General features: G+C 37.2%; 8 protein-coding genes across 9 annotated transcripts; 3 read left to right on the plus strand and 5 right to left on the minus strand.

The window, feature by feature from the left end:
- Positions 1-1,457: 1,457 nt before the first annotated feature.
- On the minus strand, positions 1,458-3,604 carry LOC104212068 (senescence-specific cysteine protease SAG12-like). Its single transcript, XM_009761249.2, has 3 exons — positions 3,088-3,604; positions 2,136-2,402; positions 1,458-1,985 (listed from the first exon to the last, which is right to left on the minus strand). The coding sequence occupies exons 1-3, from the start codon at positions 3,542-3,544 to the stop codon at positions 1,660-1,662; spliced, it is 1,050 nt and encodes a 349-aa protein (XP_009759551.1). The 5' UTR covers positions 3,545-3,604; the 3' UTR covers positions 1,458-1,659.
- A 19,626-nt stretch (positions 3,605-23,230) lies between these two features.
- On the plus strand, positions 23,231-25,505 carry LOC104212067 (probable inactive dual specificity protein phosphatase-like At4g18593). Its single transcript, XM_009761248.2, has 3 exons — positions 23,231-23,325; positions 24,788-25,034; positions 25,125-25,505. Exons 2-3 carry the CDS (start codon positions 24,806-24,808, stop codon positions 25,277-25,279), a joined length of 384 nt encoding a protein of 127 aa, XP_009759550.1. The 5' UTR covers positions 23,231-23,325; positions 24,788-24,805; the 3' UTR covers positions 25,280-25,505.
- Positions 25,506-25,960: 455 nt separating this feature from the next.
- Positions 25,961-26,371, minus strand: LOC104212071 (uncharacterized). The gene has a single exon (XM_009761252.1). It carries the CDS (start codon positions 26,369-26,371, stop codon positions 25,961-25,963), a length of 411 nt encoding a protein of 136 aa, XP_009759554.1.
- Positions 26,372-27,890: 1,519 nt separating this feature from the next.
- LOC104212066 (heavy metal-associated isoprenylated plant protein 28) lies at positions 27,891-30,575 on the plus strand. The gene is made up of 3 exons (XM_009761247.1): positions 27,891-27,979; positions 29,588-29,663; positions 30,030-30,575. The coding sequence occupies exons 1-3, from the start codon at positions 27,974-27,976 to the stop codon at positions 30,380-30,382; spliced, it is 435 nt and encodes a 144-aa protein (XP_009759549.1). The 5' UTR covers positions 27,891-27,973; the 3' UTR covers positions 30,383-30,575.
- Positions 30,576-30,805: 230 nt separating this feature from the next.
- LOC104212065 (putative lipase YDR444W) lies at positions 30,806-39,624 on the minus strand. Of its 2 annotated transcripts, none has more exons than XM_009761246.2 (11): positions 39,344-39,624; positions 37,254-37,398; positions 36,612-36,679; positions 35,965-36,035; positions 34,927-35,187; positions 33,803-33,966; positions 33,655-33,710; positions 33,495-33,547; positions 31,416-31,584; positions 31,216-31,313; positions 30,806-31,145 (listed from the first exon to the last, which is right to left on the minus strand). In XM_009761246.2, the coding sequence occupies exons 1-11, from the start codon at positions 39,489-39,491 to the stop codon at positions 31,029-31,031; spliced, it is 1,350 nt and encodes a 449-aa protein (XP_009759548.1). In that variant the 5' UTR covers positions 39,492-39,624; the 3' UTR covers positions 30,806-31,028. The 2 variants fall into 2 exon arrangements, with proteins under 2 accessions (XP_009759548.1, XP_009759547.1); XM_009761245.2 differs by having other exon boundaries at positions 31,416-31,593.
- Positions 39,625-48,175: 8,551 nt separating this feature from the next.
- On the minus strand, positions 48,176-48,990 carry LOC138884371 (uncharacterized). Its single transcript, XM_070165564.1, has 2 exons — positions 48,518-48,990; positions 48,176-48,203 (listed from the first exon to the last, which is right to left on the minus strand). The coding sequence occupies exons 1-2, from the start codon at positions 48,988-48,990 to the stop codon at positions 48,176-48,178; spliced, it is 501 nt and encodes a 166-aa protein (XP_070021665.1).
- A 14,103-nt stretch (positions 48,991-63,093) lies between these two features.
- On the plus strand, positions 63,094-63,528 carry LOC104212070 (uncharacterized). Its single transcript, XM_009761251.1, has one exon. The coding sequence runs from the start codon at positions 63,094-63,096 to the stop codon at positions 63,526-63,528; it is 435 nt and encodes a 144-aa protein (XP_009759553.1).
- Positions 63,529-67,619: 4,091 nt separating this feature from the next.
- On the minus strand, positions 67,620-67,931 carry LOC138884374 (uncharacterized). The gene has a single exon (XM_070165566.1). The coding sequence runs from the start codon at positions 67,929-67,931 to the stop codon at positions 67,620-67,622; it is 312 nt and encodes a 103-aa protein (XP_070021667.1).
- Positions 67,932-71,841: the final 3,910 nt, after the last annotated feature.

The raw sequence follows: 71,841 nt of genomic DNA on the forward strand, positions 1-71,841 counted from the left end.
ATTTGAATATCTACAATAACATACATAGTAAAAATAAAATTTCATACAACAAATTATATAGCATACAACTATTTACAACTTATCTACAACGTTCATACATTATTTTTATACAGTTAAATATAACTACAATATTATACAACTTAAATATAATTGTTATACAATATATCTTTTGTATGTTTTTTGCATATATTTTGTAAGTGGTGTGCTTCTTCCTCTCTGAAATTTCAATCAAAAATTTCTCTCTTAATATAATTTGGATACATTTCAACAACTTTATGTAAAAAGATAGTATTTTAACTTAAATACAAATTTCATACAATGATTCATACATTATACAACTATTTTTCAACTTTCATACAATATTCAAAACTGCAATAGAATACAATTTACATACATTTATACTACAATTTCGTAAGTATATTGTATGTCATGTGTTCTTCTTCGAGTTTCAATCTGAAATTCAGCCAAAATCAAGTCTAATCTTCACCAAACTCCCTCAAAATTGAGATATAAACTCCAAACAATATTTCTAATTATTTGCAACAACACCCAACCCAAACAAATAACGATTTTTAAAAACCCAAATTCGAATTCAAAGCTTCAAAGCTTTTTAATGGCTGTCAATGGTGGAGAGTTAAACACCTTCAAAATTTATTGATTGACAATTTCAATTTGAACACCAATTGTGCAACATGAAAGGAAATTGCTAAGTTAAAACTCTATAGTAAAACGATTGAAATCCATTACAAATATATATAACATGAAAGGATAAAAAATAGAGAACATTAGAGGAAGAAAAATTGGAGAGAGAGAGGGGGGGGGGGGAGGGATAGAGAACAAGGATGAAAAATAATTGATTCCTTATTCAATTCCTAATATAAAGAGATACTAATTTAAAACTAATTTGTATATAATTGGTAAATTGTATATGGCCATATAATTAAGTTAAAATTTGATTAAGGAGGGTAATAAAGTTTCAAATATTATATAGGAAGGTTAAAAAAGATCAACAATCATATTCAACAGAAGGCTCAAGCTGAAGTAATGTATTTAGTAAGCGTTTGGATATAAAAGTTGTAATTTTTGAAGAAAAAAAGTATTATTTGGTTTTAAGTTAAAAAATAGTATTTGAAATTTAAAATTATGTTTGGACATGCATTTCATTTTAAAAAAATATTGTAATTTTGTGAGTGGAGAAAAAAAAAATTCTGAAAATTTTGAATCTTGAAAAAAACTCATTTTCGAATTTTTTTTAAAAAACTTACAAAATTTTATGGGCCTTATACACATATATTTTTTAAATTAATTTTTTTAATCGAAATGGGCCTTATATACTTGTGACACATGTACTTAAATAACAATCAAGCAGTCATAAGAATCCAAAACGACAAGTACTCTTATTGGAACATTAATTCATATACACATATTGTTTGCTCCAGGGAAAAGGCGCTGACTAGTCAAATCAAACTTAGACAATACCATTATAATTCACATGATGAGCATAAAATTACAATTTAGAAGCTGGCACCTTTTTAAGTGCATGCTTTAACTATATATGGACAGTCTAATCCAAGTCTACCTCAAACCCACAACACAATATTCACATATATAAACATGGTTGAAAAGTAGTGAAAAAAGCTAATGATAATTAATTTCCTTTTAGGCAGTGGGATAAGAAGCGTCCATAGCAAGACCACAAAGGCCTTCTTTCTCATGAACATCCCTTTTGATGCGCATATATCCACTGTCACCCCATTTACTGCCCCATGAATTCTTTATAATCCAATATTTTGTACCATCACTTGTAGCACCATATCCTACTGCTGTAACAGCATGGTTAAGCCAAGTGCTACATGATCCACTGAACACACCACTTGAATAGAACTGGAAATCGAAGCTACTCCCATCTATTGCCACCGATACAGGTTGATTAGCCACTGCCTGCAAAAGAGCCTTCTCACTGTTGGCTGGTACATCTTCATATCCTGTAATTAGAGGCGAAGTCAAGATTTCAAGCTTATGGGTTCAAAATTTTAATCGTTTGAAGTGACTGGCTCTATATTAATGATGTAGGTCATAATTAACCCAACTCGCCCAATTGAAAATTTTGTTCTTCTATATTTTTATGGGCTTACCTGCAATTTTGGCTGCTGAAAGAGCTGACTTTTTCTTGTTGCAGACACCATCTTCTCCCTTGTATGGATAGTTTGCTTCTGTAGTGAGGCCCTTGTTTTTCAGGATGAAATCAAAGGCAGTGTCCAAGAGTCCACCGCTGCAACCTTCATCCTCTCCTTCGACATCACAGTCTACAAGTTCTTGCTCTGATAAAGGGATCAACTTTCCTGTTTTCAGTTGGTGTAGCCCTTCCGTAGCAGCTACTGCAGAAAATGCCCAACAGCATCCTGTGTGTATTTGCATAGTATCAAAAAGTTATCCTCCCTCTTTCCAAAAAAAGAATGATATAATATCGACGGGCAAACTTCTTAATTTTGATCGCAAATCCAAATATAGAATCTTTAAGTTTTTTTTTATATAGAATTTATATATTTAAAAACTATATAAATAGTACTATAACAATTCAAAATATTTAAAATGTATATAAAAAAGTTACGGTCAAAAACAAATAATTTGACTTTTGAATCCGAACTTTATTTTTCTTTTTGGAACAAAATATATTGCTCAAAAGTAAAGGCGAGCTTTAATTTTATGGTAGAGGCAAGCTGCCCTTTTTTGGAATTTTTTTTTATATATAAAATGACTCTGTCTATTATGTGACACTATAAGAAAGAAATGAAATCTGTCCCCTTCGAAACACACGTAAAGTTGTTTTACCAGATTTTGTTATTTTGGAAAGCAGGGTGGTGAAAGAACGAAAAGAAAAAGTACTCTTGACTAACAAATTAAAGGGTGTCATATTTTTTGTTATCAGCTGCTTCAAGAAAGCAAAGTCCAAGTCAAAATTGGGATTTACTCCAATAGGAAATAATTATACTCTAATTCGTTTATGGAACAGTTAGTTGTTTTCTTAATTAAGTAACATGACTAGTCCACTAAACAGAGATAATACTAGCAAATTTCTGTACTTACCACATTCCTTTTGGTCCTTGATAGGGGTAACAGCACCCTTCTTTCTCCAATCCATAGTTGGCGGTATGTCTGTCACATTAGCATACCTAAAATGTGTCTTTGGCTTTGAGGAAGACATGACCTTAGGGTGTGACCTCTTGTAACCAGTATGTAATACACGAAATTTCTCATTCGTGAGATCAGAAAATTTATTAACGCCGAGTTTATACCCTTTATCTTCACCGGCATTAAAAGCTTCTATACGTTCCACGTTTTCTTTAAATATTTTAAAACGCATTTCTTTCTCGTTCAAATCTTTGTAAACTTTGTCATGGTGAGCAATCCATTGGTCATGCCTAGCTCGCATGCTTGCCTCATAGTTGATTGGACGTGATGAAGCTACTTGAGAGCGCCAAACTCCCAAAAATATGAAGAACAAAGCTAAGCAAAGGTATTGGCTAAGATTTGCAAAGGCCATTATGAACCACTAGCTAGTTATTATGAAGGAAGAAATTGAAATGTTTTCTTGGGTGAATGTTAAAGCTTGGATGGGGAGATGTATTTATAGGCAAGAAATCCCTACAAGTTGAATCTCCTGCTGGTGTTGCATAGATAAAGACATGCAATTCTAGGTTCCTTGCACAATTTTCTGACTCAGACACTTTTGGATGGAACAAGATCAGTTGTTGTGCTTAGCATCAAAATTGTTTGCATACTACGTACCTCGAAAATTGTTAAGTATTGAGATTTTAATGATTAATAAAGTTTGTTTGGATGCAATGTTCTAAGAACCAAGTCCTCAACGTAGCTGCTTAGCTGTTATAAGAACCAACTCCTCAGGATAAAGGACCAGCTCCTCAGGTTGATAATTGAACGTCTGTGCAAGACAATAATTTTATATCAAAGTTACCTAGGTCCGAGTTTGGTGGAAGAAGGTTGCTACATGTGATAAGGATTGTTGCCCAAGAAGATACAAATAAATCAGCAAGAGACAAGAGTCCAAAACTTGTGGAGTCCTTGGAACCGTAGGAGTCTTATCAAACGAGAAGCTGACTATGCATAGGACTCCTAAAAGATCTTGAAGTCCGGGTATTTAAATACTATCTATATTGGACTTCTAAGATTATCCTTTCACACATCAACTGAAGAACTACATTGTGTACACTCTAATCTAGTACTAGTGTTGTGTTCTTCTTGAGTGAGTCTAGTGAATGTGTTTTAGGAAATTGAGTTGTAATCAAAGTGTCAAAAATTAACAATTAGTGAGTTGGAGTGAGCGTTTGTTTTACAAGTTAGAGTAACTTGTAAATCAAATAGCTGTAGTAGGAGTACCAGAGAGTATTGAATTACAGTTTTGTAATTGATACATTTTGGCTCATTGTTCTAGTAGGTAGTGGTTTTTGCATCATTTGAACCGGGTGATTTTTCACGTAAAAATTACCGTGTTTACTTTACTGCTTATTTTACTTCACGTTTAAGAAATATGGTAAAGAATCAAGTTCTTTAGTAATTCGTACGGGCACTCAAACTAACAAAAATAATTATTAGCGACTTTCAATAGAAAAATAACAATCTTTATTACTACTATCTTCTTTTTATCAGTAGTCACATCTCTTTTTCCGTCACCACAGTGCTAACAGGTGCTAATTATTTAAAATTATGAATTTGGGTTGGGAAACTACACTAATATTGGAAAATCATAATGACTCTTATCAAAGTGGAACCCAGTATACTGTTAGAACCTGCTGATGATCTCTTCCTGTGGATGGAATATGTTGGACTATAGTATAGGAAACGATCACCATGAAATTCATAAGTAAGTGGAAGAGTTATGACTTGAACGACTAAAATTCTGGAGACATGCCTGTAGTTAAACAAGCAACTCATATTATCGAGTATCACTTTTCATGCATATGTAGCTTGGAAAATGTTGACTACGTAGGGATGTTTGACACGGAAAGTTAACTACATACCGAAAACAGTTTAGCAATGAGTTAATTAAATTAAAGTATGAAGCACTTTCAGTCTCATCAGCTCTAGAAATAATTTAACAATGAGTTAACATAGGCGGCTAGGTCCAAAAAATATGAAATTTCTATTACAAGTACTCAACAATTTTAATCTTAACTTTTAGATTCATTGCATAATTTTTTATTGACTATTTGGTCACAAAAAAAAAATACTCCTTTTATTAATCATATCAAATTTTTTGAACCACTTGCTTAGTTTGTCACCAATCATTAGTCAGATAGTTCAGAATTTTATGTTGTTCTTTATGGATTTGGTTGAGGGAATTACAAAGGAAAGTGGTAGGCAATTAAAATTGTTGTTACTTCCTACTTCTTTCTTCTAATTTATTCCAACTTGAGTCAATTTTGTTCATAACTCTGGCTTTATATGATTTCTCATTAAATGATTTGTAAACACACTTTAAGCTACATTAGATTTTGAAAAGCTATAGGTTGGAGATATAAGTTGATGTGCTTAGAGTCCCTGCTGCAAGCATAAATTCCCATATGGAAAAGTTCAAAACCCCAACAATATTGGTGATCATATTTAGAGTTGGTATTTTAATTTCTTACTTTCTTTAAAATTATTACTCAAAGTGTTAGTAAATTGTATTTGTAAAATAATTCTGGAAAATATAAACGAACATAAACAGAAATGAAAAACAGAAACAAAATGTTAATCCGACCCCACTGAATTCACAGTGTTTCTTTAAGGAATCTAATCCCCTCCTAATATTCAAGGTTGTGGATTATTTCCTCCCAGGATAGAACGAATTATACGTACTTCAAACCCCAGTGTTTCAGCGAACACAAAATTCTGTAGCAAATCACACTTACTGTTGTTTTATTTGATGTTAAAAGTATGCAGAAGAAGGAGGAGAAACTCAGAAAGTTGTATTGAAATTCTAAGCAGAATAGTCTTGTATTTATAGCCAACGTTGGGCTGAAACTGAAGAGGTGCAACTCTTCAGAATGGTTGTTTATGCAAAACGGCCACAACATAAAGGACATAACAGAAATGGCTATTTACTCAACAATAAAGAGGAAAAATTGAAGAGGGTAGTTTAATTTTCAGTTACACAACTGAAAAACGAATTGGATTTAATATTAATATTTATTTTAACATTAATATTCAGTTATTAAAACAAATATTTAATAACATTTTTGTTAATATTTTTCTATTAACAAATAAATTTGGTCGAAAAAATTAATCAATCAATCGATCATTTGACCGAATCCGAAGCCGAGAGAGCGACGACGACGACGGCGCGAGGCTTGTCTTCTTCTCAACTCTTTAAGATCTAGAAGAAGAGCAATTGCTTATATACCTATAAAAAAACCTTTCTCTTCCAATATGGGACAATGTCCTTTTGCCAAGGGGGGAAACTTAAGATTTCACTAAAATATTTCATTTCCCTCCATTTTCCATTTACCCTATTTTAAGCATATCATATACTTAAAAATCCCAACAATCCCCCACATGAATGGGAAATGGCTATATCACGGAAATATGCATGAAAAACTATGTGATTCGCAAGCAAGGATTAATTGCATCTGGATAAGTAGTTTCCCTTTGAACTTTCCTTAGTGAACTTATATCGGATATACTGAGTCAATCGGTAGATTTGATATCTTTGAACCGTCGAACTTTGGTGTATACCTAGATAACCATAAGTCACACAACCAACCCTTAACCGTATTTGGTTCTCATTGTTATGTTCGTTTCAGCCAGGAACACCGCCTGGTTTTATAAGTGCGTAGAGAATTGGCCTTACAAAGTTCTCCTTGAAGCGGCTAATACTTCACACGTACATAGGTGATTCCTAAACGTGTCATCCCTTAGATACACTATTTGATATACTCCGTATCAAATTTAGAAATCATTAAAAAGCCTTAATGCTTTATTCTTGGTACTGAACATTGTCTCATCACGAGAATGGACCAAAAGTTTAGTTGACAATGTTGAACCGTCATTAATGACTTTGTTTGATCTCCTTTAACCTAGATCTTGGGATCTCCAGTATTCTAGGTAGAGTTACCGCCACTATGACTTGTTCTCGGCTACAGTCCCATTCCCCTTGATGATTTCTCAACTACCTCTCTAGTTAGGCCTTTTGTAAGTAGATCCGACATATTATTACTTGACTTTACATAATCAATCGTGATAATTCATCTAGAGAGTAATTGCCGAACGGTTTTATGTCTTCGTCATATATGACGAGATTTACCGTTATACATAATGCTCCCAGCCCTTCCAATTGCCGTTTTACTATCGCAATGTATGCATATTGGTGCCAACATTTTGGGCCAAAATGGAATATCTTCCAAAAAATTCCGGAGCCATTCAGCTTCTTCATCGGCTTTATCTAAGACTGTGAATTCAGCCTCCATTGTAGAGCGAGCAACACAAATTTGTTTGGACGACTTCCAAGATACCGCTCCTCCACCAATAGTTAATACATATCCACTTGTGGACTTGGAATCAATTGATCCGGTGATCCAATTTGTATCACAGTATCCCTCAATGACCGCAGGATATTTATTGCAGTGCAAAGCAAAGTCCTAGGTATGTACTAAATACCCCAAAACTCTTTTCATGGTCATCCAATGAGATTGACCTGGATTGCTCGTATATCGACTCAATTTACTTATAGCACAAGCTATATCTGGTCGTGTATATTTCATGATGTACATTAAGTAACCCAACACATGAGCATAATCCAATTGTGATATGATTTGGCCTTTGTTCTTTGCTAATACAATATTCACGTCAATTGGAGTCTTTAAAACCCGAGTGCTTGAATTTTTCAAATACTATCTTAATATAATGAGATTGTGACAATGCCCGACCTTGAGACGTCTTATGGATCTTAATTCCCAGAATTAAATCAGTAACTCCCAAGTCTTTCATATCAAACTTGCCAGTTAGCATGCGCTTAGTCGCATTTATATTGGCAATGTCATTACTCATTATCAGCATATCATCCACATATAAGCAAACAATGACTATGTTATTTGAAACATTTTTAATGTACACACATTTATCACATTCATTTATTTTAAAACCATTTGACAACATTGTTTGGTCAAATTTTGCATGCCATTATTTGGGTGCTTGTTTTAGTCCGTAAAGGAACTTAACAAGTCTACATACCTTATTTTCTTTACCTGGAACCACAAACCCTTCAGGTTCTTCCATGTAAATTTTTTCCTCCAACTCTCCATTTAAGAAGGCTGTCTTAACATCCATTTGATGAATTTCAAGACCATATACTGCAGCTAACGCTACTAATGTTCGTGTCATGACCTGGATTTCCCACCCTCGAAAATCGTGATGGCGCCTACTCGTGAAAGCTAGGCAAGCCGTGTAGTATAAATTCATGACCCTTTTTATTAAGAATGCTCGACAATTTTAAAGTGTTAAGTGATTAAACGACGGAATAAATTAATAAACCAGAAATACGGAAGACGAAAAACTTAATAGTTCAACCAAACACTGCTATATAATCTGAAGTACAATACTACCCAAAATTTGGTGTCACAAGTCACAGACCATCTAAGAATACTACAAATAAGGTCTGAATGGAAATACACAAGTCTGTATCTGAATAAGTAAAAATAGAAAGAGAAAAGATAGGAGGAGATGCCAAGGCCCGCGGACGTCTACAGGACTACCTCGGGTCGCCTGAATGGACTGAAGACAGCACCCTCACTGCGGTCCAAATGCTCCGGTATCAGTATCTGCACACAGTGCAGAGTATAGTATCAGCATAACTGACCCCATGTGCTGGTAAGTGCCTAGCCTAACCTCGGCGAAGTAGTGACGAGGCTAGGACCAGAATACCAAATAAACCTGTGTAGTTAAATCATATACAACGAAAATAAAAACAGATAATTATAGCTAAAGTTGGGCGGGGGAAGCATGTTGCTGGAAGAAACAGGTAACAATAGAATAACAATAGAGAAATGTAAGGAACGCCATAAATCAAATACCATCAAAAGATAAGGAAATAAGAAACAAGTATGCATGTAATAATGTTGCAGGCGTGCAACCCGATCCCATTTCATATAATACCGTTGCAGGAGTGCAACCCGCTCCCATTTCATATAGTACTGTTGCAGGCGTGCAACCCGCTCCTATTTCATATAGTACCATTGCAGGCGTGCAACCCGCTCCCATTTCATTCATCAATACCAATCATAAAAGAATCCCAGCAAGGGAACAATAATATAACAACAACATCCCGGCAAGGGAACAATAATATAACAACAACATCCCGACAAGGGAACAATATAACAATAACATCCCGGCAAGGGAATAATAATATAACAACAACATCCCGACAAGGGAACAATAATATAACAACAACATTCCGGCAAAGGAACAATAATATAATCCTCATATAAAGCACGAACTAAACCACAACGGAGTCATAACAGTTACAATACAAGACTCACGGGCATGCTTGACACCGACGTATAGATACTCGTCAACATGCCTATATGTCGTACTCCACAATTAACACATAGCAAATAAGACACAACTCTTAATCTCTCAAGATATGGTTAGACCAAACACTTACCTCAAACTTTTACGGCCAACTCAAGTCTCAAACACCGTTTTTCCTTTAGAATGCGCCTCCAAATTACTTGTATCTAGTTCAAATTAATTTAACAACATCAATAAATGCTAAATAATCCAATCCCAAGGCTAAATTATAGGTTTTTCTATCATTCTTCCCAAAAGTCAAAAATTGACCTCGGGCCCGCTTGGTCAAAACACGAGGTTCGAACCAAAACCCGATAACTCATTCACCCACGAGCCTAAATATGCAATTAGTTTCGGAATCCGACCCCAAAACGAGGTCCAAATTCCAATTATTCAAAAATCCCTAACTCTACCCAAATCCCCAATTTTCTACCCTTAAGAACATGATTTAGGCCTAGAATCTAATGGGTGTTAATGAAAATTGAAGAAATCAAGTCTAAGAACACATACCTATGGTTTTGTGGTGAAATTCCTCTTCAAAAATCGCTCAAGTTCGAGTTTAAGTCAAAAAGTTATGAAGTATTGAAGAAATTCTGTTTTGCTACTGTTTTAAAGTAACTGGGCAGGCCTTTATCGCGTTCGTGATGGGCCTGTCGCGTTCGCGATGGGTCAGGCCCAGCTGACCATCGCGTTTACGATCAGAGGCTCGCGTTCGTGGAGCTTCAGCTCCCAGATCCATCGCAGTCGTGGTCGGGTGGCCGCGTTCGCGTAAAGTAAATTTGAAATCCCTCCCCCAGGCCATTAACCATACGCGTTCGCGAGGGCTTGGACGCGTTCGCGAAAGGTACTCCCCCCTCCCCCCCACAGCCTCGCGTTTATGTCCCAAGCTCCGTGTTGGCGAAGAACAATTTTCACCTGAGGAATATTGCTTTCCGCGTTCGCGTGGCTTCACAAAATCCCTGTGCACCAGAAACTGAAGACCTGCAACATTTTCAAGTTTAAAAACATCCTGAAACCCATCTGAAACTCACCCGAGCCCTCGACGCTCCAAACCAAACATGTACACTACCCCAAAAATATCTTACGTACTTACTCATGTGATCAAATCGCCAAAATAACATCTTAAACAACAAATTTAGCATAGAAATCAAGGAAAAATCTCAAAACTTCCAAAGTTTCAAATCTCACCACTACGGGTCCGAATCACATCAAACGACTTCCGTTTCTTACCAAATTTTACACATGCATCTTAAATGTCATATTGAACCTTTACCGAGCTTCGAAACCAAAATACGGGCCTGATATCTTAAATTTCAAATATAATCAAATTTCCAAAAACTCTTATATTTTCAATAAAATAGTTTCTTTCAAAAATTCATTTCTCGGGCTTGGGAACTCGGAATTTGATTTCGGGCATACGCCCAAGTCCCATATTTTCCTACGGACCCTCCGAGACCGTCAAAATCATGGGTCCGGGTCCGTTCACCCAAAATGTTGACCGAAGTCAACCTATATTTATTTTTAAAGCAAAATTCATTATTTTCATAGAATTTCACATAATGGCTTTCCGGATACATGCTCGAACTGCGCACGTAAATCAAGAATAGCAAAAAGGAGGTTTTTAGGCCTTGGAACATAGAATTTGTTTCTAAAATAAGTGATGACCTTTCGGGTCATCACAGTTCGTATGGACATAATTCTTGTAACTAGAGAGTATGTATCGAAATAGTCAAGACCTTCTCGTTGTCTATACCCTTTGACCACAAGTCTTGCCTTAAATTTGTCAATAGTGCCATCATCTTTCATTTTTCTCTTAAAGATCCATTTAGAACCAAACGGTTTATTTCCAGGAGGAAGATCAACCAATTCTCATATATGGTTGTTCAGAATGGATTCTATTACACTATTGGCTGCCTCTTTCCAAAACAATGATTCCGAAGAAGACATAGATTCTTTAAATGTGTGAGGCTCATTTTTCAATAAGAAAGTCACAAAATCTGGTCCAAATGAAGTAGACGTTCTTTGACGTTTACTACGTCTTGGATCCTCCTGATTAAGTGTACTTTCTTTTGTTTCTTCCCGAGGTCGTTTAGATCCTTCACCAATCGACTCACATTCCTTTTTATATGGATGCATATTTTCAAAGAACTCAGCATTATCTGATTCTATAACCGTATTATTATGAATCTCGGGATTTTCTGATTTATGAACTAGAAATCGATATGCTTTACTATTAGTCGCATATCCTATGACAACACAATCAATGGTTTTCGGTCCTATTTTTACCCTTTTGGGTTTAGGAACTTGCACTTTTTCCAAACACCCCCACACCTTAAAATAATTCAAGTTGGGCTTCCTTCCTTTCCATTTTTCATATGGAATGGATTGTGTTTTGCTATGGGGTACTCGATTTAGTATTCGGCTAGCCGTAAGAACGACTTCCCCCCACAAGTTCTGTGGCAACCCAGAACTTATCAATAATGCGTTCATCATCTTTTTTAATGAACGATTCTTTCTTTCTGCAATCCCATTGGATTGGGGTGTGTAAGGAGCAGTTGTTTGATGAATAATTCCATATTCTAAACATATTTGTTCAAAAGGAGATTCATATTCACTACCCCTATCACTTCATATCATTTTGATTTTCTTGTTAAATTGCGTTTCAACTTCATTTTTGTATTTCTTGAATGCGTCTATTGCTTCATCTTTACTATTAAGTAAGTAAACATAGAAATATCGAGTACTATCATCAATAAAAGTTATGAAATACTTCTTTCCACCGCGAGATGGTATTGACTTCATGTCACAAATATCTATGTGAATTAAGTCTAAAGGATTTGAATTCCTTTCAACTGACTTATAAGGATGTTTAATATACTTAGATTCCACACATACTTGACATTTTGATTTGTCACATTCAAAATTAGGCAATACTTCCAAATTAATCATTTTCCGCAAGGTTTTATAATTGACATGACCCAAACGTATATATCATAATTCATTTGACTCAAGTAAGTAAGACGAAGCTGAAATTTTGTTATTATTTTCAACAACCATTACATTTAGCTTGAAAAGGCCCTCGGTGAGATAACCTTATCCTACAAACATCTCGTTCTTACTTATTACAACATTGTCGGATACAAATACTATTTAAAACCATTCTTAAATAGAAGTCCAGCAGAGACTAAATTCTTCCTAATCTCAGGAACATGAAGGACGTTGTTTAAAGTTACCACTTTGCCGGAAGTCATTTTGTGAAATATCTTCCCACATCCTTCAATCTTGTCCTTTGCAGCATTTCCCATAGAAAGCGTCTCATCGGGTAATACAGGAGCATAAGTAGCAAAAGCTTCTCTAACAGCACAAACATGGTGAGTGGCTCCAGAATTAATCCACCATTATTTAGGATTGTCCACCAAGTTGCATTTGGAAAGTATGGAACATAAGTCATCAACATCATCATGCTTTTCAACTGTGTTTGCCTGACCTTTCTTCTTGTCTTTCTCCGGAGCACGACACTCCATAGATTTGTGTCTGGCTTTTCCACAGTTGTAGCAATTTCCATTGAACCGCTTCTTGCTTGGGTTGTATTTCGGTCCAGAAGCCTTCTTCCTCTTTTTCTTCTCTTCAACAATATTTGCTCCCATTATTGTTGAGTTTCCACGGCCTCTCTTTTTAGCAACTTTGTTGTCCTCTTTGATTCTCAACTGAACAATGAGATCTTCGAAAGACATCTCATTGCGTTTGTGTTTCAAGTAGTTTTTGAAGTCCTTCCACAAAGGAGGCAACTTCTCAATCATCGCTGCTACTTGGAATGCTTCATTGATGACAAGATCTTCAATGAAATTTCTGTTAGTAAAAATACTAAGATTACTACTTTCAACATCAATATTAATTTGATTTATACCTTCAGCAAGGAGATCGTGAATAATTACTTGCAATGCCTGGACTTGGGTAATAACAGACTTGCTATCTACCATTTTGTAGTCCAAAAACTTTGCATCAACGAACTTCTTCAACCCAGCATCTTTGGTTTTGTATTTATTTTCAAGCGCAGTCCACAGTTCTTTTGATGTTTCCACGCTACTGTAGACATTATACAAAGCATCCTAGCCCTCTTAGAATATGATTCTTGCACAAAAAATCTGAATGCTTCCCCGCCTCAATCACGAGAAAACATTCAGTTTCTGGAGTTTCATCGGATAGCACAGGAACATCTTCCTTGATGAACTTCTGGAGACTTAGAGTAGTCAAGTAGAAGAACATCTTTTGCTGCCAGCGCTTGAAAACAATCCCGAAAATTTTTTCGGGTTTCTCTGCCGGTGTTGTTTGGCTCGTTGAGGCATTGGCAATCACCATTGGAACAACTTGGTTCACATTATCATTAGTCATTACTGTAAAAGAATGATACAAACGTTAAAATTATGTAGATTTTAATCTCCAATAGAGTACAAAATCACAAAGGTTTTACTCTCCAGAAACAATGAGTATAAATACAAAATACAAAATTAAATTCCTTAAGCTTGTTAGTAAACTTTATTTGTAAAATAATTCTGGAAAATATAAATGAACACAAACAGAAATGAAAACCAGAAACAGAATTTTAGTCCGAGCTCACTGAATTCACAGTATTTCCTTAAGGAATTTAATCCTCCCCTAGTACCCAAGGTTGTAAATTATTTCCTCCCAGGATAGAACGAATTACACACTGGTGTAGTGGTACTTCAAACCCTAGTGTTTTAGCGAACACAAAGTACGGTAGCAAATCACACTTACTGTTGTTTTGTTTGATGTTAAAAATATGTATAAGAAGGAGGAAAAACTCAGAAAGTCGTATTGAAATTCTGAGCAGAATAGTCTTGTATTTATAGCAAAAATCGGGCTGAAATCTGAAGAGGTGCAACTCTTCAGAATGGTTGTTTATGTAAAACGGCCACAACATAAATGACATAACATAAATGGCTATTTACTCAACAATAAAGAGGGAAAATAAAGAGGAAAAATTGAAGAGGGTAATTTAATTTTCAGTTACACAAGTGAAAAACGGATTGGATTTAATATTAATATTTATTTTACTATTAATATTCAGTTATTAAAATAAATATTTAATAACATTTCTGTTAATATTTTACTATTAACAAATAAATTTGGTCCAAAAAATTAATCGATCATTTGACCAAATCTGAATCTGAAGCCAAAGCCGAGCCGAGCGAGCGAGCGACGATGACGACGCGAGGCTTGCCTTCTTCTCAACTCTTTAAGAGCTAGAAGAAGAGCATTTGCTTATATACCCGTAAAAATCTCTTCCTCTTCCAATATGGGACAATGTCCCTTTGCCAATGGGGGGAAACTTAAAATTTCACTTAAAAATTTTATTTCCCTCCATTTTCCATTCACCCTATTTTAAGCATATCATATACTTAAAAATCCCAACAATCTCCCACATGAATGGGGAATGGTATATCACGGAAATATACATGAAAAACTATGTGATTCTCAAGCAACGATTAATTGCATCTGGATAAGTATGTTTCCCTTTGATCTTTCCGTAGTGAACTTATGTCAGATATACTCGGTCAATCGGTAGTTTTGATATCTTTGAACCGTCGCACTTTGGCGTATACCTAGACAACCATAAGTAACACAACCAACCCTTAACCGTCTTTGGTTCTCATTGTTGTGTTTGTTTCAGCCATGAACACCGCCTGGTTTCATAAGTGCGTAGAGAACTAGCCTAACAAAGTTCTCCTTGAAGCGTTTAACACTTCACACTTACATAGGTGATTCGTAAACGTGTCATCCCGTAGATACACTATTTGATATACCCCGTATCAAATTTAGAAATCATTAAAAAGCCTTAATGCTTTATCCTTGGTACTGGACAGTGTCTCATCACGAGAATAGACCAAAAATTTAGTTGACAATGTTGAACCGTCATTAATGACTTTGTTTTATCTCCTTGAATCTAGATATTGGGATCTCTAGTCTTCTAGGTAGAGTTATTGCCACTATGACTTGTTCTCGGCCACAGTCCCATTCCCCTTGATGATTTTTCAACTACCTCTCTAGTTAGGCCTTTTGTAAGTGGATCCGACACATTATCACTTGACTTTATATAATCAATCATGATAATTCCTGTAGAGAGTAATTGCCTAATGGTTTTATGTTTTCGTCGCATATGAAGAGATTTACCGTTATACATAACGCTCACAGCCCTTCCAATTGCCGCTTGACTATCGCAATGTATGCATATTGGTGCCAACGGTTTGGCCAAAATGGAATATCTTCCAAGAAATTCTGGAGCCATTCAGCTTCTTTACCGGCTTTATCTAAGGTATGAATTCAGCCTCCATTGTAGAGCGGGCAATACAAGTTTGTTTGGAAAACTTTCAAGATACCGCTCCTCCACCAATAGTGAATACATATCCACTTGTGGACTTGGAATCAGTTGATCCGGTGATCAAATTTGCATCACGGTATCCCTCAATGACCGCGAGATATTTATTGTAGTGCAAAGCAAAGTCCTAGGTATGTACTAAATACCCCAAAACTTGTTTCATGGCCATCCAATGAGATTGACCTGGATTGCTCGTATATCGACTCAATTTACTTTTGTGTACAATTCATGATGTACATTAAGCAACCCAACACATAAGCATAACCAATCGTTATATGCTTTGGCCTTTGTTATTTGCTAATGTAATATTCACATAAATTAGAGTCTTTGCAACTTTAAAGCCCAAGTGCTTGAATTTTTCAAGTACTATCTTAATATAATGAGATTGTGACAATGCCAGACCTTGAGAAGTCTTATGGATCTTGATTCCCAGAATTAAATCAGCAACTCCCAGGTCTTTCATATCAAACTTGCAGTTAGCATGCGTTTAGTCACATTTATGTTGGCAATATCATTACTCATTATCAGCATATCATCCACATATAAGAAAATAATGACTATGTGATTTGGAACATTTTTAATGCATACACATTTATCACATTCATTTATTTTAAAATCATTTGACAACATTGTTTAGTCAAATTTTGCATGCCATTATTTGGGTGTTTGTTTTAGTCCGTAAAGGGACTTAACAAGTCTACATACCTTCTTTTCTATACCTGGAACCACAAACTTTTCAGGTTGTTCCATGTAAATTTCTTCCTCCAACTCTCCATTTAAGAAGGATGTCTAAACATCCATTTGATGAATTTTAAGACCATAAACTGCAGCTAACGCTACTAACGTTCATATGGACGTAATTCTTGTAACTGGAGAGTATGTATCGAAATAGTCAAGACCTTCTCGTTGTCTATACCCTTTGACCACAAGTCTTGCCTTGAATTTGTCAATAGTGCCATCATCTTTCATTTTTCTCTTAAAGATCCATTTAGAACCCAATAGTTTATTTCCAGGAGGAAGATCAACCAATTCCCATGTATGGTTGTTCAGTATGGATTCTATTTCACTATTTACTACCTCTTTCCAAAACAATGATTTCGAAGAAGACATAGCTTCTTTAAATATTTGAGGCTCATTTTCCAATAAGAATGTCATAAAATATGGTCCAAATAAAGTAGACGTTCTTTGATGTTTACTACATCTTGGATCCTCTTCATTAAGTGTACTTTCTTTTATTTTTTCCCGAGGTCATTTAGATCCTCCCAATCGACTCATATTCCTTTTTATACGGATATATATTTTCAAATAACTCACCATTATCTGATTCTATAACCATATTATTATGAATGTCGGGATTTTCTGATTTATGAACCAGAAATCGATATGCTTTACTATTAGTCGCATATCTTATGGAAACACAATCAACGTTTTTCGGTCCTATTTTTACCCTTTTAGGTCTAGGAACTTGCACTTTTGCCAAACACCCCTACACTTTAAAAATATTCAAGTTGGGCTTCCTTCCTTTCCATTTTTCATACTTGATTTAGTATTCGGCTAGTCGTAAGAATGGCTTCCCCCCACAAGTTCTATGGCAACCCAGAACTTATCAATAATGCGTTCATCATCTCCTTTAATGAACGATTCTTTCTTTCTGCAATCCCATTGGATTGGGGCGGGTAAAGAGCCATTGTTTGATGAATAATTCCATATTCTAAACGTATTTGTTCAAAAGGAGATTCATATTCACCACCCCAATCACTTCTTATCATTTTGATTTTCTTGTTAAGTTGCATTTCAACTTCATTTTTGTATTGCTTGAATGCGTCTATTTCTTTATCTTTACTATTAAGTAAGTAAACATATCAATATCGAGTACTATCGTCAATAAAAGTTATGTAATACTTCTTTCCACCGCGAGATGATATTGACTTCATGTCACAAATATCTGTGTGAATTAAGTCTAAAGGATTTGAATTCCTTTCAACTGACTTATAAGGATGTTTACCATACTTAGATTCTACACATACTTGACATTTTGATTTGTCACATTCAAACTTAGACAATACTTCCAAATTAATCATTTTCCACAAGGTTTTATAATTGACATAACCCAAATGTATATGTCATAATTCATTTGACTCAAGTAAGTAAGACGAAGCTGAAATTTTAGTATTATTTTCAACAACCATTACATTCAGCTTGAAATGGCCCTCGGTGAGATAACATTTTCCTACAAACATCTCGTTCATACTTATTACAACCTTATCGGATACAAATACACATTTAAAACCATTCTTAAATAGAAGTCCAGTAGAGACTAAATTCTTCCTAATCTCGGGAACATGAAGGACGTTGTTCAAAGTCACCACTTTGCCGGAAGTCATTTTGAGAAATATCTTCCCACATCCTTCAATCTTGGCCTTTGCAACATTTCCCATAGCAAGCGTCTCATCAGGTCCAATAGGAGCATAAGTAGCAAAAGCTTCTCTAACAGCACAAACATGGCGAGTGGCTCCAGAATCAATCCACCATTCTTTAGGATTGCCCACCAAGTTGCATTCGAAAAGCATAACACATAAGTCATCGACATCATCATGCTTTTCAACCATGTTTGCTTGACCCTTCTTCTTGTCTTTCTTCAGAGCACGACACTCCGTAGATTTGTGTCTGATTTTTTCACAATTGTAGCAATTTCCACTGAACCGCTTCTTGCTTGGGTTGTATTTCGGTCCAGAGGCCTTCTTTCTCTTTTTGTTCTCTTCAACAATATTTTCTCCCATTATTGTTGAGTTTCCACGGCCTTTTTTTCAGCAGTTTTGTTGTCCTCTTCGATTCTCAACCGAACAATGAGATCTTCGAGGGACATCTCCTTGTGTTTATGTTTCAAGTAGTTTTTGAAGTCCTTCCACAAAGGAGGCAACTTCTCAATCATCGTTGCTACTTGGAATACTTCATTGATGACAAGACCTTTAATGAATTTCTGTTAGTAAAAATACTAAGATTACTTCTTTCAACATCAATATTAATTTGATTTATACCTTCAGCAAAGAGATCGTGAATATCACTTCAATTCCTGGACTTGGATAATAATAGACTTTTTATCTACCATTTTGTAGTCCAAAAACTTTGCAGCAACGAACTTCTTCAACCCGACATCTTCGATTTTGTATTTCTTTTCAAGCGCAGTCCACAGTTCTTTTGACGTTTCCACGCCACTGTAGACGTTATACAAAGCATCCTCTAGCCCGCTTAGAATATAATTCTTGCAGAAAAAATCTGAATGCTTCCACGCCTCAATCACGATAAAGCGTTCAGTTTCTGGAGTTTCATCAGACAACACATGAACATCTTCCTTGATGAACTTCTGGAGACTTAGAGTAGTCAAGTAGAAGAACATTTTTTGCTGTCAGCGCTTGAAAACAATCCCGGAAAATTTTTCGGGTTTCTCCGCCGGTGCCAATGCTGCCGGTGTTGTTCGGCTCGTTGAGGCATTGGCAGTCACCATTGGAACAACTTGGTTCACATTATCATTAGTCATTTCCGTAAAAGAATGACACAAACATTAAAATCACGTAGATTTTAATCTCCAATAGAGTACAAAAGCACAAAGGTTTTACTCTCCAGAAACAGTAAGTACAAATACAAAATACAGAATTAAATTCCTTAAGCTTGTTAATAAATTGTATTTGTAAAATAATTCTGGAAAATATAAATGAACATAAACAGAATTTTAATCCTAGCTCACTGAATTGACAGTGTTTCCTTAAGGAATTTAATCCCCTCCTAGTACCCAAGGTTGTGGATTATTTCCTTCCAGGATAGAACGAATTACACACTGGTGTAGTGGTACTTCAAACCTCAGTGTTTCAGCGAACACAAAGTTCGGTACCAAATCACACTTACTGTTGCTTTGTTTGATGTTAAAAGTATGCAGAAGGAGGAGGAGAAACTCAGAAAGTTGTATTGAAATTCTGAGCAGAATAGTCTTGTATTTATAGCCAAATTGGACTGAAATCTGAAGAGGTGCAACTCTCAACAATAAAGAGGGAAAATTGAATAGGGTAGTTTAATTTTAAGTTACACAACTGAAAAACAGATTGAATTTAATATTAATATTTATTTTAATATTAATATTCAATTATTAAAATAAATATTTAATAACATTTCTGTTAATATTTTATTATTAACAAAATTCGAAGCCGAGTCAAGCGATGACGACGGCGGCGCGAGGCTTGCCTTCTTCTCAACTCTTTAAGAGCTAGAAGAAGAGCAATTGCTTATATACCCATAAAAAACCTCTTCCTCTTCCAATATGGGACAATGTCCCTTTGCCAAGGGGAAAACTTAAAATTTCACTTAAAATTTTCATTTCCCTCCATTTTCCATTCACCCTATTTTAAGCATATCATATACTTAAAAATCCCAACACAAAGTTGGGTAGAAACAAACATGATCCTGTCCTCTTGCTTCTTGGCTTTATAACTCTAAATTGGAATCTCCATATTGAAAGATGATTTTCATATATACGTATACAATTTCTTCCATACGAGGATCTCTTAATTGAGCGTTGAGTGACAATTGTAGGTGAATTGAATATATCCGTGAGCACACACAACAAATATAAAAAACTCATGCTTCTCTAGGAATCAAATAGTTCTAAGAATCTTTTTGTTAGCAAAATTGGTTATTACAATTTCTTTCTTGAGTTTTAGTGACAATTGTGATTGTATTATATATATATATTCATGAACACATACCACAAATACGAAAAAAAAAAATCAAGAATATGCATGCTTCTTTATGGAATCAAATAGTCCTAAGAATCTTTTGGTCTGCAAAACTGGATAACTTTTACACAAAAGTCCAATAAAAAACACTCTTAATCATGGAATCCGTGTAAGGCTGGTCCTCTTCTTCCCCTCAAAAGTAAGAATATTGAAATAAAAGGAATCTCTTGATAGAAGCAAACATCAGTACGAAAAGTAGACCCCGAAAGTTCGGGATATTTGGAAGCTATTGACTATATATGAAGAAACTTTTGGTAACTTCATTTGAATCGTCAGGCTTCGTGGGATAGCTTGATTTGTTGTATATGGTGGCTATTTTATCTGTCTCCTTAGCATGGTGTTTACTCTATTGCGTTATGATCCACAGGCTAAGATTTACCTAGTTCGTTGATTAACAGAAAAGGACTAGCTTATATATATTGGGTTTTTAACTGCCGCTAACTAAATGTATATAAAAAATATATTGGTCATATATAAAATACATATTATATGTATATTATATATTAATATATAAAAATATATATTTTTCGATTATTATTTTAAGGACAACTATATTGTGTAGATTTAAACGGGTATTCAACAACTTTAGCTATTTTTTAAAGTATAGTATTAAGGAAAAGGAGAATCTTTCTTTAAATGAAAATATTTTCTCCATTTCAATTTATGAGGCAATATTTGATTAGGTATGGAATTTAGAAAAAAATTAAAGAATTTTAAACTTACGATCATATATTAACATAATATTTGTGTGGCTATAATATTTTTAAAAGTTGTGATCATAAGTATTTTATAAAATTTATTTGGTTATAAAAGTTTCTCGTTGGTGAATTGAAAATTTAAGTTAAAATATTTTCAAACCTATAAATTTATTTTTTAAAACGAACTAAAAAGAAAATATTATCATATATACTGAAATAGAGGATTGATAAAGAATAATATTTTGATCAGGAGACTTGATAGCACACTACCTAGACTAGAAGAAATATATACAATTGATGTGGGACTCTCAAGTCTTAGGTCATCAGAAAATGAGGTGCACGAAATGGAAATGGCGGCCATTTCGTTTTCATATGATGCATAATAAAGGCAGGACTAATTTGTCATAATGACTTCCGTATTACCTCATCGTAATACTTATTGTAAATAGATGGTTATAAATACTTCATATGTTATTTCACCTGTCAATTAATCGTCTGAGGACGAAAAAATGGAAAACAAAGGAAAATAAAGAGAGAGAAGAAGCGGCCGGATTGGATATATATTTATGTCCTACTAACAATGTAAAGATTATTTACACTATTTGTATAGTCTAAATTGTGATGCTAGGTTAAATTATCGATTACTAATTGATGTTTATTATATAAATTTATTCACAATGAATTTACAAGTGAGTTCATTGTGTAAATAGTTTTTAACATTTAAACTCAATTGAACTTAAACTCAAGTGTCCAAAAGTCCAAAATTATAGGCTTGATACCTGTAATTATTTTTTTGGTTGCTTGAATACATATGGCTGTGGTTCATATCCGAATTTTGCAACTAATAGGAAAATCCTTTATGGTGCAAAATTAGGTCACGTAAAAGTGAACTTTGTAATTCATATTTCTTGTGAAAGATATTTACCAAAAATCTAAAACCATCCCAGATGATGCTTGCAAACTCTCTCTCTCTACTTAAGCAATTATGTCCAAATCATTTTTAGTTTTTGGTCACATGAGGATTTGCTTAGAATATAAAGGGAAATTCGAGCATTTGTTTAATATATAAAGGAATTTTACAGATGGGCTATTGAGTGAAATAGAAGGTTTTTGGTTAAAATGAGTTTGAATTTAATATTTCTCATTTTTTTCTTAATAATCAGGTGTCACGTTATGAAAAATTGGTTGAATATCTTACTTTCCGGCTTGAGTGACTTTTTAAGTGAAATAGCAAAAGATAAGTGACTTTTCCGATACAAAAGAAAGAAATGTGACTTTTTGAAGCAAATATCAAAAGATAAATGATGTTCTGATACAAATATATATATAAAAAGAGAGAGAAAAATGTTCACCTAATAAATTAAGTGAATCGTGTAAGCAAATGATCTCAAGACTTTTGTATGGACTTGAAGTGTGCTACTTGTACATCATGCTCATTTATAATTTTAAATTTAAGAAAATGACCATTTCAAATCTCTTATATGTAAAGGACATATCTCTTACGTGTAAAAATAATATTTTTCTGTGTAAAAAAAGAGGCAGGGTCAAAAAAATAAAAATAAAACAAATTTGTAAAGATCCATAAAGCTAATATTTTGAATTATATTAATAATGTAAGAAAAGTTATATATCAATGCATATAAGTTAAATCTGACTTGTTAACCTTCTACGAGTCAAATTTGGATATGGTGCGATGTCAAGATTGGGCCTCGTGGAATTCTGAGCCCAAATTCAGACCCTAAACCCAATTGATATCGGACTCTAACCCCAACTTCAAATACCGCCATATACTCTCTCATGGATACAAACTCGCTCTTTTTTCACTTTCTCTCCGGCGAAATCCCTGCACTTCTCTTTCTTCTGCAAAAACATCATCACTGTAAGTTCTATTTCTTTTTCATGTTAATCTCTTTTCCCGTCTGAGTTCTTACGAGGTCTTTTTTGTTAAATTATGATATGTATGTGTTCGATTCTATGATCATCATCAAATTCATGTGAAAAATTATCCAACTAGGTGTTTCTCTGAATGGAGAAAAGTGTTTTTATGTAAAAATTGTTGCGACCAATTTTAATCCGTTTCTCTGTAAGGTTCTTTGGGAGGCTTATTATGTAACCATGCACATGAGTCAATTTTATTGCGACTTTTAGACAATTGTACATTAGTTAATGACAAGGAATTGAAGTGTAGTTTAGGACATTGTGATATCTAACTTGGACCTGTTTCAGAATCCTGCCACAAAGGTGTACCATATACTTTTGGTCTATTGGATCATTGCTATAGTATTTCTTTTTTTCTTAACGCAATAGTTGAAGGTACGAGACTTTTATATTAGTGTAATGATGAGTGTGATGAGAGTTAAATTTAGGGACATCTAGTTTTAGAGAAATTTACATGTTGAGTATGTGAATGAAATAGACTCGGATACTGCGAAACATATATTGAAGATTCATTTAGCTGACTTTAACTGGTTTGAGATTGAGTTTTGAGGCAGGCTTGATTGATAGATTGATTGCAGGACCTGTCTAGTTTTTTCTGCAATCAGGGGCCAGGTTGTAACTAATCACGGAACCTGATTTTTAATTTTTGGATGATGGTTATATTTGGGTCTATATTGCACCTATGCCCTCCTATTATCGCTGTTAGTGCAGTTCTTGGTATACTTTGATGGATATTTTATATCGGCAAGTTGAGCAGTGCGCTTTGTGTAGAGATCCGTAGGACTGATTAACTTGGATATTCATTTGCAATACAGACTAAGCTCATGGATTTTCTTGCAACATGATTTTACTCTTAGGGATTAAGTTTCTCTCTGGTGAATTAGTACTACAATTAAACAATCTGTACAAGTTTTGATTAAGGAATTGGCCCTTTTATGAGTTTTTTTTTATTAATTCTTGGGTTATTCTGATAATGGTACTTCTATTGCCTTCGCTTTTATCGTACTTTAATTATGGTGCTAGTGCTTTCTGTTATATTTTCTTAATGTTCATATGTTATACAAACCGATCATGTCAAATTGCTGACCTGTAGCAACTTCTGTGCTTCAAGGTTGGCTTATGAAATATTAGATGATGGACAAAGTGATATCACCTATGATACGGAACATCAGTATGCTGAAAGATATCTTTCATGATTTTTAAGATGTTTGGCTAATACATGCATTTTTATGTGTTTCATAAAATGGGCTACATGTCTTATTGCACTCATGAATCAATGCTTTTATATCATGATTATTCTGCACATGCAAGATACTATTAGTTTGTTTCTCCTAATGATTTATAAGCATGGCAGCTCTGCCATGATCTTCTCTTACACTGTGCTTTCCATTGGCTGTAAACAGATAAAGTAACCTAGTACTATGGAAGCAGCTAATAACACTGATGTTATTACTGAAGCAAAACCACAAGTCATATACCGCTGCAAGAAATGTCGAAGGATTGTTGCATCAGCAGAGCAAGTTGTTCCACATGAACCTGGAGAAGGCCAAAAATGCTTCAAGTGGAAAAAGAGAAGCAACAATCCCTGGGATCAGGAGGCACCTCAATGCTCCTCTATTTTTGTTGAGCCCATGAAGTGGATGCAAGTTGGCGAGTCTCATTCCTAACTGTTCCTTTATTCCTATGAAAAATTGCTTTCCATCTTTCAAATTATTAATGTAGCTCATACTCATCTAACAGTTGAAGATGGTTGTGTTCAAGACAAGCTTCAGTGCCTGGGTTGCAAAGCACGCCTCGGTTACTTCAATTGGGCAGGCATGCAGTGCAATTGTGGAGCATGGATTAACCCCGCATTTCAGCTGCACAAGAGTCGATTAGATGAATGCCAACTTTAAGTATTTGCAGGTTTCTACTGAGGCGTGGTTAATGGTTATGTATATCGGTTAAAAACTTACAGTCTTCCTGCATATTATTAGGGTATAGCTATTTAATATTTGGAAGAAAGCAGACGGTTTTTGATTGATGATGGGGTACTCGATGTAAAGTTAATCGCAAGTAATTATAGCCTAATGGAGTTGCTAACAGTCTCATTTGTTTCTTTGAATGTGTTTTTCTAACAAAGATGGTCACTTCTCTATTTTAATCTGCCGACTACTTAATATTTTCATGCTGAAAGATCAATTAGTGAATCAAATAGCATGTAATATTCATATTTTGACTCTTCTCTTGCAGTCATTTTTACTAACGAATCTGTATTGCCAATAAAGTATTGAATGACTGTCTTGATCTCTCGCAAGTCACACTTGCCTTTTTATTCTTTTTAGTGGAATAGAAAAGGGTTAAATATGGCACTAGTTAAAGGAACCAAAAGCGAAAAGGAAAAAACACAAAGCAAAACAGAGCAAAAAGAAATATGAAATGTATTTTTCCATCACTCTTTTGATCCAAATACATCTAAGATTAAATTCTTATTTAGCTCCCAATGGACCTGACCATCAAAGAAGTGTCGAGAAAAAAGCAAACAGTACATCCAAACATAAATATCGCGAATCAGAAAATAGGCATCATTTTCCTGCTTACTGGCCAGCAGCAAAAGCTTCAACTGGGAAAGTTTTGGTGATGCCAGCGAGACTCTTGAACTGAATCTTGCCAGTGGGGGGATCATCCACAGTGATCTCATTAACTGGAGGCCATAGCATTAGTTCCTTAGCCTTCACTCCCTTAAGCTTCTTGATTCTCTTCTTGTCAATGTATCCATTTATTTCAGTGTCATAACTTACCAGTTTGCTGATCAACTTGAATTTGTGTTCAACTTTTTTATTTTGCAGGATCCACATATAACCTGTGTTCTTCACGAATCCCGCTTCAATCACATCAGCAAGAGGGAGAAGCCCTGTTGGGAGTCTGAATTCTTCGAGTAGAGAAACCGCCATTTTCAAACCTTCCTCATGCCCCCTTTTCACAATTGCTCCTTCCTTCTCTGCCATGATTGCTAGCTTGGACTTCTCAATACTTTCTTCTTGAGGAAATAATGCTTGTTCTTGACGACTGTTTTGCTTCTCTGTTTGATGGGAAAGTGGGAAACTGAATTTTTATTGTGTGCTCCTATATGAAGAGACAAAATACTTGATGGACAACTCAATGTAAAGAGCATTGTACTAGTCACCAACGCTATGGTTTTCACTTGAGGCTGGTCCTAAGTTTTATCAAATTCAATTGTTCTGCCATTCTTTTCTTGTTTCATGCCGCAAATCGGCTTGGCTTAAACTAAAGAAGTAGGCCGAAATTTTGGAGTTATATGCCTATTATATGATAATTTGAAAATCTTGTACCATTATAGTACTATACTAAGAACTAGTACATGACATACATAAACAGTTAGATGGCTTACTACATACTTTACACCACAAACTTGCATGTAAATTTCTTTAACATGCCTTTTCTTTGTGGGCATCCGCCACCCTAACTTGTAAAAAGTAAAACTATTACCCTAAACTGACACGTGGTTATGAAGCCCTAAAATTTTTGTATGGTATATATTTTAAGCTATCCTTCCCTTTTTGCTTTATTTACACAGAACAAGCAACATGGCAGATCCTTTTATTTTACTTCGTTTACTATTAATTGTGAGACCAAAATTAAAGAACAAAAAAAGATTCAATGAAAGCTGTATCCGATCATGTAAACTACGAAGCAACTGCAAGCCTTTGAAATATGTTAAAACTTTTTTCATACTCAATCAGGTAGGCCATATTATGTAAGTGTGGCATTTTATATAAGATTGACATATTTAGAAAGCTACCCCAGATTAATATATTCTACCTTACAATTTCCATGAATTTTCTACACATTCTTATAACCATTCCAATTTGCTCGTCTCAGCAACGCCTTATTATTCGTGCCCTGCGAAAACTAAGAAACGACATTCAGCCCAAAGGACAAATAAGAAAAGAAAATAGTGGTGATATAATAAAAAATAAAAAGTCTTTGTTATAAATTAGGAAGAAAAGTCACGTAAACTTATACTATGATATTGATGGAATTATATAAAAGAAAAAGGGAATACTATTATTTAAAAACCCTTATCACGATAGCCACCTAATGCCCATCCTTATACACCATTGGTTGTATTATCAAGATTAAACTGAGTTTCTTGTGTTATTACATATATATAGCAAACATATTTCCCCCAAACAAGGACTTGAGTAGATGAATGGAGTCTATCAAAGCAGCAACTTCAGTGTACTTTCTCAATGACCCAGTTCTTATTATTTTCTTGAAACTTTTGTGGCCCCTCATAGCACAAGGTTTGTCTCTAAAAATTAGCAACCTAGGGTCAAACAAAAGGGTGAGAAAGGAAAGATAATATGATTGTGGGACGGATCACATTTAAAAATGCTATTTTTGGTTATCTTTATTTCTCTTTCTTATGTGTAAACGCTCCAACGAATAGATATACTCGCCTGTCCAGGTCTAGTTTTGTGTATATAAACATACACACAGACACACAAAGGCACAAACTAAAACTTAGATATTTCATCTAAGGAAGTCTACATTTGTGTTGCTCCTCTTCTCAAAAGTCACACAATATGACGGTCTGCTTCATTCTAAACTCATGCGTTTACATATAGTTTCTTTTTACGTTACTTACGTACTCATTCCCAACCCCCTCCAACAAATTAAAAGTAGAAAAGAAAGAAGAATAAATGGTAACATAATATTTAGTATCATGAGCGTGTGCGTGTAATATTTGAGACTTATCTGTGTGTGTGTATTTTTCTGTATTCCAGTGTTTCACCAATTAAATGGCGCATTGGTTTAGGTTCTGTATGTTTATATTGTAGAGAGATAAGCATGCATATGTCATATAGTGTATGCGAAAATGGAGAAAAAGATTGGTTACTAACTTTTTGCACTTCTCTTTTATCTCTCTTCTTATGTTATTTTCCTCTCCTTTTGGTGTTTATTTTCGTGGGTTATAATTGCTTAAGTGTACGGTGGCAAATAAATTTGAGCATATATAATTTGGGTTTATCTCTCTTCTTATGTTTATCATTTCAGTTTTCCACTTCAGAACTTTTAGAATGCTTTCCAAATTCTGTTTCTTTGAAATGATGTTTTCCGTATTTTGTTTCTTCACTATATATTAGAATATGAATGAGCTAGGTTGAAGACCATAGAGGAATCTATCCTGCTAATCCCTATTTACTCCTTACTAAAAATTCGAGAAGATAATTTAATATTACTAATGAGTGAATTGTTACTAGTATTCTTTTCTGTCGAGTACATGAAGTGCATTAAATAAATTAGTAAAGGTTAGTGGCTCGAAAAAAATGCAACAAAAGAAAGATAATGTACTAAGTGGCTCTTCCATTCCACTATTTCTACTTTAATGAGATGGTGTTATGCTAAAAATTCGCTTTGATAAAAAATAAAACCCTTATTTTGACAAGAGGGGTTGCTCTGATGGTAAGCAACCTCCACTTCCAACCAAGAGGTTGTGAGTTCGAGTCTCCCAAGAGCAAGGTGGAAAGTTCTTGGAGGGAAGGATGTCAATGATCTATTTGGAAACAGTCTCTCTACCTCAGGGTAGAGGTAAAGTTTGCGTACACACTTTGTACTCTACTTTGTTTTCATGATGACTTAGACATATTGCGCCGTAGCCGTTGTAAAAGAGATTTAATTATTAACGAATAAATGCTTAAAATAGGGAACGTACTGTGATTTTATCAAGGGATAGTGTAAGAGCTTTTACAATATTAGTAAATTTTAACATATGGTAGTAGACTATTTACCATTTTTAACATGTTGATAGTTAATGTTTATATAAAATTTATAATTACCTTATACGTGGCATAAAGATATACTTTCTCCGTTTCATATTAAATGAGGTACTTTCCTTTTTAGTCTGTTCCAAAACAAATGACACATTTCTAAATTTGGAAATAATTCAACTTTAAACTCTTTTATTTTACTCATTTACCCTTAATGAGAAGTTTTTATAGCCACACAAATATCATGGCCCCACAAACTTTTTACCCCTTAAACTTTTAAGACCACAAGTTTCAAAAGTCTTCTTCTTTTTTCTTAAATTTCGTCCCAAGTCAAACTACCTCATATAATATGAAACGGAGGGATTAATATTTTTTACTGTAAGTGTGCAACATTAAACTCTAAATTAAGTTATCCATTATTCATTATAGATTGTGGAAATGAGAGTGCACATGGATTGTCCAGGATGCGAAAGCAAAATAAGGAAGGCTCTCAAGAAGCTTGATGGTTGGTATCTATTATCACAATCCCATTCTTTTCTTTATAATTTTTTTGACAAGACAGCCTTACTGCCTTACCCTTTGTAATGGAATTATAATAGCATATTTTATATAATGTTCTTTCCTATTAAATAATCTTCCTACAAATTTTAGTTGGAGACAACGTTTTAAATTATTATCCACCAAATAGACACCAAAGTCGTCATTCACACCACTGGTATAAGGTTTTGTGTCTCCATGCTTGGATATAAAATGGACTTTTCTCATTGTCCAATAATTCTTTAGCCTAGCTCATATATCGGAATTATTTAAACCATACATTTAAACTAATTTTCCTAATTGACTTGTTTCCACTTTAATTTGGTATTCTCAGGAGTTGATAACATTGACATAGACATGAACATGCAAAAGGTGACAGTAACAGGATGGGCAGAGCAGAAAAAAGTCCTCAAAACAGTGAGAAAAACTGGAAGGAAAGCTGAACTATGGCCATATCCATACAATTCAGAATACCATAACTACATGCACCATTATTACGACACATTCTACAGCACGCCAGCCACTTACTTCGCACACCAGCCCTCTTCTTCCTACAACTACCGCGAGCACGGCTACAATGGCCATGCTCACGGTTACTATGCAGAGCTACCTTACAATACAATCTTCGATGAACGAACCAGGCACATGTTTAGTGATGATAATGCTACTGGCTGTTCTATAATGTGATTGATCTGATTCAATTTGCTCTTTTGGGGGTTTGCAATGCTCTATTTGTTTCTATTTTTTCGGTAAATGAATCATTGCAAATTAGACTTGTTTTGGGGTTGGGTAATCTTTTTCTTTTTAGCTCCGTTGAGGTTGAGAATGTGGGGAAAACTGTGGAGCTTATGATGGAATCAAGGCCTGCTAGTTGTGTTCATTTGCTTTATGTTATCCATATTTCAACGTGTATATATATATATATATATAGTTTGTTTATTTTTCCCTTCATTTCGTAAATTCTGTTGTTTAATTTATCTTTCCTGTCGAACATGAACATGGAAAAGAGCAAATCCCAAAACTGTCAGAATATATTAATTTACCAACGAAGGGTGGTCAATTTGAACACCCTTTGTCGAAAAATTATATTGTCTATATATAGGGCAAATATTACTTTTAATACATGTATATTAAATCTTGAATACACTTAGCAAAATTCCTCGCTTCGACACAGGTTGAAACAAGCCGGTATAAACAAATAAACCAGCAACTTTGGGACAAACATGCATTTGCAGTCATTTATAGTATCCATCAAAATAAAAAAGGATCAAGCTTTTAGCGTTTTGATGTCATTTATATATACGCTGAATTGCTTCCTGTACAACTATAAGAGCTACAAGCTAGGGGTAATTAATGAGGACGACTCAGGTTGCTTCTCTTGTTGCTTTATGTGGTCGGCCACATGAGAAATTACTCCAGCTCCAGCATTGTGAAAGAATTCGTTCTTCACCTGTCACCGGAAAATAGTGATCGAATTAACCCTGATGGGGAGGAACATAAAGAAATAAAATGGAGCTTACATGGATAAAGTTATGCGCGAAAAAGGGCCAGAACGCCGAGTGAAAGCTAACATCAACTTTCTTCCACCCCAACTGTTGCAAGCCACATATCATTTCCTCTGTTCGAAAAGAGTAGTGAGATTTTAGCTTGCTGTAGAAGCTATATAGTAGCATTGAGATTCATTTGAAACTAGCAGAAACATCTCTCTTAGTACTATTACCTTCCATACTTTCATGATATTCTAATGTACTTTGCGTGCTTGCTGCATTTTGAGCTTCCTCCTTTGCTTTGGCTGCCTCGAGGGGGTAATGGGGTCCTTCACATGAAGCTGGAGGACAGTATTCCACATCTACTACATGTTTGTAGCCATCCAACGATCGCCAAGGGGGCTGCCAATTCTAACAAAATTGTCGCATCATGAACTCCTAAAAAACTCTGTTTCCGGAAGATCGCAAACTTTTCAGAGTTATACAGCTACTATCTTGCTAATGTTTACGATTTCACATGTGTAACACCCCAGACTCTAGACAGAGTCCCACATCGGCAAAACACAAGAGAGATGTTGGGTGTATAAGTTAACAAGCCTTAGACCCTAGTGACGCGTTTTAAACCCGTGAGGACCTAGGCCCAGAGTGGACAATATCACTAGCGGGCTGGGCTGTTACAGATGGTATCAGAGTCACTCTTGTGTCAGGCTTGCCGATGGTGGGTCAGAGTTCAACTGAGTTAGGCAAATCCCGGTTAGGCGGGGCAAACCTCAGTGCTGAGTCTAGGCGAATTCCATGCGGTAGGGCAAACCTCAGCGAGGATGCTGAGTCCATAAGAATATCACTAGCGAACTGGGCTGTTACAACATGATACCATGTTTTTATGCGTATTATATTCATCTAACTATGAGAATCAAAGGCAAATGTACATACTTAGACACGAAGACTCATAAGACACACGCAGCCATGCAATGAGCATAGTGCGAACTATTCATTCCCCTTTTACTAAAGAAAAATATAAACCAATTTTAGGAGGGTTTTCTCATTTAGAGAACGGAGAAAAAAGACTAATTAGACATGGAGTAAACCAGGTCTACAGTCATAATTTGCAGTGCCAGTGGAGAACTGAACATCTCTCTCTGTGGGAAGAACAATTGCATCCCATCCCATCCCCTCGCCCGACAATAGGCTACTACACTATACCTTTTTCCGGGGCTTAAACAGTAATGAAGATAATTCTACTTTCCGTCCACAGTAGATCCATTCTTTAGTCCGGGAAATACAGTAACTCACCATTAAATGATCATATCTTCTCTACAAAATTAGCAAATAATTCTTACTTGAAATAGCGCGACTTTGAAATATCAAATTTCCCATATAAGGAAATAGCCGCCCTTGATTTGCTTGTTGTATGCAAGTGAAGGTCTAAAACTTGTAGCTGTTTTTAATTCAAATTTCAGTATACCAAACATATCAAGGGTTTTTCGTTTCAAGGGAAGATGCAAATGAAGTGTAAAATAATTTTACCAAGTCTTAATCCCCTAACAAGAAAAAATTATATAGAAAAAAAGTGTTATCATAGATTGAGAGATTATTACCTACCCATCATGTGCATATGCGTTTAAGTTTTAGAATAAATTAATTCATGAATTGCTTGAATCCTGGCTTTTTCAAATTCAAATCCTGTATCACAGCTGCCAGAGGCGCATCTAGGATTTTAATGACATGGGTGCACCACTAAAAAAAGGAGAAAAAAAGAAGTATAAGTGGGATTTGATCCCTAATCCACTAGGTAAATAACTTAACATTCAACCAAGTGCACCATTTAGCTTCTTTGGAGCATGGGTGCCAGCAGATAATACTAGACCAATTCCAAAAGATATGTACATAAAATACCTAGTTTGACGGAAAGACCATGAGTTCACGTGCCCCGTGTAAATGCCTACAAATCCGCCTCTGACAGCTGCCACAGGGGAACTCACAATGATAGCACTTTGAAAGTAATGAAACCAAAAGACTAACTCGATGCTGCATTTCTCCATTCTAAAGCAGCTGGGTTAACTCTTTATCACTGAGATTTGAAATGCAATTACTGGATTCAGAGTCAAATGTACTAATCACTAGACCATGGAACTTACTGGTCACTTACTGGCAGATTGAACGTCAGATCTGAACTCTTGAGTAACTATTGCTTACCTAAACCATTTATAATTGTATGTCCTTTTCTGTCTTTATCTTGACTAAATGCTAACGTTCACAATGCTATAGTTATGGCAACAAATGATAACAATGATTTGTAAATCTCAAATCACCTTAACGAGCTCTGTCTCCCTCCTTATAGATGATGTACGCCAACCGACCATATCTAGATAATGTCAAGAAATTGAGAGAAAAAGCACTGGAATGAACTCTATCAATGAATTATGTTTTGCTAATTAAATGAAGAAACAGCAAATGAGATGCAAAGGATACGATCATAAGAGACATTAGCATATAGAACACGACATTTGAAAGCACCAAGCGCTGATCTGCAAGAATGAAAACGCAGGCATAAGAGTAAAAAGAGAATGGCGCAGGAGAAACAGCTGCTTCAAGGACTGGTAGGGATAATTATACTCACATAAATTTTCCATCATCACAGTCTGATGCCATCCTTAGCAGCAGAGGTGGTTTAGTAGGTTGGCCATCAGTAAGGAAGAGCTGACTACCAGTTTGACCAACAAAAATAGGAGCCATAGGTGCTGCAATTTTCTCCAAGATTGGCAACCCGAAGAGAAAAGGAAGCTGAAAAATAAAAGCTAATCAACTGTCCTGATGTCAGGAGCCATTACAAAGTAATCACAACACTATTTTTCTGGATAAGCTACTAATAACAACATACTGTTCAAATTCTGAGAGACAGTATCAAAGATTATGATTTAAACTAAAGACTTGATGATTTGTTTGACCCAACATTAACGTTGCAAATTAATATCCTCCTAAATGTAAGTTAATATGACATCAAGTTAATATCCTCCTGGACGCTTCAGGTTTGTTGACACACAACTTATTGAAGGCTTGGCAAGGCATTTTCTTTTCTGTTATACTATGTGGCTTGATGTCTAGTTAATGATCGTGGTATGCAGTATACCACAATGATTATCTGTACATAATCTTTGTCTTGCGTAATAAAAGGCAAAAATATTCCTGGCATTTGCTTTAGTGAAATAGGATGTTTCATGGTTCCTTTTCTTTACTTGTAAATACTGATTAACACTTGTATAATTTTCTGAGTAAATAGGTACTGACACAGTCTTTCCCATTTAATATGAAACAATTCAGATTTTTGACTCATGCTTAAAGTGGTGCTGTTAAAGTAATGAATATTTTAAGACACAGTAAGTACAGACATAGTCATAAAGTAATGAAGAATTCAGAAAAATCTAATTCAAATGTCTTAAAGTTTTCTGCTTTAAAAAAGCTAAAAGCTAGTTTCTATTCCGCAAACACTTACTAGTCCACTAAAGTTTCAAAATTTTCCAGGTAGAGGCTTCATAACGAGATTTACAATTAAAAGCATGAATATAGGATATATGCTTATCATTCTCAAAAATTATAGAATATATGCATAAAATACATGAAAACAACTGAAATCCCTATGAAAGAAATTGTAATGGACACAATCTAGCAACTTCGTGAAGGACAAAAATATTGAGATAAGAATCAATCATGGATCACTGATCAGATTGTACCATGAGAACAGACCTGATTTTTCCCTCTCACACCCAGATGTGGTGTTGCCAAGGTAATAAAATTGACTGGCTCCAGGCCAGCAATCAAACCTTCATTTAAGGAGCCTACTGGTTTGAGGTTTGCATTAGTTGAAGTGACTGTATCATCGGTCTGCTCACTACCATTTGATGAATAAAGTGCGGCAACTGCATATCTTGCAATCAATCCACCAAGAGAATGAGCTAAAAAGGATATCTTCTTTAGGCTTTCTCTTTTGTTCACAACCAGCCTAACCTGTTTATTATCAGATATACCAAACAGGAAAGGATGAGCATTCATAGTTTCACACTGGAAGCACAAGCCATGTATTGGAGACTTGAAAAGGCACGGGTTCAAGAGGGTTATGTTTTGATGTCAGAAATGAGTGGCTGGAAACTATTTGACCATTACATTGTTTACATAATTGAAGTTTCTGAGACGAATACTGAGTGCAGATTGAAACAACTAGCTTTTGGAGACAATTTTTATTTAAGCAGTGAAGGCAATATGCTTATGAAGTAAAGGTATATCGAGGCCAACTTTACCAGTTTGATTGCAGTGATTCAGGTAAAATAAAAAAAGAAAAAACCCAGCTATTGTTAGTGCATTTTAGACAATTTAAAAAATCTAGATCTGATGCACTGATGGAAGGACATTTATCAGCAAATATTGTACTACACTACAAATTTTATTCACTTTCCGCAGAATAGCCAGAGTACATTGACCCTTTGTTTCTTATACAGCAAGTACCAGCATAGGATACTACTTATCAGGGATCTCTTGCTTTGGGTATTGTATAGCTAACCAAAAACCACTGGCAAAGCTATATAGTACTAATATAGTGTCTCTTGTTAACTCTTTGAGCCGAGGGTCTCCTGGAAACAGCCTCTCTGCCCCTCGGGTAGAGGTAAGGTCTGCGTACATATTACCCTCCCCAGACCCCACTTGTGGGATTACACTGGGTTGTTGTTGTTGTTGTAAAGCTAAACTACACAAGTAAACAGCAAGTACCAGCAAAGGGACCATACTCACTTCATCTGCTAGTCGTTCTCCAGCTCCATCAATCCCTGTGAAGGTTTTAGTATACGTATTACATGAACTTGCTGCGCACGACGAAAGACAAAGTCAGATAGCATACACAAACCAATCAAAAAGGACTTTCAGATTTTGTTGAATACCATCCCGTATTTAGATATATGTAAGATTCAAGATTTAAAAAAAAAAAAAATGAGAAGATAAAAGATTAAAAGATTGAGATCCCAATTGTATCAGTTATTTGATAATTATAATACAAATCGTAGTATTTGGGTAGTAAGATATGGAGCTTCATGCAGTAACAAGTATAAGTTTCAAATTCTGATAAGATAAGGGATTAAAAGAAGGAACAAGGAAATGGAATTTAACAAAACCTTCCCGTATTCCTCTTGCACTCAAATTAGACATTGTACTTGCAGTTTATTTCATTGATTGCAGTAGCTAGCCATTCAAATAGCTGATCATTAGTAGACTTTAATATACGCTGATACTTCACTTTCACGTAATCAACAGTATAGCATATGATTGAAGTAAGAGCGTATTGTTACTTTGCTTCTTGGTGTAGTCGAAATTGAAGCAAGAAAAGACCTAGAAAACTAAAAAAAAATACATGAAAATATGACAAGCTCCACTAAAAATTATACCATATATCAAAAAGTTTCTTCCCAACCGCCTCCTCAACTCTGCTTGAACATACGTCCAGTCACCCGGGCTGCATTGTTTGGAAATCTCAGTGATACAAACAGAAGCATGCTAATTTTCAGAAATATATTTTTGATCTATGGATGATATCAGCATATATTTGGGGTTGAGGCGTAGTTAATTGACTGATATGGGTGATATCAGCACTTAAGACCATGCCCATTACACATATATCAAACGAAACATACTTGACAACCAAATCTTGGATTATGAGGTAAATCATCACCTCAGGAACATGAAAGAAAGTTCAACTGAGGAACATAAAAGTAATATACAAACAGATATAGATATGTATGTGACCAGGACAAATGCAAGATCGAGTTTCATACTCCTGGGGAAACAAAAAACTTCCAACCAAATTTATAATGCGCGTTGAAAGTGAGAATGTAAGAAAACTTTAAACCCAATTCCGGATAGCACTACCACGAGAACATAATATTTGAACAAAGAATATTCTAATCACCATTCATCTTGTGTACAGAGAAGGAGAATATAAACTAATTCTAAACACACACACACACATACATTATATAATTTGTAGACACGGAGGCATCCTTAAAGGGGGAGTAAACAAAGTCGCCAACCTTGCTAAGATGCCATGAACAAGGACTAGAAGATGCTCAGGTTCTTCCTCCATGTCCATCAAGCCTTTCGGTGACACAATACTTCCTTCAGTTGTACTCATCGCATGGGCTTTATAGCTTTGACTTCTCAAGATGTTGTTTATCCCTGCAGAAGGGGCAGACAACCTCCTCAGAGGAATGATTTGCAAAGAAAGAAAAGATCCAAAGATGCCAAGACATTTGAAGTGTAAAAATAATAAGGATTTTGCGAGAGAGCACAAGAAACTATGTCCTAACTCAGATATACTACATGGCTTTTCAGAATTCACGAAGCAGTTGCCTGAAACCAGAGGAGACAATAGCTGCACAACTAAGAACACCACAAGAGCATAAATAATATAACACCTATTAATATCATTTCCAACTGCACAATCCACCAGGAGAAGGGGTCTATGGTTCTAGCCTGGCCGATAAGCATAGAACAAACAATTTTGATTTGCCTAAAAAGCAGACTTCAGTCTAAGAGTTGGTGATAAAATGATAACCTCAAAGGAGAACAGAAATAACCAAGTCTTTTAGAGCAGTTTCAAACCTTTAGTATACTGTATATGCCTATATGTAAGAAAAAGCAATTAAAATTGCAACTTTAAGTAAGGGATTGGGTAGAAACAAGTTGCAGCATTCATCAGCATAAGCACAAGTAATATGGCATTGACTAATGAAGACCCTTACTAGTTGAATTAGACAATAGCATAATCGCTATGCACTGACCAATGTTTCAAAAGGTAAAAGTTAATATTTAAATGAGACTCACTAAGGGTGAGGCAGCTTCTATACTTCTCAAGGCAACCGACAAGTGAGGCACTAGCCCCATGCGCACTTTACACCTTGAGTTGTTCGGCCCGTGCATGCCTTACTCTTTGTAAATGGCCATCTTCTCCTTCATTCCTTTCCACACACTTGTACCATCAGACAACATTACTTCCTAATGAACTACCGATATCGGTTGCCATTGCACTTATGACTCTCTTCCACATAGCTCCCCTTTTGTTGGCAAACCTCCTTAACAATTTCCCTACAATGATCTATTTAAGGTTTCATGCATTCGAAGTTCCGAACCCCCACTCTCAATGGGGTTCGTAGTCCTCTCCCTCCCTTTCACACCATCCCATAGAAAATTCCTCATTAATTTCTCCAATCTCTTACTAACTGAAATAAAGTTAATAAGGACATGAAGTAGACTGGTATTTGATAATGTCACCTTTATCAACATGATCCTACCCCCTTTGACAAGGAAGAACTTGGAGATTTATGCGGAATTAAATATACCTTCTTCTAGGATCCTAGAAGAAGGTAGTTTTAATTCTGCATAACTCTCCAAGTTCTTCCTTCAGGTATATTGGATCAAACACGAATTGGACAATCACCTCATTAGGTATCTTGTATTTCTGGATAATCATATTCAAACAACGACCACAGTAAGAAAATGGCATGCACTGTTAAAGTTGCACTATACTTGCTATAGTGCCAAACAAGTTCCAGGGAGGACCTGCTGAGCAACAAAAATTTAGACACACATAAAGCCAGTTTTATGCTGATCTCTACCGCTAGTAAACCAACTAAATGTGCAGGCCAAGGTTCTCTTTCCTTAGAAGAAAGAAACTACTTTAAATACCACTTCTCTGGCATATTTCTAGCAACTGAAGTGCTCCAGAAAAAAAACACTAACGAGGATGCTAAATCCAAATGATAAGGGAAACAAATGGCGTAAGTTGTTTTTGCTACTTTGTTTCAGTAAAAATTGATCCACACCTGTCCAGCTACATATTTACTACCTACTCTTGCACTGTACTTTGAGATAGAAAGTTATATAAAAGTACGTCAAAGCAAGGGTTTAATTTGTATTTAGCATTTCTACTTCATCTGTATTTTCATTAGCTCTCAGTATTCAACCAACAATCCAAATAAGGGAAACACCCATCAATTAATCTACTAAAGATACAAAATTTGGCATAAATTTCAATTCAACAGACAAAGATCAAATTTTGATCAATTGCAAGCTCAAAGGAAAAACCCATCTACCAGAGAAAACAAAAGACAAGAAATATTACCAGAAAAGCTGAGGAATTTCCAATTGAACCCTCGGCGTTGATCAAAGGATGAAGAAGATGACGAACAAGAAGGAGAAGATGAACAGGAATTGCAAGACAAAGAAGGGCGGGGAGAATAATGATGAACTAATGTAGCTGATAACGCCATATATATTGCAACAAAGTCTAGAGAGAGGGGAAAAGGACCAATTGGAAATCTCTCTTTCTTGCTTTTTCCGTGCAATTCGCTATGCACAGTGCGTTATGTCAGCATCAGGAGAGCAACAACACCCACCCATTTCTCTTTCTTTTTTTCATTTGATTAATATCCTCTGCTTTCACCCCCCTATACATGTCGATATTTATTATACAATTGAAATATACAGCATTATTGGAAGATTCTGCTGGTTCCATATCTTTGGGAAAATGTTAAAGGGGACAATTTAATTGACGTTTTGCTAATTCCATTTTTGAGGAGTTTTGTTTCTTTTCTTGGAAGAGTGCATAATTGTGCAGTACAAGACAAGAGGGAACACCTGTCCTTTGTGATTGTAACCACAGCGCTGGAGACTGGAGTATAAGCAAGAAGAACCAGTAATCTTCATTTTATCACAAAATTACAGGCTAATACTTGGTAAAAGTTTTAAGTAATTAGATATATAGGATTATAAAAATATGTGTGCACCTCATAAAAGAAGTTAGTAGAAATTGATCTCTTTTTTTTTTTTTGGGTAAATAATTTAACATTTAGCCTTTTTAATATATTCATAAAATAGCTAATTTGAAAGAAAAAAAAGATCATGGGTTCACGTAATATAGGCCTAAATCAGCCCTCCAGTGTTGACCGGTCCAAGTATTTTGATAATAGGTGATAAGTGAGATTTAAGAATATTTATTTAAAAGTTAGAAATCACATGTTTTTATTTACTTATTGATTAGTCAATTACCATTCTTATTTATGCAGCAACCACAAGAAAATATTTTTTCTATGAAGGGTGGCGGCAGAGACTTGTCATTGTTAACCCAAATGACCACTTTGTCTAACCGTTTAAATTAAAATTTAATTGCAAATAGTGTATCCAGACAACTATTTATGTAAAGATCCTATTATGGGAGTGATAGTCTCATATTAAGGTCTTAACAGTCCTCATTAAACACATGAACCCGAAAGTTGGGTTACATATGCGGAAGAATGGAGAGTCATATATCTATATGGATTGTATTATGACTTTTAAAAGACCTTAAGATGGTCTGAGATATTACACTTATTAATTTAAACTTTTACAGCACATATGTATAGTGACTAGTGATCATATATAAACCACAAGAAATATATCGTGTATACAAGATTTAGAGCCCGTTTGGATTAGCTAATTTGAAGTAGCTCATAAGTATTAGGTGTTGAAAAGCATTTTTAAGTGTTGAAACTGATTTAATAAATAAGCAGTTACCTATTTGGATACAAGTTCTGAAATTGATTATAAGCTACTGCAGTATTTGATAAAAAAGTGTTGATAAGCTCGTTTTCTGTTAAAATGACTTAAATAACCTTAGAACTATTTACACTTATGAGGGCGTAATTTCTTCAAAATTTTAGATTCCAGATCGATTCAAATACAAAATATTCTATTTATCATTTTAGTTTAAATACAACTGTGTTTAGATAAGATAACTTTTATGATAAATATAATTTATTTTATGATAAGCATATAATCATAAGTTATGATAATTAATAAATTGACAAAGGTGTTTTAGTAAAAAATAAACCTAAATAGGACAAAATATTTGAAGAAAAACAAACACTGTCTTCATCACCACAACACTTAAAAAACAATACACCAAAAATTTGATATGTCCTCATTTATTACGCATAGCTCAAAGATTAATACACAATCACATAGATATAAATATGCAAAGGAATAAAGAATTTGCTTACCTTAAATAGTCAATGAGAATTGCAGACTTGAAGAGGACGGGGAGGAGGGGGGTTGAAATAATACTTGAGTCAGTGAGTATCAATGTAAGAGTTTTGTTCTAAAAAAAATATTTTAAGGATAAAATAGTAAAAATTTTAATTTGGTCAAACTTAAAGTGCTTATAAGCTAAAAATTGATAAGCTGGGGTTGACCAGCTTATGGCTTTTGACTTATTTTTGACTTATAAGTATTTGGCTTATAAACACTTTTAATTATACCAAATACGTAGATAAGCCGAAAAGTGTTTATAAGCTAGTTTGGCCAGCTTATAAGCTTAACCAAACACCCTCTTAGTTGTCACATTGATCACCTGTTTATTTCAAAATCACAAGAATGGCAACAAAAGAAAGATCCAGGCAATGTTTTCCATACAGCTATAAACGGCATACCTTCAAAGAAAAATATATTTCTTTACATAAACTCCACTTCTGAGGAACTAATTACTCGTAATAATTTAAGCAAAGGATGTCTTATTCGAGTGTTGCTTAGACTTGAAGTAGGTTTACTTACTTCCAACCTAGGTATATCTTGACTCGATTAATATGAAACTCTGGAAAAGTTGAAATTTTAATATGTTACCCACTCTCAGCCCCATTATATTTGTTAACACTATATCTGTTATTAACCATCTATGTTCAGAAGTTACACATAAAAAAGATATTTATAAGTTATGATTTGCCTCATAATAACAACATGACAAAATCGCTCCTAAAAGTGAAAATGAGGAATTGGAAAGTAAAAATTGAGAAAGTAAAATTAAATGTGATCTTATCATATGTGTGTGTTTTGGTTTTTGCTTTACATATATGTACATAAAATTCAAGCCGAAAGCAACGAATTCAACCAAAAGAATGCAATATTTTACCACGTGGAGGTAGAAGAAGACCTCGAGAATGAAATTTGCGAAATTGCAAATGTCGAATTGTCCGACGAATCAAGAAGTGTTACTCTCACTAACAAGAATGGCATTCCTGGAAACTTACGTAAACGCAATGCCCTCTATTTCTTGGCCGCAAAAACCTCACCAAAGTGTAAACAAGAATTCAAGGATATGCAAGTATATATATCCCCGAACTGAAATATATCAAGTGTACGTCATTGCTGAAGATTTAATTTGTGGATTAGTTGAATAAGAAGACAAGTCCTACAGTTTGTTGTCATTTTTTTTGAGAAAACAATAAAAATGGTCCCTTATTTTGGTTAGGTTGTGAATAGTGTATAGGGTAAAATATGATATGGCACGTGGTCATCTAAAGGAAGGACACAGTGGAACCCGAGATGGGGATGCCAAAGACAGAACACAGCTATTTCACTTGTCATCGGAAGGGATAACGTTCATAAAGATGTGTTAAATGCGTCACACCCAGTAGCATTTAATAAAGAATATTCCGCGGCATTAAGAGCGACATCACGTTATAGGAAATTTGGCATTTATATCTACCATTTGTCGCGCCCCCTTTTTCTCGCGAAATCGGGTTTATGACATTTGGGAGGACAACTCGTTCCCTTTTAGGAATTGGGTTTGAATTGAAGAGTCGCCACCTAATGATTTGAGTGCATAGGACACTAAGGAAGGTTCGATTTGAACAACCAGAGATTGGGTAAGGGCTTGAAATTATCCCAAGAAGAAGGTGTTAGGCACCCCTCAGGATCCACTAGTGTGGTTCCCGGCTAAGCTATTGTTGTGACTTAAGTGCAAAAAACACATAGGCAAATAAAGACTTCAAATAAGAGGGGATTTTCACGTAATGATTGCAAGAAAAATGAACTAAAAGGAGTTGATTTTCTTAAAAGAAATGGTTAAAAAGAGATTTAAGAGAAACGAAGAGAACAAAGGGAAGGGAGGTCCTAGGTTTATTAATAATATGGATCACCCACACAACACCCGGTAATCACTCCTCAATGAGGGGCTACACGAGATGTTATCGCGTGGTCATCATATCTATATCTACCATTTTCCATCCCGTTGAGGTATTAAAGCGCGGAATGGTCTCGTTTACTTATTGCATGATATTACCCGCCCCAATCTTATTAGTCCCGGAGGCATTTAGGACTACTAATCATAAAGGGGAGGGGTATTGGGCTTATTTGTGGTTTCAAAAGGTAAAAATACTAAGGTGACAAACAAAACATATATGGAAAGTATGGGGAAGCATATAAACAAATGAAAAGGCTCAAACAGACCTCATTTAAGCAGAGAAAAGCAAGTAGTTAGCATGACTTACACGTACTATTTAGGGTCTGATTAAACTTAAAGGATCGAGGCAGACTGTTCTATTACATAGTTCAGATAAGAAGCCCGAGTCAAGTCTGCCTGCTGGTTGTAGCATATAAAATCTGCTTCAGTTTATAAACTGTCCTATGACTTGTCTAAGTGTTAGAAAAAAACCCTATAGGCATGATATCTACTGATTCTAGAAACAATGAAGTAAACATGAATACCTACTGATTAAAAAAATCATTTGTTATTAAAGAAAGGCGAGTTTTAGCAAAATAGCACAAGTTGTTGTGACTGGTTTTAGACTCATAAGCGAGTGAAGAGATTCAAATTTGTTTAAAGCTCCTATAGGCATGCTTTCTATGTGTTTTTGATTTTGGACACTTTTATAAACATAGTAAAAAATGCAAAAATCCTATAGGCATGACATCTAAATGTTGAACTTCGTTTAAGCCTATGAACATGATATCTAAATGCAGTTAGTTATTTAAGTCCTATAAACAGGTTTGCCTAGTGACAAATGCATATGCAGGATTCAGATTTCCAGTTAACTATGAGCATGGTGTCTATATGAGAGATGCAGAAATTTAATTATAGGCAGGATATCCATATGAATGCAGAATTTCAGAAACCTATAGGCAGGATATCTATATAGGTGCAGAATTCCTTATGGACATGGTATCTATACATGGGAATGCAGAAATCCTTATAGACATGGTATTTATATGAGAATGCAGAAATTCTTATAGACATGGTATATTTATGAGAATGCAAGATTCCTATAGACATGATATCTATATGAGAATGCAGAAATCCATAAACTCCTATAGGCAGGTTATCTACCCCTTTTTTGCATACATAATTAACCCTCCCTTTTCACTAACCATCCCTGAGAGTTTTATTACAAAGTTATTACAACCCAGAAAAGTAAAGTAAGGAAAATACATCAGAAATTAGAAAGTACAACCAAGGAGAGTCAGATTCAAACTTCCTATCTGAAGTATGAAGTAAACCAACTCCAAGAGGTCATATTTCAAAGCCTTCTCCCATTTGGGGTGTGTCAGAGTTCCCTAAGAGTTCCATATGAACTCCGGACAGTGCTTACACCCAAATGTATCACGGATTAAGCCATAGTGCAATATGGAAGGGCCAGCCCTCAGGTGTCCAAGTTCAGAGGGAACTCAAGGTCCCAAGGCAAGGCTCACAAGAGGGGGGCAGAACTTAAGGACTAAGAGAGAGTGCAAGTGCAGAAGTGAAATTCTGAAAGGGGAAAGGGAAAAAGGAATAACTTAAAATCAGTGCACATAGGGGTATAGGGGAGTGGGGGAATTTGCAAGAACATAAGAAGAGCAGGCTGATGCATACACCCAACAATGGGATATGTTGGCATACCCTCCAGCCTGTTTAGAGGTTAAGACCCCATTGGTTCAAAACTCAGCTCATGGACAACAACTCATATTTCCATGCCCTAAGTCACCACTCACAAACACATAGGGGTAATGGGATAGGGAGCAAAGATTCACAACAGGAACAGGCAGTAGAACATAGGCATACTAAGCTAAATGTCGAACTCTATAGAAAACAATAAAGTAGACATGGATACAAAAACTGTAAGTAAACACATTGGTGATGCTGAAACTTAAATTAAGACACACCAGTTTCAAAGAAATAAATAGAAAAAATAGTAGTCTTGTAAAAGCCAAAGTGCAAACAGGAAGACAAAATACTATAAGTGTGAGTTCAGAAGAGATTGTGAAATTGTGAAGTCTGAAGTGTGCGTTTGTGAAAAGGGTTGTGCCTTTTATAGTGTAGAAAGAAGGCAGAAATAAGGTAAGAAAATAGTTTGAAAACTGATTGTCAATCAATTACACAAGGCTTCCCTTAATTAAGGGATTCGGATTCAAAACGAGTAAAACCATTTAAGGAAAGGAATTGAATAAACACTTTGTGTAAAGCATGCAATTGAGGGCAAATACATAAAGGTTATTTAAGGAAAGAGTTTTGACAGTACACGGTTTGTACAAATAAGGTAAGGGAGTCAACTAACAGCCAGTAAATCACAAAATCTTAGATTTGGTATGAATGAACCAAGTCAGAAAAGATGAAGAAGGGTTTTACTTAAGTCGAGTCACAGAGGAAATCAGTAAAAGATGGAAAGAAATCAATCAAGCTATATTTAGAAGGAAGTTTGCACTAATTGCAAATTTGAAAACCATTTAGGGGAAAATTCATCATATATAAGGAGCATATGATCATGAAAGAAGACTGTCGTGTAAATCAGTAGAAAAAATCTATTGTAGAAGAGTTTAGCAAAAAGTTCAGCATTGTATGAAAACAAAGGTGTCCAAACTCAGTTCAGAGACTCAAAGTCAGTCTGAAAGAGTTAAGGGTTCTAAAATAAAACCCTAGTTCAATCAAACCTCAGCAAAACCCCCAAATTCTAGGGTTTCCACCTTGAATCAAGTACAGAGATGAAAAGGCAAGTAGTCGAATCGAAACATGTTTAGAGATTCAGAAAAGAACCGAAACTTCTAACATGCTTCTTCCAACAACAGAACTCATGAATAGCATATAAATATAGTAGAGGGGTTCAAAGCAAATAGAGTAAAGAAACTAATTCGAAATATGATGAGAAAAGACTGACAAGAACAGTAGAAGAAAGCATGCTTAAGAAGATCATTTTAAAAGAGACTTAAACAAAGTTCAATAGAAGAAAAATAGTAAGACCACTTAAGAACACGGTAGAAGAATACAGTAGGCGAAACATACCAGAACATAGTAGAAGAAAATAGCGGGACATAGTAGAAAAGCATACAAGAACATAGTATAGAAAGAATAGTAGAAGAACATACAAGAACGGAATATAAAAAGCACAGTAGAAGAACATATATGGTAGAAGGAAAACATAGAACACAGTAGAGGCAAATACACACAAAAGAAAAGGAAAAGAAAGTCACAGAAACACTTAAGCATTTTCGGAAAACCCTAGATTGTAAAAGAAAGGCTTTGAAAAGTAATTTTTTTTGAAAGAAAAGTTAGGGAAATCGTTTGAAAACTCAAGTAGAGCATAGATAAACAACAGATCTAAAAGAAAAATCGGAGAAAACCTCGAAGGGTTAGGGTTTCGGAAGAACCCTAGAAATGAGAAAGACTTTGAAAGGTCACCGATCTGAGTCAGAAAGATTAGAATCAGGCTCAAAACACCATGGTACACCGGAGCAAAGCCGACGATGACTCTGGAACCTTGAATCGGCAGAGGTCTGGGTGCAAACCTTCGAGTCCTGGCCTCGAATCATCAGGTATCAGGTGTGTAAGAGCAAGGGGATGTGAGTGTAGGGCCCTCACAGCTTGGGCAGCCATGGTTTCCGGTGGGTTTCGAGGTGGAAGATGGTGAGAGGCGGCTAGGGTTAGGGAAGGTTTGAGAGAGGAGAGGTGTTTCAGAGGCGGCGGGTGAATGAAAATGATTTTAGGGTTGGGGTGTTTGTGAATTAAAAAAGGAAAGGGGGGTTGTGGCCGTTGATCAAAATGATGGATCAAAAGGGGAGTCGGGTAGGTTGAATTAAATGGGTCAAGGGTCGGGTAATTTAAAATTGCAATTGGGTTCAATTAGGGGGGGTTGATTTGGGCTACAATTGAAATGAAATAGGGCTACAATTTACTGGCTACAATAATTATTCCTCCTCAAAATTCTGCCCCATTTTACTGGGCTGTTGCTCCTGACGGCTGTTAATGATAAATGGCTGGAATCGACTTCGGAATTTTGAGGGTCCTCCTCAAAATTCTGCCCCAATTTCCAATGGCGGGGGAAATGGAAATTTTTATTGAATCGTGACCGAACCCATAGGGCGGCTACCTACGTATCCCCTCTTAAATGGGAATTAGGTCAGGCGTAGTTCAAATTACATTATATAAGGAAAGCATAAAGATTACACATAGTATCGCTTGACTGCGTCTGAATTGATCGGCTTTGGCCAAACTTCTCCGTCCATTTCTGCAAGTATGAGGGCTCCTCCTGTTAGAACCCGGTGAACCACGTATGGACCCTGCCAGTTGGGAGAGAATTTCCCTTTGGATTCATCTTGATGCGGAAAAATTTTCTTTAACACCAGCTGCCCTGGTGTGAATTGTCTCAGCTTGACTCTTTTGTTGAAGGCTCTGGACATTCTGCTCTGATAGAGATGACCGTGGCAAATTGCATTCATTCTCTTTCCATCTATAAGAGCTAGTTGCTCATAACAACTCTTCACCCATTCTGTGTCGTCGAGCTCTGCTTCCTGTATGATCCTTAAGGAAAGAATTTCCGCCATGGCGGGAATGACTGCCTCTGTACCGTAAACCATCATATAGGGGGTTGCTCCTATTGATGTGCGGACTGTGGTGCGGTATCCCAATAAAGCAAATGAGAGCTTCCTGTGCCACTGTTTATGCTTCTCTATCATTTCCTTAGCATCTTCTTGATGTTCTTGTTGGCGGCCTCTACGGCTCCATTCATCTGAGGTTTGTAAGTTGTAGAATTCTTGTGTTTAATCCTGAAGGTTTCACACATGGATTTCATCAAATCACTATTGAGGTTGGAGCCATTATCAGTAATGATTGACTCTGGAATTCCGAACCGACACATGATACGGTCGCGAACGAAATCTACCACGACTTTCTTAGTCACTGCTCTGTAAGATGCTGCTTCAACCTATTAGTGAAATAATCTATTGCTACTAGGATAAACCTATGCCCGTTTGATGCGGCAGGTTCGATTGGTCCGACAAAATCCATTCCCCGGGCGACGAATGGCCATGGCGAGCTTGTTGTATTAAGCTCATTTGGAGGTGCCTTTATCATGTCTGCATATATATGGCAGCGGTGGCACTTTCGTACGTACTGGATGCAGTTTGTGAACTAGCTCGGAGTATTTTCTTTGCTAAAACAAAGCCATTCATATGTGGACCGCAGGTCCCTGCATGAATTTCCTTTAATAGCCTGGATGCTTCCTTTGTGTCGACACACCTTAGTAATCCCAAATCAGGAGTCCTTCTGTACAGGATTCCTCTGTTATGAAAGAAATTGTTGGATAACCTCTGAAGCGTACGCTTCTGAGTAGTGTTTGCAAGTTCTGGGTATTCTCTCTTTGCCAAGTATTCCTTGATATCATGAAACCAAGGTTTTCCATCTGCTTCTTCTTCGACATGAGCATAGTAAGCTAGCTGATTATAGATCTTTACCGGAATAGGATCAATGAAGTTCTTATCTAGATGTTGTATCATGGATGATAGGGTAGCCAGTGCATCAACAAATTCATTCTGGACCTTGGGAATATGCTGGAATTCTGTCTTTGTGAACCTCTTTCTCAACTCATGTACATGATGTAGATAAGGGAGTATCTTGGAGTTCTTGGTCGCCCATTCTTTTCGGACTTGATGTATAAGCAAGTATGAATCCCCAATTACTAGCAACTCTTGGATGTTCATGTCAATGGCCATCTTGAGCCCTAAGATGCAGGCTTCGTAGTCGGCCATGTTGTTGGTGCATGGGAACCTGAGTTTCGCATACACTGGATAATGCTGACCGGTTTCTGATACTAGGACCGATCCTATGCCAACTCCTTTGAAATTTACTGCTCCATCGAAAAACATTCTCCAACCATCATAGAATTCTGCAATGTCTTCTCCTATGAATGATACCTCTTCATCAGAAAAATGTGTTTTCAGGGGTTTGTATTCTCCGTCCACGAGATTTTCAACAAGGTGATCTGCTAGTGCCTGTCCTTTGATTGCTTTCTGAGTCACATAGACAATGTCAAATTCACTCAACAGAATTTGCCACTTGGCCAGCTTGCCAGTGGGCATGGTCTTCTAAAGATGTACTTCAAGGGATCCATCCTTGATATGAGATATATAGTATAGGCATAGAAGTAGCGCCTCAACTTCTGAGCTACCCAAGTCAAAGCACAACAGGTGCACTCTAACAGAGAATACCGAGCCTCGTACGAGGTGAACTTCTTACTGAGGTAATAGATTTCCTGCTCCTTCCTCCCCGTTTCATCATGCTGCCCAGAACATAACCGAATGCTCCATCCAATACTACAAGGTAGAGTAATAGAGGTCTACCCGGCTCAGGCAGAACTAAGACTAGTGGTGTTGATAGGTATTCCTTGATTTTGTCAAAAGCTTTTTGGCAATCATCAGTCCATTTGGTAGCAGCGTCCTTCTTCAACATCTTAAAGATCGGCTCACAGATGACCGTAGATTGTGCTATGAACTGGCTGATGTAGTTAAGTTTCCCCAGGAAGCTCATTACATCCTTCTTGTTCTTTGGCGGTGGAAATTCTTGAATAGCTTTGACCTTTGATGGATCCAGTTCTATCCCTAGGCGACTCGCAATGAACCCGAGTAGTTTTCCGGCAGGAACCCCGAATGCACATTTCGCGGTATTCAGTTTCAGGTTGTACCTTCTCAGTCTGTTGAAGAACCTCCTCAAATCTTCCATGTAGTCAGTGGCTTTCTTGGACTTTATGATGACATCATCTACATACACCTCAATCTCCTTGTGTATCATATCATGGAAGATAGTAGTCATGGCCTTCATATAGGTGGCCCCTGCATTCTTTAACCCGAATGGCATCATCTTGTAGCAGTACATCCCCCACGGCGTAATGAAAGCTGTTTTCTCAGCATCTTCTTCGTCCATCCAGATATGATGATATCCTGCGAAGCAATCTACAAATGATTGCAACTCATGCTTGGCGCAATTGTCGATCAGGATGTGTATGTTTGACAAGGGGAAGTCGTCCTTTGGACTGGCCCGATTGAGATCCCGGTAGTCGACACAGACTCTGACCTTCCCATCCTTCTTCGATACCGACACAATGTTGGCTAACCATGTCGGATATTCTACTACCCTGAGGACCTTAGCTTTGACCTGCTTAGTGACTTCTTCCTTGATTTTCAGACTCATGTCGGGTTTAAACTTTTTGAGCTTTTATTTTACTGGTGGACATGTCGGATCAGTTGGCAGTTTGTGGGCCACAATAGATGTGCTCAAACCAGTCGTGTCATCATATGACCAGGCGAATATGTCCTCATATTCCTTCAGAAATTATGTGTATTCTTCCTTTTCTGACGGTGACAAATGAATGCTGATCCGAGTTTCTTTGACATTTTCTACATCTCCCAGGTTAACAATCTCGGTCTCGTCCAGGTTGAACTTAGGTATGTTCTCAAAATTCTCAACCTCTTTAAAAATCTCTTCCAGTATATCATCTTCCTCTGAATCTATGTCTGTTTGTTGCGTTGTCTCGTTGCATGTCACAACTATTGGTTCATCAAGATAGGTAATAGTAATGTTGTATAAATAAAGTAATGAGAGAAAATAATAAGAGTAAGATTTGTAAGGAAACCGAAATGCTTTGATAAATTTCATAACCGTTTTGAATGTTGGAAGATCTTATTGCGAAAATTCAAAAATGCGAGAAGAAAATCAACTAGTAAAAATAAAAGATGGTGCATGATGATTTGTTTAGCCTTGCTACCCCGAGGCTTTCCAGGCTCCGCTGGTTCTGATGGTCCAATTGTTGAGGTGTGCTCCTCGTCTTACGGCCTGTATGGAAGGGCCTTCCTCCCCCTCCTCCTCGAAAATGACACAATAATCCATGTCATCATCTTTTAAGAACAAATTCCTTACTGCTACCAGTGCTTCCTCTTCTTCCGACCCATAGATAACATCGGTCGGCTGGAAAGTCTACTCCAAATGTGGTATTGGCTACTCCAGCGGGTAGTATGGACTGCGCCATGGTGGCGACCAGTTGTTGAATTCCTCCCAAGTATACTCGTATCCCAGACCGAAAGTGGTGCCATGTTTCTTCAGTTTGATAGGCTTGGCAATTCCTTGGAGGTTCTTGCCAAGTCCCTTGCCAGGCTCATATCCGTTCCAGTTCAATATACTTTCAATTTTGTTGTCCCACCATTTGTCTTTGTCAACGGCGTTGACTCGCTCTATATGGTGATAGGTTTCCCCGCCTATCTTTCTCCTTCCTCCAATCGCTGGGATGGTTTGGCGACTGTATATGGGATTGCTACCATCGCCGTGAATGATCACCTCTTGGTGGTTCCACTCAAATTTCACCGCCTGATGCAGCGTTGACGCTATGCCCCCAGCAGCATGAATCTACGGCCGTCCCAACAGCAAGTTGTAAGATGCCGGCACGTCTATAACCTAAAAATCAATGTCGAACCAAGTAGGCCCCATTTGCAAACACAGGCTAATTTCCCCAATGGTGGATCTTTGGGAACCGTCGAAAGCTTTGACGTTGATGGCCCCGTCCTTGATCTCATGCAGACCCTTTCCCAATGTTCTTAGTGTTACCAACAGACAAATATTGAGGCTGGACCCTCCATCAATCAGGACCCTAGTGATAAAATAATCTTCATATTGCACGGTGATGTGCAACGCTTTGTTGTGATTCAACCCTTCTGGTGGTAGCTCATCTTCATGAATAGTGATCTTGTGACTTTCCAATACTTGCCCTACCATGTTTGCCATTTCTCCTCCAGTAATGTTGCTCGGTACATATGCCTTACTCAGCACCTTCAACAAGGCATTCTTATGTGCATCAGAACTCTGCAGCAAAGCTAGAATAGAAATCTGTGCCGGTGTTTTGTTCAGCTGATCAATGATTGAGTATTCCTTGGATTGTATCTTTCTCCAGAGATCATCGGGCCCGATTTCAGTGATGGTCGGCCGACCAGAGGCCTTCTTACTCGACTCAGCTAAATGCTCTAGAGTATAAACCCTTCCGGTTCTTGTCATACCCTTTGCCGCAACTGTTTCCCCAAATTTAGCTTTCCTTTTCCTTCTCTCCTTGGCTGTGTAGTCCCAAGGTATGTCATTTGTATGGAACGGTGTTACGACTGACATTGCTACCGGAATGGGCACCTTTACTCCGAACGGAGCATGTGTTTTGGAGGGTGAAACCACAACTTTATACGGTGCGGGTGCGTTTGTTGGAGACCCAAACTCGACCTCAGTTGGCGTTGGCGTCTTTGTAGGGGGGTGCTTCAAACTCAAGTGGTACAGACATGTTTACCTCGGCATCCCCAGAAAGCTGAGTCTGGACTACAATTGGATTGAGGGTGACTATTGGCTTCTTTGGTTCGTCACCTTCTGTGATTAAACCGATCGATCCTTTGAGATCCCAATCATCCTTTATTTCAATCATGTGAACACATCCACCCCTATGGTTCGGCAGAGGGTTGTTGCGGACATTCAGAGTAGGCTCTTTTGCTATAATGATCTTGTTATCGATCAGAGTCTGGATCTTATCTTTCAGAGAGCGGCATTCATCAATGGTATGTCCCTTCATGCCGGAATGGTATGCACATGATTTATTTGGATTGACCCACTGAGAAGGGTTTTCAGGGGTTATAACAGGGATAAGGGTGACATAACCAGCAGCTTTGAGCCTTTCGTACAGCTGGTCAATCGGTTCAGCAATGGCGATATACTGTTTAAGGGGTCTGCGGTCGAAGTTTGGTTAAGGTCTAGGAAAGTTTTGATGTGTGGGAGGTGATTGATAGTGGGATGGCTGGGCATTGTAGGCTTGGTAGACATGTGTGGGTTGGGAATATCTGGGTGAAGTAGGTTGATATGTGGGAGGTGGGGGTGATTGGTAAGTAGGTGGTGGAGTTTGGTAAGAGGGTGCTTGGTAATTTGGGGCAGGCTGATATGTGAGTGGAGGTATAGGATAGGCTTGGTATTTGATAGGGGATTTGGCTCTTTGTGCAACCATTATGGCGCCTATGTCCCTTTTTCTTGGACGTACCACCGGACTATAAAGCCTTATTGGTAGCTTGCAAAGCTTCAAAGTTCGTAACCATACCACTTTTGATGCCCTCTTCAATCCTTTCACCCAGCTTGATAATGTCAGAAAATTTTTGGCTCTCAATCAACATTAGCCATTCATAGTACTGCGGGTCTTGAGCCCGGACAAAAAACTTGTTCATTTGTTCTTCTTCTAAAGCTAGTCTGACCTTAGAAGCTTCTGATCTCCAACGAGTAGCATACTCGCGAAATGTTTTTGTGGGCTTCTTCTTTAAATTCTGAATGTAGAACACATCTGGTGCATTTTTTGTGTTGAACCTGAACCTGTCCATAAAGTTGGACGCCATACTCACCCAGTTCGATCACTTCTTCGGGTCTTGGCTAATGTACCAAGACAAAGCATCTCCCTTTAGACTCCTCATGAAAATCTTCATGCGAATCCTTTCGTCTTTCCCTACTTCGACCAGTTTGTCGCAATATGTTCTCAAGTGGACTCTCGGATCCCCTGTACCATCAAACATCTCAAACTTAGGAGGTTTGTACCCCTCGGACAGTTCGACATCTGGTTGTATGCAAAGATCTTCGTAGTTCAACCCTTCAATCCCCTTACTTCCTTTGACTCCCTGAATTCAACTAGTCAATTTCTTGAGTTCCGCAACCAGGTTCCTGATGAGTGAGTCTTTATCATCAGACTCGGTGTGCTTGAGATAGGTTGGGTGGAGTGTGGCATGGTTTCCACATAGATGGGGGTGTTATGGTGGGCGTGGAAATGGTCATTTGTGGAATTCAGAGGTTTTGGGATGAGTAGTGGAGTATTATTGGAAGTGTGGGAAGTATTGCAGTGGTGGTGAGGAGCGGGATGGTTTTGTGGTTTTGAGATGTTTAGTGGAGGTGTGGGGTTCTGAGCATTTGGGAAATTAATGTCTGGAGTGGTGAGGGAAAATGACAAGTTTGCCAGATTCCGAACCTGATCAAGTTCCTCCTGAAATTTCAACGGTTTCTGCTCGAGTTGGGATGCACTTTCTTTAGATACCTGAGCACCATGAGTGACCTCTGCCCATTCAGTTAAGTTTTCCTTTCTAGTGTTGTTCAAATCTTCCATTTTTCCTTTGTTCTTGCTTCTGTTAGGAGGAGGAGTGGGTGGAGGGCCCTTTGATCTTGTGGAATATGATGACGATGCCAGAGTGCACGAACTAACCTTTGGAGAGGGGAGTAAATAAACAAAAAGTAAAAACAAAAAGGTAACAAGTCAGTGAGGATTATAAGAAAGTGTTGCGATATTTAAACACATAGTGCAAGAATGTAAATCGTGTCCTACATTGGGAGCCTTATTGTGCCCGAGGTCGGCCTAGCGACAAATTGATTTGGAGAACTTAGAATGCTAAATGCCTCATTTTATTGATAAAAAGCAGACGAATCCTAAAACGACGCTAAATAACAGGGAATAAAATGTCCCTAGTGATCATTGGCTTTATTACATTTCATAAAGTAAAAGAAAAACTCCTATCTATTTGGTCCCAGAAGGACCTTCCTCAGGTTGAACGCTCTCGTTGATCAAATACTCCAGTTCGCATAGGTTCACTAGTAAAAATGCCTTTGTCAGGTGTTCTCCTTCATTTCCCTCGGCGTTCTGGTAGTCGGTGACTCTTTTCCTCACTTTTCCTTCCAATTCCAGCAGACTATACTCCAGATATTCCAACTTTTCGCCAGCTTTGGCGGCCCTCTCTTTCCACTCATTGATTTGGTCATTTGTTGGAAGACTCCTCCACCAATCTAGCAAGAGTGAGGATATGCTAACCATACTGAAGTTGGGGACCTCGTTCTTCATTTTCTACAAAACAGAAGGGTTAAGACCCTACCCCTACCAGACTCGACAATTTAACATCAACAATTAGCATGAAGCATTTAGTTCTCCAAATAAATACATAGAACGTGGTAGTGTCCGTTTGGGTTTTGGGGAAACCCAGTGGACTTTGGACAAGGCTATCTTAAAGAGTCATTATGCGGACAACATAACTGACTCGGCAAGGTTTGACCATGATGCATGCACAATTTAAATAGAGTAATGTTTCTATGGGGTTTTAGACTGTTACCCTTGAGCGGACAACTCAAGGGGGAAAGGCACGGAACCGTCGACTACACCGTTGATCGACTGGTTTTACCGCAAATATGCCTTTTTCGGATTTAAAGGGTGATAATATCGGAAGAGCGCAACCACTCATTATAAGCGTTGCTATGGTATTTTGTTTGGCACGAGTGGAATATGATGTTGAAAACATACTTATGCAATAATTAGAAACAAGTTGTCACGTATTTGCACGTTCATAAAGTAATAATTACAATAATTTAAAACTGTAATAAAGGAGTGCAGTAAAGGAAAGCAGTAAAAGAAATAAGGGAAAGAAACAAGAGACAAGTTAGTTTTTGCAGTAGAAGAGAGAATTAAATGCTTAAAGGTATTAAACAAATAAGGCACATAAGAAATATAAAGTCACAGTAATAGCTTGAAATGGTAGAAGCCTAAAAGTATCCCCAGCAGAGTCGCCACGCTGTCGCGCCCCTTTTTTCTCATGAAATCGGGTTTATGATATTTGGGAGGACAACTCGTTCCCTTTTGGGAATTGGGTTTGAATTGAAGAGCCGCCACCTAATGATTTGAGTGCATTAGGACACTAAGGAAGGTTCGATTTGAACAACCATAGATTGGGTAAGAGCTTGAAATTATCACAAGGGGAAGGTACACCCCTCAGAATTCACTAGTGTGGTTCTCGGCTAAGCTATTGTTGTGACTTAAGTGCAAATAACACATAGGCAAACAAAGACTTCAAATAAGAGGGGATTTTCACGTAATGGTTGCAAGAAAAAGTAACTAAAAGGAGTTGATTTTCTTAAAAGAAATGGTTAAAAAGAGATTTAAGAGAGAAACTAAGAGAACAAAGGGAAGGGGGTCCTAGGTTTATTAATAATATGGATCACCCCACACAACACCCGGTAATCACTCCTCAATAAGGGGCTACACGATATGTTATCGCATGGTCATCATATCCATATCTACCCTTTCCCACCCCGTTGAGGTATTAAAGTGCGGAATGGTCTCCTTTACTTATTGCATGCTATTACCCACCCCAACCTTATCAGTCCCGGAGGCATTTAGGACTACTAATCCTAAAGGGGAGGGATATTAGGCTTATTTGTGGTTTCAAAAGGTAAAAATACTAAGGCGACAAACATAACATATATGCCAAGTATGGGGAAGCATATAAACAAATGAAAAGGCTCAAACAGACCTCCTTTAAGTAGAGAAAAGCAAGTAGTTAGCATGACTTACACGTACTATTTAGGGTTTGATTAAACTTAAAGGATCGAGGAAGACTGTTTTATTACATAGTTCATATAAGAAGCCCGAGTCAGGCCTGCCTGCTGGTTGTAGTATATAAAATCTGCTTTAGTTTATAAATTGTCCTATGGCTTGCCTAAGTATTAGACGAAAACCCTATAGGCATGATATCTACTGATTCTAGAAACAATGAAGTAAACATGAATACCTACTGATTAAAAAAATCATTTGTTATTAAAGAAAGGCGAGTTTTAGCAAAATAGCACAAGTTGTTGTGACTGGTTTTAGACTCATAAGCGAGTGAAGAGATTCAAATTTGTTTAAAGCTCCTATAGGCATGCTTTCTATGTGTTTTCGATTTTGGACACTTTTATAAACATAGTAAAAAATGCAGAAATCCTATAGGCATGACATCTAAATGTTGAACTTCGTTTAAGCCTATGAACATGATATCTAAATGCAGTTAGTTATTTAAGCCCTATAAACAGGTTTGCCTAGTGACAGATGCATATGCAGGATTCAGATTTCCAGTTAACTATGAGCATGGTATCTATATGAGAGATGCAGAAATTTAACTATAGGAAGGATATCCATATGAATGTAGAATTTCAGAAACCTATAGGTAGGATATCTATATGGGTGCAGAATTCCTTATGGACATGGTATCTATACATGAGAATGCAGAAATCTTTATAGACATGGTATCTATTTGAGAATGCAGAAATTCTTATAGACATGGTATATTTATGAGAATGCAATATTCCTATAGACATGGTATCTATATGAGAATGCAAGATTCCTATAGACATGGTATCTATATGAGAATGCAGAAATCCTTAAACTCCTATAGGCAGGTTATCTACCCCTTTTTGCATACATAATTAACCCTCCCTTTTCACTAACTATCGCCGAAAGTTTTATTACAAAGTTATTACAATCCAGAAAAGTAAAGTAAGGAAAATACATCAGAAATTAGAAAGTACAACCAAAGAGAGCCTGATTCAGACTTCCTGTCTGAAGTATGAAGTAAACCAACTCCAAGAGGTCATATTTCAATGCCTTTCTACTATTTGGGGTGTGTCAGAATTCCCTAAGAGTCCCATATGAACTCCGGGCAGTGCTTACACCCAAATGTATCACGGATTAAGCTTTAGTGCAGTGTGGATGGGCCAGCCCTTAGGTGTCCAAGTTCAAAGGGAACTCAAGGTCCCAAGGCAAGGCTCACAATATGGGGGCGGAACTTAAGGACTAAGAGAGAGTGCAAGTGCAGAAGTGAAATTCTGAAAGAGGAAAGGGAAAAGGGAATAACTTAAAATCAGTGCACATAGGGGTATAGGGGAGTGGGGGAATTTGCAAGAACACAAGAAGAGAAGGCTGATGGGCACACCCAACAATGGGATATGCTGGCACACCCTCTCGCTTATTTAGAGGTTAAGATCCCATTGGTTCAAAACTTAGTTCATGGACAACAACTCATATTGCCATGCCCTAAGTCACCACTCACAAACACATAGGGGTAATGGGATAGGGAGCAAAGATTCACAACAGGAACAGGCAGTAGAACATAGGCATACTAAGCTAAATGTCGAACTCTATAGAAAACAATAGACTAGACATGGATACAAAGACTGTAAGTAAACACATTTGTGATGCTGAAACTTAAATTAGGACATACCAGTTTCAATGAAATAAGTAGAAAAAACAGTAGTCTTGTAAAAGCCAAAGTGCAAACAGGATGACAGAATACTATAAGTGTGAGTTCAGAAGAGATTGTGAAATTGTGAAGTCTGAAGTGTGTGTTTGTGAAAAGGGTCATGCCTTTTATAGTGTAGAAAGCAGGCAGAAATAAGGTAAGAAAATAGTTTGAAAACGGATTGTCAATCAATTACACAAGGCTTCCTTTAATTAAGGGATTTAGATTCAAAACGAGTAAAATCATTTAATGAAAGGAATTGACTAAACACTTTGTGTAAAGCATGAAATTGAGGGCAAATACAAAAAGGTTATCTAAGGATAGGGTTTTGACAGTACACGGTTTGTGCAAATAAGTTAAGGGAGTCAATTATCAGCCAGTAAATCACAAGGTCTGAGATTTTGTATGAAAGAACCAAGTCAGAAAAGATGAAGAAGGGTTTTACTTAAGTCGAGTCACAGAGGAAATCAGTAAAAGATGGAAAGAAATCAATCAAACTATATTCAGACGGAAGTTTGCACTAATTACAAATTTGAAAACTATTTAGAGGAAAATTCATCATATATAAAGAGCATGTGAGCATGAAAGAAGACTGTCGTGTAAATCAGTAATAAAAATCCAGTGTAAAAGAGTTTAGCAAAAAGTTCAGCATTGTATGAAAACAAAGGTGTCCAAACTCAGTTCAGAGACTCAAAGTCAGTCTGAAAGAGTTAAGGGTTCTAAAATAAAACCCTAGTTCAATCAAACCTCGACAGAACCCCCAAATTCTAGGGTTTCCACCTTGAATCAAGTACAGAGATGAGGAGGCAAGTAGTCGAATCGAAACATGTTTAGAGGTTTCAGAAAAGAACTAAAACTTCTAACATGCTTCTACCAGCAACCGAACTCATGAATAACATGTAAATACAGTAGAGAGGTTCAAAGCAAACAGAGTAAAGAAACTAATTTGAAATATGATGAGAAAAGACTGATAAGAACAGTAGAAGAAAGTATGCTTAAGAAGATCCTTTTAAAAGAGACTTAACCAAAGTTCAATAGAAGAAAAATAGTAAGACCACTTAAGAATACGGTAGAAGAATACAGTAGGCGAAACATACCAGAATATATTAGAAGAAAATAACGGGACATAGTAGAAAAACATTCAAGAACATAGTATAGAAAGCACAGTAGAAGAACATGCAAGAGCGGAATATAGAAAGCACAGTAGAAGAACATACATGGTAGAAGAAAAACATAGAACACAGTAGAGGCAAATACACACAAAAGAAAAGGAAAAGAAAGTCAGAGAAACACTTAAGCATTTTCAGAAAACCCTAGATCGTAAAATAAAGACTTTGAAAAGTAATTTTTTTGAAAGAAAAGTTAGGGAAATCGTTAGAAAACTCAAGTGGAGCATAAATAAACAATAGATTTAAAAGAAAAATTAGAGAGAACCTCGAAGGGTTAGGGTTTCGAAAGAACCCTAGAAATCAGAAAGGCTTCGAAAGGTCACTGATCTGAGTCGGAGAGATCAGAATCAAGCTCAAAACACCATGGTACGCCGGAGCAAGGCCGGAGATGACTCTGGAACCTTGAATCGATAGAGGTCTGGGTGCAAACCTTCGAGGCCTGGCCTCGAATCTTCAGGTATCAGGTGTGTAAGAGAAAGGGGAGGTGAGTATAGGGCCCTCACAGCTTGGGAAGCCATGGTTTCCGGTGGGTTTTGAGGTGGAAGATGGTGAGAGGCGGCTAGGGTTAGGGAAAGTTTGAGAGAGTTTGAGAGAGGAGAGGGGTTTCAGAGGCGGCGGGTGAATGAAAATGATTTTAGGGTTGGGGTGTTTGTGAGTTAAAAAAGGAAAGGGGGAATTGTGGCCATTGATCAAAATGATCAACGACCTGGATCAAAAGGGGAGCCGGGCGGGTTGAATTAAACAGGTCAGGGGTCGGGTAATTTGAAATTGCAATTGGGTTCAATTGGGGGGGGGTTGATTTTGCTACAATTGAAATGAAATAGGGCTAGTATTTAAATAGCCATTTTTCCCCTTTTCATTTTATAAAAAATAGTAAATGATTTCTTGGAAATAAATTAAAGGTACTAAATTAATTAACAACATATAAATATTAAATTAAAAATACTGGAATCAATTTTGTAATTATAAACGCAATTAAATCTTACAATAGGCTAAAATTGCAATTATATGCAATTTAGTTTTATAAATACTAAATGAATTTGTAAGAATGTGTAAAAATTACCTTAGCTATATTTTGGTATAAATATGAGAATAAAATAAGTTTATCACCAAAATGATAATTTGAGGAATAATTATTGGTTTTTGTACTGCTAAAATAGGGCAATAAATTGATTTAAAAATCTTTAAAAAAAATTAGGTACAACACTAAAATATTTGGACACACTTATATATGCATACATATGCTATTATGAAAGTATTTTGCATGTAAACATATACAGGAAAAAATTGGGTATCAACACCGTTATGTCTTCATCAATGACCCTCGTAATTGATATTAAATGAGGGCTCGATCCTAGGACCTCCTTCACTAGACACAACTATAAATAGTGAGCTCAGTTATCATTGTAGAGGAGACGAATTGTCTGGCAAACTTACACTACATTCTATACAAAACTTAATACAATTTTACTTTTTTTGCTTTTTGATTTCATCGTTGCTGTGCCTGGAAACCTTGTTCCCGAAACTGTCATCTGATGTTTCATCTACATTTTATGACTAAGTATTGCATAATTATGTACTTATTTTATTATTTTCAGGATCAAATTAGTTTACTTGTCTAGAAATCACGTATAAATTTAACTGTACCATTTTACGGGTAATTAGTTTGGCACCCACCGTGGGGCCTAGATAGTCGTGCAATTAAATTGATCCTTCCCTTTTTTACTAATGTGCTTTGATTATTTTGTGTTCGAAAAGATCATAAGAAATCACAGATAACACTGTTAACAACACGCACAACCTCGAGGTTCGAGGAGATCAACCTCACTTCGAGGACTCAATCAGTGACACTCGCAATAAGGGGAATGGCGCCACACCGGTGCATGATAGGCAGTATCCTCGAGAGACGACTCCCGATGATGCTGATGAGGAGCATGTTGTTTATGTGGTAAGGGTCTTGCGAGAGCAACAAGCGATCCTTCTAGGCCATCTCACGCGATAGAATAAGGTTTTGACGGAGTTGAAGCAGGCACTGTCGGGGGATTCGAATAATGCAAATAGACGAGATCCAATTCGCCCTGGTGTTCCCGCAAACCAAACAACGCAGCAGGTCGACAACAACACTCTAGGTGTGAAGTTGGCTCCGATGGGGCTGGGGGAGCGAATCCGGTCTGAATAACGAGAACGATCCTTTTAAGAATGAACTTTTACGGTTTATGAGGGAAGTAAAAGCTCGCATGGACCAAATCCCGGGCGCTCCACAAGTACTGAAGGTCCCAGATTCCAAAAAGTATACTCAATTGTCATAAAAGCCAAGTGTTGCACCATAATTAATCCTGAAGCGGTTTCAAATGCTTGAAGTGCCAAAGTATGACGAAACTTCAAAACCTCAGAAGCATATTACCACATACACAACGACGGTAAAAGGAAATGATCTAGCTCCTCACGAAATTGAACCTGTGTTGTTAAAGAAATTTGGAGAAACTCTCACGAGGGGAGCTTTGACATGGTATTCACTGTTACCCAAGCATTCTATAGATTCCTTTAAAATGCTAGCGGACTCTTTCATCAAGGATCATGCCGGGGCCAGAAAAGTACAAGCCCGGAAGGCTGATATATTCAGGATTACGCAGGGAGAGCCCGAGTTATTACGAGAGTTCATTACCCGATTCCAGAAGGAATGAACGTTGCTCCTGGCTATACAGGATGAATGGGCAGTTGAGGCATTCATCAAAGGACTGAAACCGAGAAGTTCGAACGCCTCCTGGAAGTTGAAGGAAAGCTTGCTTGAGTTTCAAGCAAAGACTTGGGCGGATATCCATAGCCGGTACGAGACAAAAATTAGGATCAAAGATGATTAGGTTGGTTTTCCATCATCGTCCAAAGGACGGGATAAGAACAGAGAAAAATAAAAACATGATTACAACACGAACAAATAGACTTTGAGGGATCAGTTTTGCCCTATGAGCGGACTAAAGGTCATGGCAGAGGCTTATGGATAGCAGACAAGTTCATCGACAGAAGGACCAATCACGGTCGGAACAACAAATCACTGTAGGATAAAGAAACGTCAGGGTCACAGGATCCTTTTTACCACAAGTTATCGGAATACAACTTTAACGTCAGTGTAGTGGAATTGGTGTTAGCCATAAGAAACATCAAAGAGGAACGATTCTCGAGACTGATGAGATCTGATCCCATCTAGAGGGATCCCAACTTATGGTGTGAATACCATAGAATGAATAGCCACCGGATAGGGGACTGCTAGCACCTTCGGGAAGAAGTGGCAACACTATTGAAGAATGGTCACCTCAGAGAGTTCTTAAGTGATCGAGCTAATAACAATTATGGTCGTAATAAAGACAACGCAAAACCCTCAAAAGCAGGAGAAGAGCCTCCACGCCAAACAATTAATATGATCTTTGGAGGGAATGAGATTAACGGGGTTACCTTTCAGCAGCAAAGAAGACGAAAGTATCGATAACTCATAGTAAAAGACTCACGGGAAGACGATATCACCTTTACAGAGGAGGACATAGACGGATTGCTGCTACCGCATAACGATACAATGGTAATCTCTTTAAATATGTTAGATTTTAATATTAAACGTGTTCTAGTGGATCCAATAAGTTCGGCTAATATCATACAATGGAGAGTATTGGAGCAAGCTAAACTCATCGGAAGCATTATTCAGGTCACAAAGCTCCTAGCTGGATTCAACCTCGCGAGCATGATAAACCGGGGTGAGATTTTATTAATCATGAACGCTGAAGGAGTAATGAAAACAACCCTTTTCCAGTTAGTAGATGGAGACATGGGATACAATATCATCCTGGGAAAGTTGTGGTTACACAAGATGAAAACTGTGCCCTCAACATATTACCAATTGTTGAAGTTTCCAATGCCCGAAGGAATCAAGCAGATAAGGAGGGATCAACCGACAACAAGAGAGATGAATGCAATTTCGGTCTCCAGTAAGAAAGGAAAGGAACATGAGAACTAGTAATTACAGGAACTGACACCTACTCCCCTACCAGAAAAAGTGAGCTCGAGGACAGAGGCGTAGGGACACTATTAGGTGTCGAGATATTTCCAAGTTACAGAAGAGATGGATGCAACGAAGTCCAAGGCAGAAGAACCGGAGCAAGTTGCATTGTTCGAAGAATTCCTAGAAAGGAAATTCCACTTGGGGACGGGACTGCACCCGGAGCTCATGTCTGCCTTTATCGAATTTCTTAAATTTAATGCTAATTATTTTGTATGGTCGCACGAGGATATGACAAGTATCCTGATGGAGGTAGACATGCACAAGTTAAGCTTGGATCCCAACATACCTCCAGTAAGACAAAAGAAGCGCCCTATTGCCGAAGCTAGGAATCAATTTGTCAAAGAAGAGGTAACCCACTTGCTTAATATCCGTTCTATCTGAGAGGTAAGATATCCAGATTGGCTAGCTAATGTAGTAGTAGTTCCTAAGAAGAATAATAAATTCTGCATATGTGTAGATTATAAGGATCTTAATAAGGTATCCTAAAAGACTCTTTCCCGCTGCCAAATATCGATCAAATGATTGATGCCACGGTCGGGCACGAGTTAATGAGTTTCTTCGATGTTTATTCTAGATACAACCAAATCAAAATGAACCCGGAAGATCAAGAAAAGACTTCGTTTATAATGCATTTTGGTACATATTGTTACGCTGTGATGCACTTCGGGTTGAAAAACACCGGAGCCACTTATCAACGGCTCGTGAACAGTATGTTTGAAAATCAAATAGGGAAAACTATGGAATTTTATATAGAGATATGCTCGTTAAGTCTTTGAATGCAGGTGACCACCTTAAGCATCTGCAAGAAACTTTCGACATCCTGAGGAAGCATAATATGAAACCTAAACCTGGGAAGTGCTCATTCGGGGTTAGTTCTGGTAAGTTTCTGGGATTTCTGGTCCCAAAAGGGGAATTGAGGTGAACCCCGACAAAATCAAGGTCATAGAAGACATCCCAGATCAACTATCAAACGTAAAGGAAGTCCAATGACTCACGGGAAGATTGGCAGCTTTGAGCAGGTTCATTTCCTGATCATCAGAAAAATGTCATCGCTTCTTCACACTGCTCAAAAAGAAAAATAATTTCGAATGGACATGGAGTGCCAACAGACTTTGAGGAATTTGAATAAGTACTTGTCAAGCCCTCCATTGCTTTCAAAACCAAAAGAATGTGAAACGTTACTAATTTACTTCGCGGTCTCTGAAGTTGCGGTAAGTGCGGTTTTTGTCCGAGAGGAAGAGGTACGCAATCTCCTATTTAATATGTTAGCAAAATTTTAATGGGAGCAAAAATCTGCTACCCACATTTGGAGTAACTGGCCTTAGCCCTCGTAGTTGCCGCTCGGAAGCTTAGGCCCTACTTCCAATGCCACCCGATAGCCGTGGTGACTATTTCCCTTGGCAAAACATTCTCCATAAACCCGATTTCTCGGGAAGGTTGCCTGAATCCTACATGTCGAACATCCTTAAGCATGCGTTTAAGATATAAACGTGAATAACATACATGAGGGAAATCTATCCAAAAGACATATGTACATATATATATATATATATATATATATATATATATATATATATATATATATATATATATATATATATATGGATACAATGGGCAATCCGACAAGGCTGCTATAGACAACTATATACCCAAAACTGAAAGTCGACAAGGCCACATACTATCCAGCTATACATAACTGTCTACAGACCTCTAATAGAAATACAAATGTACAAAGACAATATTGAGCCACGTCATACCCATATATATATATATATATATATATATATACAAGCATATCGTACCAAAATCAAAAGCAGCTACAGATCAAGTGGAGCACGCCAACTCTCGCTGATCAAGGATCCTAAGAAAGGGGACCATCAGCTTGCCTACCTACACCTGCGGGCATGAAACGTAGGCCCAGGAAATAGGGCGTCAGTACGAATAATGTACTGAGTATGTAAAGCATGAAAATTAGTACATAAAAGACATAGATGAAACATGGAATAAAGAAATCCATTTGTAAGTCTGAATAACTTTATAAATTCTGAAACATTTATAATGTCATGCATGTGCATATAAATGTCGTGTCATGCATAGGAATAGGTGTACATAACATCATCAAGCCTCTGAGGGCATCCCACCGTATCGTCTCGGCCACTTTGAGCAACATCATCAACATATACCAACTGATCAGGTGGTGGTGCGTATATAACGCCGTAACCTTTTTTCCATATCCCATATACATACATATATATATATATATATATATATATATATATATATATATATATATATATATATATATATATATATATATATATATATACATATAAATACGCGTATATAACGTCATATGGTCATGGGTCAATGTACATGTATAAATAAATGAAATGCATGTAAATATGTTAATAATCTCAATATTCCTTTCGGATAAACTTTATCAACTGCGTATTATTCTGAGACCCATGAACAAAAGATATAATAATATATCACATGGGGAATGAAAAACATAGAGACCCCTAATATTTCTATGAATAGAATCGTTTATAAAAACTGTGTGCTTGCTCGTTTCTTCTGTATAATTTGGATCATGCCAAAAATCAAGAAGGGATAGCCTTAACATACCTGGAGTAGGGAAAAATCCGTATGATATTCTTGGAAAAGGTTACACCGTACTCCCTTAGAATCACAAAATCTCACGTTGCTACTGTGCTAAGAAATCTTGTTGGTTGAAGAAATCATATTTTAGCATTAGAAATGAAGAAATCACGTCTGGTTGTAGTGCTTTTCAATTATCAAGTACTATCTAACGTTTTTGATTGAAAGAATGTCTAGTGTTTTGATTGTAGAAATGGATAATGTTTTGATTGTAGTGATTGTATACAAAGTATAAAAAATAAGGTGTCTTGAAATTATTGTGGTATGTTGCCACCTAACCACAAATGACCAAGAGTCATTTGTTTGGTTAGGTGCCTTGCTTCCACGTGGGGGTTGGGGGATTTTTAATCTTTATCCAACTTATTAGTTAATTAGGTAATGTTCCGTTACCCGGTAATTAACCAATTACCTGCATAATTAAGAATTGTCTCAAATTACTTAAAATTCTACATATTTTTAATATAATTTATACATCATACTATCGTGGTCATATGATACCTTGTATGGTAATACTCCATAAATATCAGGTATTATAGCTCGGACCGTATTTTATCCCAAATCGACAACCTATACCGAAACTCGTTTTATTTCATTCGTGTATCTTTTACCCTTCATGGCACTTACTTATCGCTTGTTATAAATAGCATAAATACGTTAACCTCAAGATAATCTCATTCCCCCGTCGACGTCGATTAACTGAAGATGAAACTTCAACGTACGAAAACGCGAGATGTAACATCCTTCCCCCTTTAGAAACATTCATCCTCGAATGTTTAACTCCCCGGGAACTATATAAATTTGGCAAAGACGCCATCGTAACAATATTACTACCAAATATTCCTTTAGAAACACAATAATTTAACGCCACATAGGACCACAATCATCAATAACGACAATGGCCTCACACTACCAATGACAATAACTAACACAAAGAATCCATACATGTACCTTAAGGTTGTGATGTCTCAGTCAGACCCTTCTTTGAAGGAGGAAATAAGTAGGGATATCTAGACTTCATGTCTTCTTCAGCCTCCCAGGTCTTCCACATTGTTATTTCTCCAAAGTACTTTCACCGAAGCTACGTCTTTAGTTCTCAATCTCCGAACCTGTTTGTCTAATATAGCAATGAGAGTTTCTTCATATGATAGCTGCTCTGTGACCTGCACATCGTCAACCAACACGATTTTGGAAGGATCTCTGATACATTTACGGAGCATAGACACATGAAAGACTGGATGTACAAACTCCAAGTCCGAAGGCAAGTCTAATTCATATGCTACCTAGCCTACCTTGTATATGATCCTATATGGTCCAATGTACCGAGGGCAAAGTTTTCTTTTCTTACCGAACCTTATAGCGCCTTTCATCTGTGATACTTTTAGGAATACCTAATCGTCAACATGAAACAACAAGTCTCGTCGTCGATTATCCTCATAAGACTTATGACGGCTTTGAGCTGCTAATAGCCTTCCTTGTATAAGCTTAATTTTCTCGATTGCTTGCTTTACCAATTCTGGTTCTACTAACGTAGCTTCCCCAACATCGAACCATCCTACAGGCAACATACACTTCCGTCTGTAAAGAGCTTCATATGGAGCCATCTGAATAGTGTAATGATACCTATTATTATATGCGAACTCAATAAGCGGTAGATGATCATCCCAGTTACCCTTGTAGTATATCACACAAGCCCTTAACATATCTTTAAGAGTCTGAATAGTACGCTCAGCCTGTCCGTCTGTTTGGGGATGGAATGTTGTACTACGACTTACCTAAGTCCTCAATCCCCTTTGGAAGGACCTCCAGAAGTTAGCTATAAATTGAGCTCCTCTATCCAAGATAATAGATATAGTGACACCATGCAGTCGTACTATCTCCTTAATATAAAGCCTTGCATAATCCTTTGCAGAATATGTAGTCCTAACGGGCAAAATATGAGCTAACTTTGTAAGCCTATCAACAATCACACATATTGAATCGAACTTACGCTGGGTACGAGGTAAGCCTACAATGAAATCCATATTGATTACTTCCCATTTCCAAGTCGGAATCTCCATAGCCTGTAATAATCCACTGGGTTTTTAATGCTCAATCTTCACCTGCTGATAGTTAGGACACTGAGCAACAAACTCTACTATATCCTTTTTCATTTTGTTCCACCAATATACTTCCCTGATATCATGATACATCTTTATCGCTCCGGGATGGATAGAATAACGAGAATATTGAGTTTCTCCCATAACCTGCCGACGTAGCCCTACAACATTAGGGACACATAATCGTCCTCGATATCTGAGGACCCTATCTCCTGTAATTTCAAACGGTGTCTTCTCTTTCTGAGGGGTGGTATCCCTATAATGAACTAACAGAGGATCCTCGCACTGGCATTCCTTTACTGTAGTTACTAACGAGGATGTTGCCATATACTCAATAGTAATTCCAATATCACATGAGTCTAGTAATCGAACTCCAAGATTAGCTAGCTGATGAATCTCATGGGCTATTCTCCTCTTTTTTGGTTGTGAATATGACAGGCTACCCATAGATCTATGGCTGAGGGCGTCGACTACCATGTTCCCCTTCCCCGGATGGTATAAAATATCAACATCATAGTCTTTAAATAGCTCCAACCATCTCCTTTGACGTAAATTCAATTCTTTTTGCCTAAAGATATACTGAAGGCTCTTATGATCCGTATAGGTATCAACACGAATGCCATACAAGTAGTGCCTCCACATCTTTAGTGCATGAATCACCGCGGCTAACGCTAAATCGTGGGTCGGATAGTTCTTCTCGTGCTTTATTAGTTGTCTAGAAGCATAAGCTACAACCTTACCATGCTGCATCATCACACAATCCAATCCAACGCCTGGAGCAACACAGTAGATAACGTAACCATCGGTCCCTTCTGGGAGCGTTAGAACTGGTGTTGAGGTTAATTTGTCCTTCAGTGCCTGGAAACTCCGTTTGCAAGCATCAGTCCATTGAAACTTTGCTCCCTTCTGAGTCAAGTTTGTTAAAGGTGCTGAAAGGGAAGAAAATCCCTCTACAAATCTTCTGTAATAACCTACCAAACCGAGAAATCTACGAACCTCTGTCAGTGTTGTGGGTCTAGGCCAAGTCTTTACTACCTCAATCTTTTGTGTATCCACCCGGATGCCTTTACCCGAAATGATATGCCCAAGGATAGCTACAGAGTTCAACCAGAATTCACATTTAGAGAATTTTGCATACAACTTCCCTTTTTATAGAACTCTGAGCACAGTACGCAAATGATCTGTATGCTCAACCTCTGAACGAGAATACACCAATATATCATTGATAAATACAATTACGAACAGATATAAAAAGGGCCTGAACACACGATTCATCAAATCCATAAATACTGCTAGGGCATTGGTTAAACGGAAGGACATAACATGAAACTCAAAGTGCCTGTATCTGGTCCTAAATGATGTCTTCAGAATATCTTCTTCCTTAACCCTTACCTGATGATACCCGGACCTCAAGTCTATCTTTGAAAAACACTTGGCAACTTGCAACTGATCAAATAAATCATCAATCCTAGGGAATGAGTACTTATTCTTGATTGTCACCTTATTCAACTGTCTATAATCAATACACATCCGTAAGGAACCATCTTTCTTCCTCACAAATAACATAGGTGCTCCCCACGGTGATGTACTAGGCCTGATAAAGCCTTTTTCAAGCAAGTCCTTTAGTTGTTCCTTCAATTATTTCAACTCTGGGGGGCCATTCTATAGGGAGGAATAGATATTGGATGAGTATCTGGTAGTAGGTCAATAGCAAACTCAATTTCTTGTTCTGGCGAAAGACCCGGAAGCTCATTGGGAAAAATATCGGGAAACTCTTTAACCACAGGGATGGACTGGATGGTTGGTGACTCTACTTCCACATCCTGAAGCCGAACTAAGTGATAAATACAGCCCTTTCTGATCATTTTCCTTGCCTTGAGATAGGAAATATATCTTCCTCTTGGCGACGCCGTATTACCTTTCCAATCCAAAACAAGCTCCTCTGGAAATTGAAATCGGACTATCTTTGATCTACAATCAACGTTGGCATGACAATAAGCCAACCAATCCATATCCATTATAACATCAACTTCTACCATATCTAACTCGATTAAGTCTGCTACAGTAGATCGACTATGAATTACTATTATACAACCCCTATATACTCGCTTAGCTATCACTGAGTCCCCAACAGGCGTAGACACCTCAAAAGGTTTAACCAATTCAGGTTTTATTCCAATCTTACTAGCAACCAATGAAGTAACATATGATAAGGTGGAACCTGGGTCAATTAGTGCATATACATTATATGAGGAGACTGATAATATACCTGTAACAACATTAGACGATGAATCCCGATCATGTCGTCCTGGCAACGTATAAATACGGTTCTGAGGACCGCTCGAGTTAGATGTTCTTCCTATGCCTCTACCACGACTCATTGATGCTTGTCAACCTTTCCTAGGGGGCGTACTAATGATGACAAACCAGCTACAGATCTTGATGGCTTAGTTGTGCTTCCGTCACCTCTCGTCGGATAATCCCTCATAACGTGGCCTGGATAACCACAAGTATAGCAAACACCCAATCCCATACGGTACTGCCCGGCATGCTTCTTACCACACTGAGCACATCGTAGTAAGGGCTTCCTTATCTGACTTGACTCACCCCTATACGCTGAACCTAAAGCCCTGGAATTCTAACCAAGCCCTGAATACGTGGAATGATCAAATCCCTTATCGCCAAACTAAGAGGGTGCATTAGCCAATGGATAGGCTGGAAACCTCGGGTACTGTTGTCTCTAACCACCTCGAAACTCACCAGAAGGACTCAAAGACCTCGCTCTCTTATTCTGGGCCCTATTATGCTTACGATCGACCCTCTGTTTCTGCTTACGCTCCTCTACACCCTGATCGTAATATCCATGTCTGGCTGAAGTGAGACTGACATACAATAGTTAAGCAAGTGCGGCTCTAATCCTATCACGAACAATGAACCCGATCCTCCATCTTAGATACAATAGTGGGAGCATACCTAGCCAATAAATCAAACTGAAGACTGTACTCCCGAATACTCATGTTACCTTGACGAAGGGTTAAGAACCTATCAACTCTGGTCCGTCTAAGCTTTGGTGGCAGATAATGGCAAAGAAAAGCTTCTGTAAACTCCTGCCATACTGATGGAGGGGCATTCTCACCTCTTGACAACTCCCAAGACTCGTACCAATTAACTGCAACATCCTGAAGTCTATAGGCAACTAGCTCAACTGACTCAGTCGTAGTGGCCTTTATTACCCTCAATGTCCTCTGCATTCTATCGATAAATACCTGAGGGTCTTCATTTGGATCTGCCTCAATGAATACTGGAGGGTCCAAATTAAGTAAATCACGAACCCTCGCACTGACGGACCTATCTGCATGACCAATACCTACTTCCTGATGCCGAGCCTACACGGCTACTAATCGAGTTAATAGCTGAATAGGCTGAATAGCATCTCTTATCACTTGACCCGATGTATCTGGCAGAAGGGCTGAACATATAGGGGCGAGCGCTGGAGCTGGTGCCCTTCGGGGCT

Source organism: Nicotiana sylvestris, chromosome 2 (genome assembly GCF_000393655.2).
Source record: "Nicotiana sylvestris chromosome 2, ASM39365v2, whole genome shotgun sequence".
NCBI classification, from domain to species: domain Eukaryota; kingdom Viridiplantae; phylum Streptophyta; class Magnoliopsida; order Solanales; family Solanaceae; genus Nicotiana; species Nicotiana sylvestris.

Excerpts from the sequence above, each read along its gene's own strand:
- LOC104212068 (XM_009761249.2), bottom strand. The coding sequence starts at position 3,544 with ATGGCCTTTGCAAATCTTAGCCAATACCTTTGCTTAGCTTTGTTCTTC. Across the intron at positions 2,403-3,087 it reads CAAGGACCAAAAGGAATGTG|GATGCTGTTGGGCATTTTCT; the intron begins GTAAGTACAGAA and ends AAATACACACAG. Across the intron at positions 1,986-2,135 it reads TTCAGCAGCCAAAATTGCAG|GATATGAAGATGTACCAGCC; the intron begins GTAAGCCCATAA and ends CTCTAATTACAG.
- LOC104212067 (XM_009761248.2), top strand. The coding sequence starts at position 24,806 with ATGGAAGCAGCTAATAACACTGATGTTATTACTGAAGCAAAACCACAA. Across the intron at positions 25,035-25,124 it reads CATGAAGTGGATGCAAGTTG|TTGAAGATGGTTGTGTTCAA; the intron begins GCGAGTCTCATT and ends CTCATCTAACAG.
- LOC104212071 (XM_009761252.1), bottom strand. The coding sequence starts at position 26,371 with ATGGCAGAGAAGGAAGGAGCAATTGTGAAAAGGGGGCATGAGGAAGGT.
- LOC104212066 (XM_009761247.1), top strand. Across the intron at positions 29,664-30,029 it reads GGCTCTCAAGAAGCTTGATG|GAGTTGATAACATTGACATA; the intron begins GTTGGTATCTAT and ends TGGTATTCTCAG.
- LOC104212065 (XM_009761245.2), bottom strand. The coding sequence starts at position 39,491 with ATGGCGTTATCAGCTACATTAGTTCATCATTATTCTCCCCGCCCTTCT. Across the intron at positions 36,036-36,611 it reads AAGAAACTTTTTGATATATG|CAAGTTCATGTAATACGTAT; the intron begins GTATAATTTTTA and ends CGTCGTGCGCAG. Across the intron at positions 35,188-35,964 it reads GAGAACGACTAGCAGATGAA|GTTAGGCTGGTTGTGAACAA; the intron begins GTGAGTATGGTC and ends GATAATAAACAG.
- LOC138884371 (XM_070165564.1), bottom strand. The coding sequence starts at position 48,990 with ATGGCCATTGACATGAACATCCAAGAGTTGCTAGTAATTGGGGATTCA. Across the intron at positions 48,204-48,517 it reads CCTGATTTGGGATTACTAAG|GTTGAAGCAGCATCTTACAG; the intron begins GTGTGTCGACAC and ends TTTCACTAATAG.
- LOC104212070 (XM_009761251.1), top strand. The coding sequence starts at position 63,094 with ATGGTAATCTCTTTAAATATGTTAGATTTTAATATTAAACGTGTTCTA.
- LOC138884374 (XM_070165566.1), bottom strand. The coding sequence starts at position 67,931 with ATGTTAAGGGCTTGTGTGATATACTACAAGGGTAACTGGGATGATCAT.